This window comes from Blennius ocellaris (assembly GCF_963422515.1).
Source record: "Blennius ocellaris genome assembly, chromosome: 6".
NCBI lineage: Eukaryota > Metazoa > Chordata > Actinopteri > Blenniiformes > Blenniidae > Blennius > Blennius ocellaris.
In genome coordinates this window covers 27,690,780-27,751,727 of record NC_137655.1, presented here as the reverse complement: position 1 = coordinate 27,751,727, position 60,948 = coordinate 27,690,780, and the positions used below count along the sequence as shown (strand labels likewise).

Genomic DNA, 60,948 nt, shown 5'->3' with positions numbered 1-60,948 from the left:
CTTGAAACTTTGCTCAGAATTGTATCGGGTATATATTTTTTAAATTGGTATATGTTGTTATCTTTTGTAATTTTTTTATATTTCAAATAAGACTTTATTTGAAATATAATATGTAGAGAAGGAATGTATGAATGTACAGTAAATAATTACTTTCCGTTATAAGAATGAAATTTGTGAAGTTGCCAAAAACATTAAAATGCAAACATCAAGAGCTTGTGCAGAATGTATATTACTACAACACAGAGGAAATACAATGCAAAAATGAAACAGTGTGCAACGACAAGACTGGAGCATTTTATTAGGATGGACAACAGTTTTTATCAGTGAATAAGTCGACATTCCGATTTTTGACTTTTCTCATAGTAGTAACAGATCTTTTTAGATAGCCAGTCTGATATTAATTAATTAATGATTTTTCCTTTGTAAAAATCTGTACTCTCTTCTACACAAAACTGCACAGTTTCACATAAAACATGAAGGCATAGTTGATTGTCAAATCTGCGCTCAACAGCATTAAAATGTAATTAAATTTTCTGAATTCTTGTGGAAGAGATAGGAGTCAATACTGACCATTATCGGCTTTTGAGACAAGCCACTTAAATACAATGCAAACGTTTTTGTACTAATATCAAACGTTGTTTTATGTTGACGTAAAAGATTATTGTCATGTTCAGTTCTGGTGCCACTCTTATTTTGGTCAGCGGAAGTGTGCGTGAAGGCGTCAGCTGACTGGCGGCAGCTCGCGCCGTCACAACAACACACGGGAGCGCGCGTGCCTGCCTGACAGCCAGCTAGCAGCCCGCTAGCAGCCCCGCTAGCCTCCCGTGTAGCCCCCCAGTGTAGCCCCCCCGTGAAGCCGAGGCGCCGCCGCCGGACCGCGGTGGGTTATGCTTCCCGGAGCCGGAGCCTTGTGCACCAGCAGCTCATGGCGGCCGAGGTCCAGGCACAGCCGCAGGCTCGGAAGCCGTGTCTGCTGAGCCGAATCGAGGCTTTCCAGGAGGTGGTGAACACCGCGGTTATCATCCCCAAAGAGGACGGCGTCATCAGCCTGTCCGAGGACAGGTGAGCAGCGAGCAGCTCCACCAGGGACGCGAATTAAACACAACGATGAGAGAAATGAGGATTGAAATTCACCGGTTGCCGACAGATAATGATTTAAAGTGTCCAGGCTGCATTCAAACGTGTTTTTATTCTAAGTGTCAGCTGGCAGTCACACCATGAACCTGCAGGGGAACAACAGTAACCAGAGCTCTTTTTTTATTATATATATTTAAAAATGACATAAGCTAATGCAATTCCACTTTTATATTTAATATCAGACTGATAACACCATTTCAAATAAACCCCAAAACAAACCCATTCAGAAAATAGTAACATATATATATATTTATATCTTTCCACTTATTGGTATTTTGTTGCATGAAAAGCCCTTTTCTTTGAATTCTAGTATCTGCTGTTGTTTCTCCCTTCAGGCTGTGTATTCAGCCTTTTCACAAGCCTGCATGTCCAAAGGTTATATGTGTGTGTGTGTGTGTGTGTGTGTGTGTGTGTGTGTGTGTGTGTGTGTGTGTGTGTGTGTGTGTGTGTGTGTGTGTGTACGTACCCAGTTTAACTTGTTATACATTGTTTTGCAACTTGGATTTCTGGTCAGTTACTTTTCGGCAAAAAAAAGAATTTAAATGTCTTGAAAATGTTTTCAGGAAGCGTGGTGGTGCGAGCACAAAATGTTTTCTCAATGAGACGGTGGGTAAATAATCACAGTGACATGAGGTGGGAGAATTCAGACAATACTTGTGAGTAACCTCATGCCACATTCACAGAGATGCCAAAGCAATGTTGTTTTTCCACCAGAGGTTCTCAAGAAAAAAGAAGTTAGATTGTGTTTCACCTTAGAAACTGCAATGCAAAGAAATAAATCTCCTTGATGGAGATGAAATATGTTAAAGGTATAAAATGGAATGCATTGTGTTTTAAAACATATTTACTCAGCTGTCCGAATCGTTGAATTTGGGTGTTCCCATCTCTTCCATGGCTGCAGGTGTGTCAGATGAAGCACCTGGGCATGGAGACTAAAGACTGTGTGGCTTGAGTTGTTCCATCCATGTTCCGCTGGTGGTGATTTAATGGTCCTGCTGCTCATTTCAGCAGGACGTCCCCACAGAGGACGCGTCTCTCTTCCAAACGCTTGTTGAGCTGCTGTTGTCTTCATTGTGTGTGAACATGGTGCATTTCAAACGTCCAGCACTGCCACTCCTTCAGGCCTTACCCTTTTAGACCAACACTTTTTCTCCACTTGCAAACACAATTTTGAGAATGCTTGTTAAAGTTTGGTTGGTATGAGTTGTCGTTCTCTGGGAGTTTATCAGAGTGGATTTTGCTTCCCGTGAAGCTGTGAAGTGTGCAGTACTCACAGACTGAAGGGGCTTTGAAACACCTCACATGGAGAATTTAGCTCATTTCAGAGGGAAACAAGGCTAATTTTCTCTTTTTCATCTCCACAGGACGATTCGAGTATGGTTGAAGAGAGACAGCGGTCAGTACTGGCCCAGTGTGTACCAGACAATGACATGTGAGTCTCCTTTATCAGGTTTAAAGGTTTATCCATATCATGTTGCTTGTATGTCCTAAGAAAGCATCGCCTGTGTCTGTGAACTGAAAGAATGGCTTCTCCGGTGTAAACAGATGAGTCAGGAATTTATATTCCTTGTTGTGACGTCTTTCAGCAAAACGATCCAGACAAGCGCTCACTTCTCGGAACAGGATTTAGTTCATTCCTCTTTTTGTGCGCTCTTCGTGGGTGTGACCTTCTCTCCAGCGTAACTGTAGAAATAGTGAATCACTCAGACTAGTCGGGTTGACACACACCTTTACATGTCTTGAATGCCACTGAGTGTTTGAGCTGTTGTAGCTCTGCTGCCTGTCTTTGGCAGTTTGTCTACAGTTGTGCAACTGAAGGAAATCCCATGCTGGAATCGGTAAGATCTGTAACGAGCAGCATTGAACCTAAAGCTGCATGTGTTTGACATTACAATTCACTGATACTGAAATGTGTGTCACTATGTCGGAGTTTTGTACTTGGAGTAAGATTGGCTCGTGTTCATGTCAAATTTTGACAGAATTGGGCAGCTTTTAAAATAAAGTAGAACAGAATAGAAGTTCTTTTATGTCACTCTAGCAATGTTAAAACAGTGTTAGCAGTGAAATGTTGTGACGGCAACCTCAGGGTGGGCGGGGTCACTGGAGATGGAGGTGGCCTTCTTCTAGAGTCGGCCGCTGTAAATGTCTTCATTGGGACCACACCCTGATGATCTACAGGCTCTCCACCTGCAGGAGGAGGTCAGGAGGCTCTCCGCCTGCAGGAGGCTCTCCCCTGTAGGAGGAGGTCAGGAGGCTCTCCGCCTGCAGGAGGCTCTCCACCTGTAGAAGGAGGTCAGGAGGCTCTCCGCCTGCAGCAGGTGGTCAGGAGGCTCTCCGCCTGCAGGAGGCTCTCCCCTGTAGGAGGAGGTCAGGAGGCTCTCCGCCTGCAGCAGGTGGTCAGGAGGCTCTCCGCCTGCAGGAGGCTCTCCACCTGTAGAAGGAGGTCAGGAGGCTCTCCGCCTGCAGGAGGCTCTCCACCTGTAGGAGGAGGTCAGGAGGCTCTCCGCCTGCAGCAGGTGGTCAGGAGGCTCTCCGCCTGCAGGAGGCTCTCCCCTGTAGGAGGAGGTCAGGAGGCTCTCCGCCTGCAGCAGGTGGTCAGGAGGCTCTCCGCCTGCAGGAGGCTCTCCCCTGTAGGAGGAGGTCAGGAGGCTCTTCGCCTGCAGAAGGAGGTCAGGAGGCTCTCCGCCTGCAGGAGGCTCTCCCCTGTAGGAGGAGGTCAGGAGGCTCTCCGCCTGCAGAAGGAGGTCAGGAGGCTCTCCGCCTGCAGGAGGCTCTCCACCTGTAGGAGGAGGTCAGGAGGCTCTCCGCCTGCAGCAGGTGGTCAGGAGGCTCTCCGCCTGCAGGAGGCTCTCCACCTGTAGAAGGAGGTCAGGAGGCTCTCCGCCTGCAGGAGGCTCTCCACCTGTAGGAGGAGGTCAGGAGGCTCTCCGCCTGCAGGAGGCTCTCCACCTGTAGGAGGAGGTCAGGAGGCTCTCCGCCTGCAGGAGGCTCTCCACCTGTAGGAGGAGGTCAGGAGGCTCTCCGCCTGCAGGAGGCTCTCCCCTGTAGAAGGAGGTCAGGAGGCTCTCCGCCTGCAGGAGGCTCTCCACCTGTAGGAGGAGTTCAGGAGGTGAACCAGGTTCCTGGTGTGGATGACAGGCCAGAAACATCTGGTTTAGGTGAACCAGGTTCCTGGTGTGGATGACAGGCCAGAAACATCTGGTTTAGGTGAACCAGGTTCCTGGTGTGGATGACGGGCCAGAAACATCTGGTTTAGGTGAACCAGGTTCCTAGTGTGGATGATGGGCCAGAAACATCTGGTTTAGGTGAACCAGGTTCCTGGTGTGGATGACAGGCCAGAAACATCTGGTTTAGGTGAACCAGGTTCCTAGTGTGGATGACGGGCCAGAAACATCTGGTTTAGGTGAACCAGGTTCCTGGTGTGGATGATGGGCCAGAAACATCTGGTTTAGGTGAACCAGGTTCCTGGTGTGGATGACAGGCCAGAAACATCTGGTTTAGGTGAACCAGGTTCCTGGTGTGGACGACAGGCCAGAAACATCTGGTTGAGGTGAACCAGGTTCCTGGTGTGGACGACAGGCCAGAAACATCTGGTTGAGGTGAACCAGGCTCCTGGTGTGGACGACAGGCCAGAAACATCTGGTTGAGGTGAACCAGGCTCCTGGTGTGGACGACAGGCCAGAAACATCTGGTTGAGGTGAACCAGGCTCCTGGTGTGGACGACAGGCCAGAAACATCTGGTTGAGGTGAACCAGGCTCCTGGTGTGGACGACAGGCCAGAAACATCTGGTTGAGGTGAACCAGGTTCCTGGTGTGGACGACAGGCCAGAAACATCTGGTTGAGGTGAACCAGGTTCCTGGTGTGGACGACAGGCCAGAAACATCTGGTTGAGGTGAACCAGGCTCCTGGTGTGGACGACAGGCCAGAAACATCTGGTTGAGGTGAACCAGGTTCCTGGTGTGGATGACGGGCCAGAAACATCTGGTTGAGGTGAACCAGGTTCCTGGTGTGGACGACAGGCCAGAAACATCTGGTTGAGGTGAACCAGGCTCCTGGTGTGGACGACAGGCCAGAAACATCTGGTTGAGGTGAACCAGGCTCCTGGTGTGGACGACAGGCCAGAAACATCTGGTTGAGGTGAACCAGGTTCCTGGTGTGGACGGGCCCTTAAGGTGATCTTGGGACACTTTAGGGCCACAAAATATTGTTGTTTTACGCAACAATATTTTCAAGTGAAAACACAAAATGTTTGTTGCATCTTGTATATTTGGAGCCAATCAAAAGCAACATTTAGAAAGTGGCTCCCGAGGTGGAACTTTTTGAAAAACGCTCCCATCTTTGTGGAAACGTTTTGAAAATGCAACCGCTGGAAAATACTCTGCACGTCTCCCGGGGAGAAACTCTGCTACTGTTCATGCACAACATGGCTGAAATAAATAACTTTTCTGCACATGTCAGGACAATCTGGACAATGTGTCATGACTCTCTGTCAAAATAAAACTACCAAGTTCCCAGGATAATTTTGACAGTCACCATAATAACAATACAACTTGGTAGTATTATTTTGACAGTCACCGTGATAACAATACAACTTGGTAGTTTTATTTTGACAGTCAATGTAATGAAAATTCAACATGGTGGTCTGTCTACTACAATGTCTGTGTTCTCCCAGTGTTAATATTTATTGGGTTTTGTTCTCTGTGCTCATGTGTTTGTGTGGTTTCATTACAACATCAGACAACAGCGCCCACTTGTGGCCCACCATGAAATCTACAGTCAGGTGTAAATCTTTTGAGAGGGCAGCAAGACGAGCGGTGAGGTCCAGGGCGCATGGCGTCTTTTAAAAATCTCGGAGGGGAAGGAAGCATCTGCTTTGGTCCAGAATCATGAAGCTGCTAGTGAAGCATATTGTCATGTGAGAAATGATTGATGTTTAATCTCATACAAGCGTGACTCAATACATATTGAGCCAACTGAAGAGGACTGAGATGTACACGAATAGCTAAGTTGTCATTGGATTTGTTGCGTGTTGGTCACGACAGAGACTTGGGTTTCAAGATGTGTCGTTGATTGAAGGAACCTGGGAGAGAGTGCACTGTCATGTATTTATTTATTTGTCTGTGTTTGCAGCGTCATGCTCCTGTATGTCCTTTAACCCAGAGACCAGGAGGCTGTCTGTGGGGATGGACACTGGAAGTATCTGTGTAAGTCCAACCACCGACCTGCTTCCTCTCTGAGTGGACACCCCGTGACCTTTCCTTCCTTCCTCAGCTGAGAACTCGCTCAGCTGGTTACTTTTCTTGCTGGTTCAGGAGTTTTCAGGTCATAGGTTTTCCTGGAATTTCCTAATTTTGTATTGCATACACTACGTACTAAGATTATGGATCAAAACCAAACAATTACCACAGAAAAAAACTCAACATAAAGCCAATTTTAATGAAACCTTTTGGTGCAAAATACAGTGAAATGTCCACGAAATGTCTCCTATAGCTGTATTATAATGCATGCACTGGGAGCTGTTTGTTTAGGAACGAATCAACTCAACTCAGTCAAACTTCTATACAATGGAATGTTTTCAAAGGTTTTTTGTTTTTTTTCAATCTCGGCCCGACCTGAAAACAGATATTTTTATTCTGGTGCCACGCCCAAATGACAGAACAGGAACTGCTGCTACCTATATTAACTAACTTGCAGCGTACTCAGCTCATTGGCGTGTTTTACCTTAACATCAATAAGTAATGTATTTCTCAAGAAATTGTCTTTTTAAAGAGTTGTGCTGCCTCGTACTCTGCACACAAATGCCACATGACTGACCCTGGACTTTACCACCTACTTGGAATCATACACTTCTTTCAAACCTTTTTTTAGTTGAATTAACTTTTTTCATGCATACATTTTAGTGGAAGTCTTTAGTCGGTGTGTGAATAACAATTATCTAATGTTCTTGTCCTGTAGGAATTCACCCTGTCCGAAGATTACAACAAACTGAGTCCAGCACTCACCTACCAAGGTCAGTTTGAATATTTTAGTTTCTTTCAACCTCATCTTATCAATAAATGCTGGAATACTTAATGAACTGTGGTAAATATTATCCTATATAATTGATGAAAAAGTGTGTCAGTTCTTAAAAATCCCCCCCAAAAATGACTGGAATTGCATAGATTTATTGGAAATGACATAGGAAAAGTAAGTCTTAATGTAAATCTACGTGAAGCCTCAAATCTTCTGACTGATGTTTCTCTTATTCAGTAAGTTAGTTTATTTAGTCAGATAAGGTAGTAAGTCCATAAATATATTCCAGTAAAAGTCAACTGACTTGATTCAACATATTGATGTAAATAACGATTGAGCCTCTTTAAAAACACATTCTGCAGCTGTCGGTCTGAACATTTCGACCTAAAATGGATCGTTTGGTACTCAAGAATTGTAAGAAACATGAAGCCTAAAACCTGCCAATTAATAAGTTAGTTTAACATGTCTGATATCAAAAGATTCAGGACAGCGGATGACCAACACAAGGCTTTACAAGACAAACAGTGAAAAGTACACCGTTATCAGCTTTTCTGTGTAAACGGACATCGTTTTCACAGCAATGTCACGTTCTGAAAGTTTTCTGAAACGAAATCACAAAAACTATGTTTTCACTTGAAGTGTTAGACTTACTGGGTATCTTCAGATCAGATGTAGAGTATTTAGTGAGGACGACTGAGCTGTAAACTCGCGTATAACCTCCAATTAGATAAACCACCGGTTTGCTTTGTATTATTACTCCGTTCAGTGCTGTGTTGTTCTTCAAGCCTTGAAAAGCTCTGCAGCCCGAGGCACATTTGCTTACCACCAGTCTTTACACATGTATTCAGTAGATCCAGTCAACTGCAGTTTTTTCCAAAGCACATAGATGCAAATGATAATTGTTGAAATGTAGATTATTAAACGAAAGCACAGGAGTATTTATAGTGGATCACTTATGTTGATTTGTCGTGGATGTAACATGTAAAGGCCTCTTAAAATCTGTATATTTTATAATACTTGTTACTGTACTGATGTTTTAAAGTCCTAGTGAAATGAAGATTCCACCTCCAAAACACTCTGGCTGTCGCTTCTAGGGACATTTTTATGCTAACTGGTCCAAGGGTAAAATGTTAAAACATGGCAATCTGTGAGAAAATAGCCGATAAACAGCGCTATTTTCGCTGCTGGGCGGAGCTTCTGACAATAACAGAGTGACATCACGAGTTGTGCACACGCCCAAGTTGTGTTTACATTATGGAGGATCAGAGTTTTGACCACGAAGAGGCTGAATTGAACCATATTTCATCATCATGGTCATTTCAAACCCAGTGATTGATGAAGAAGACACAGAAGGTGGTTCTGCCATCGGTGACCCCGTCTGGAACATGTTTGAGGAAGCAGAAGACGCTTCGTCCTCCATTCGTCCTCGTCTCCTCGCCTCAGCAGCCGCCACTTTTCACCTTTCACCACCAGCCACGCGAGCTAGCGGCTCCCGCCGCCTGTGCTCCTTTCCTCCTCTCTCGGTCTCTTCCAGGCTCAATCTTTCATCAAGGCTCATAAAACGCCGACTATAACTTCAAAACACTGTAAAAACGTGGATATTTAAGAGGAAACAAGCCGATATAAACACAACAGATGGAGATCTGCACAACTCTTGACGTCACGCTCACGAAGAAGAAGGATTCCCCCGACTTCCTCGGCTGGAGAGTCAAAATTCAAATAACTTTGTTATGCGACAACAGTGGTGGGGCAGAGTCGGAGGAACCTTAGAAGTAGAACCCAACTATCGTTTTTGCAAAGTAGTGTTTTACATTTCACTAGGCCTTTAATGTGTTTGTCACTCTCGCTGTCTTGGCCAGGGCTCATTGGAAGATAGATATCCGATTAAATAAAAGTAAAAAAAACAAAACAAAACAGAAACATGTTGGCTTGACTGATGTCCAAGTTTTCAAAGTCAAACTGAAACTTGCAGGTAATGCGGGTGAAAGCAGGTCTCGTCTCACATGTGAACAGATCAGTCTGACTGCAGGTGGCGCTCTTTGACCTGTGACCTCTGTGCCAAAGCCGGACCTGACCAGGGGCTGGGACAGCATGTAGGGAAGGAGTCAGGAGCTCCAACAGGAGAAGCGCCTGACGATGATTGTTTATTGTGATCAGAGACGTCATCGGTCAAAAAAGATAATGAAGCCATCCATTAGTTGCAGATTTAACATGTTAAAAATAAATCAACTGCAGAAAGTGATGGATTAAAGAGAGATCACGTTGCATTAACTATACCTGAATGCCAAAAGTTCCATTTTCAAGAAGAAAAAGAAATAGCTTCATATGGTATTTGTGTTGTTTTATTTTATTTTGTTAGTTTTTAATAAAATGTTGACATTAGTAACGCAAAACTACTGTACTGACCAATGCAGACACATAACTATAGTTAATGTAATAGTGTGCACAGGTTTGTGCTTACACACTCAAAAAGCAGAGTTTTCCTCAAAACAATTGAAAACTGATGTCGACTTTTAATCAACTTCTGTACATGAATTGAGAGGCTGCAGGTTCTGACTTGATAAGAATCATTGTGTTTATTTTAAACGCCTGCTCAGACTCCTGCACTGTGAGTTGACAGACTGACGGTGTGTGTGTGTGTGTGTGTGTGTGTGTGTGTGTGTGTGTGTGTGTGTGTGTGTGTGTGTGTGTGTGTGTGTGTGTGTGTGTGTGTGTGTGTGTGTGTGTGTGTGTGTGTGTGTGTGTGTGTGTGTGTGTGTGTGTGTGTGTGTGTGTGTGTGTGTGTGTGTGTGTGTGCAGCCCACCAGGGCCGAGTGACGGTGGTGCTGCTTGTGCTGGAGATGGAGTGGCTCCTGAGCACCGGCCACGACAAACACTTCACCTGGCACTGCTCGGAGAGTGGCCAGCAGCTGGGGACGTACCGCACCGCCGCCTGGGTGTCAGGACTGCAGTATCCTTCCCCGCTGACGAGGACCATCTTTGGTGCTTTGCAAAAAATCTCAGTCCTTTTATCGTGAACACACGGGCTATTTTAAGAACGCTGCTGAGTAAGAAAAGGGCAAGAGAGATTAGCCTTCAGTCACTTTGCTCTAATGGGAGGCCTAACAATAGGCATCGGTCATGCTGTAGTCAAGGAAATGGACTGAGTAGTTTTCTGTAATGCTACATGAAAGGCTGCGAGTGCTCAGCAGAGACTCATCCATCCTGGTGAGCCGCCGTCACGCCGTCAGGCCGATGGCGTCCTGCTACGCTCAACATGCTAACCCTCATTCATTCTATTGTGTAGACTTTGTACACATAGCAAGAATTCATGTTGTGGAAATAACCTCATGTTCACGAAAAATATCCACTTTTTATAAACTTCACATGTATAAACTTTTTATTTGATTTAAGAACATTTAAGTGCACTTGTTGGTACGAATCGAGTGAGATCAGTGTACAAATAACTTTATTGTCACAGTATCAAAAACCAATATCATCCCTGAAGGGAGCAAGATTTTAAAATCTTTAATTGTGAATCTAAAGATGTCAGTGCAAGGAATTGTTAAAGGCGCTGTCACTCCACTGGGAGCAAGGTAACTGCACTAGAGGTGTACAAGCCTTCCACTTAAGGAATGCTTGATGCCGTGAAGGTGATCAGTTGGAGGCCCTGTGTACTCGACAAAGTTTTCATTTGAAAGCAGAAAACTTTAGTTGTGTTTAGGGAGGTGTTTACTCGACGACGGTGTCCTCAGCCACGTGAAATCACAACTTCTGAAGAAAAGCCTCCTAAAGTGGAACTTTTGGAAATTGTGAAAACTGGCCTCTCTGGAAATGCTTGAGCTCCATGTAGTAGGTGGAAACACTGCTGCTGCTCACGCTGACCACGCAATAAAGCATTCCTCTGCACATGCTCAGGACAGCCAATCAGAACAAAGTTACCTCCAGAGTGTCGTGACTCCCATTCCATGTTCTCCTGGACTTGGTACTTTTATTAGACCCACTTTTAATTACATCTTGAGAATTAATGCAACAGCTTTGCGGCCGCTTCTTCTTCTTTTTCCAACCTTAATGCTAAACCAGGTTCGATGTGGAGACCAGGCACGCCTTCGTGGGAGACCAGTCTGGTCAGGTGACCATCCTGAAGCTGGAGCAGGACAACTGCAGCCTGGTGACCACATTCAAAGGACATACTGGTAACACACACACACACACACACACACATGCACACGCACTCACACACTGATAAAGATTAATCTGATTTGTGTTGAGTTTCTGATGATATTTCTTCAAAACATTTTAAGAAGCCACATGGAGAATAAATGAATAAATAATCTTTGTTTTCTTAAATTTTCCAGTTTAAAAAAACTAAAACTTTCAGTAATGGCAGAGCTGCAGTCGTAGTGTTTTAATGCAATTCTTTTAGCCCGTCTGGTTCAGCCTGGAAGAATAAGTTTAACTTTTCTTTCAAATCCCTGCAGATCCTCTTTGTTGCAAATGTGAAAATGAGTGAACCAGATTGTCTCCCAGCTTTAGTTTTGGTTCGTTTATTGCGTTCTGCACTGCTCTGGGAAGCTTGTGGCTCCTATAAATATTAGTTTGTGGGGATGAACCAGCGTCTTTTGTTTGTCTCGTGGGATACTCGCTTCTTCTGCTAAAGGGAGAGACGACGACGCTCCTGCGGAAGGCAGATCATGTAGCTTTATCTGCTTAATGTTATTGATGTAAAAAAAGTATCTTTGCAAGAAGTGTATGCAAAATAAAACCCACTTTGTGCAACGAGTACACATAAAGATGCTTTTTTCTCCATTTAGTGCAAATGGACTTTCCTTACACTGCAGATTAGATTAGATTAGATTAGAGTCAACTTTATTGTCATTACAAATGCAACGAAATGCAATTTAGCATCTAACCAGAAGTGCAATATTGCAAGTATCAGATAATATTATGCACAGATAAATATATATGCATACCAATGTACATTCATATATATGTGTGTATATATCTATGTATCTATATATACACACACAATAATAAGGAACAGTGTGAGGTTGCTATTACTAGTATTTACATCAATTACATTATATTATGTAATTAATTATAATTATGTGGGTTCACTTGGTGCTCTTTTCCTGCGATGCAGCAGAGACGTGAGTGTCGCTTGGCAGTTGACAAGCTGACATCCTAGTGACTGATGAAGAATCAGATGCTATCAGGGAGAGTCTCAACTATTAAACTACTGATATGGACCATAAAACTTGACCGCCAGTCAAACCACTACGGTCGGCCATGTTTGTTTACAAGTGGATGAGCAGTTGCTCAGCAACAGGCTCTATAGCCTCCATCAACCTCTGCAGGAGGGAATAGAAACCGTGAAAGAATCTTTCCACCTTGGGAGCCGAGATAAAAACTTCACGAATACAGAGGATCAGAACACCGGTGTCGTGGAAACGGACCCCCAGAAGTGAAGACACAGAGACCCGAGTTGTGATATTGGTGATGCTGAAATGAGCGCGAGCAAACCATCATTAACTTCCCAAGTCACGCTGTCACGACACGTTTGTAAAAACACCCAGAATGCAACAGCTATAGGAGATGTTTTCAGGATATTTCACTGTATTTTGCACCAGAAGTTTTCATTAAAATTGGCTTTATGTTGAGATTGTTATTATTTTGTCTATAAAAGTGCCTTGAATTGATTGTGTTGTGTTTGGCACTATATAAATAAAGTTGAATTTAATTTAATAGAGGACTTGGTATGTATAGCATAGCAAACAGCCAGTAAATAATATGTAGGAATACAATAGTAGACGTTATGATTAGGGAGCAAAACATGTCCCCAAGTCAATCACTCCCACTGTTTCCTCCTGAGAAAGACGCTCCGTGGTGCAGTGCAGTTCCTTCCCACTGTGTGACAGATGAGTGTCCAACAGAGTCCATTGCTCCGTTGGTCTGTGGAGGGTCGCTTCATTCACGTTGGTGCTCGTGCTCCGCCTCAGGTAACGTGACGGCGCTGTGCTGGGACCCCGGCCAGAGGGTGCTGTTCTCCGGCAGCTCGGATCACTCCATCATCATGTGGGACATCGGAGGACGCAAAGGCACCGCCATCGAACTGCAGGGACACAAGTAAGAATCAGCAGGTTTCTTCAGCCGCATCGACGTGATGAATTCTATCACTGCACATACGTATTGTTTATAGAAGACGGGTTTAGTGTTTGTGTCTGTTGTCAGTTGTGTTTAAGGGACTAATAAAGCACCTACATCCGTCATGCGCTCCCCTAATGACCCTGTAAATTTCCCTTATTTTTCAACAGTTGCATAACAATCGGATTACTTCAGGCACACATGGAGAAGAGAATACATGTGGTTTACTTTCTGATAACGACTGGTATTAAACTGCAACTTAATCATTATTTCTCTGCACAAAGTACATAAAATACTGTAAAACTGCCGTTCCAGAGCTGTGATGAGAATAAACTTTTATCTTCCTCGCATGTCAGTTTTAAAACTTCTTTTCTATTGTTGGGATTCAGCTGCTTTAACTCTTCATTGCTGAGTGTTCCAACTGTCATTGATGCAAGTGGTGTGAATAAAATGTGACGTCTTAAAAGAGGCAGAGAAAGTTTACATGCAATCCTTTCTGTCATTCTTTGTTCAAGGGTGAAATGAGTCGGCGGGAAGATTTGGTGCTTTTGAGCCAAAAGCATGTCGAGCTACTGATGAAGAAATGTTGTGTTTTTTAACTCGGGCTCCTTTCTGTTTGTGCTCCTCGCAGTGACAAGGTGCAAGGCCTGTGCTACGCCTCCCACACCCGACAGCTCATCTCCTGCAGCTCGGACGGCAGCATCGTCATCTGGAACATGGACGTAACGCGACAAGAGGTGTGTGTGTGTGTGTGTGTGTGTGTGTGTGTGTGTGTGTGTGTGTGTGTGTGTGTGTGTGTGTGTGTGTGTGTGTGTGTGTGTGTGTGTGTGTGTGTGTGTGTGTGTGTGTGTGTGTGTGTGTGTGTGTGTGTGTGTGTGTGTGTGTGTGTGTGTGTGTGGTTCATTCCTGTTTATCGAGGAGCACATCCGATGATGGAGAGCAGTGTGGCGGGTGAAGCGCGGATGTTTTCATCTGGAGGAAAGGTCACCTGATTAGCAGAGTTTTCTTAGATTTTCTGTCTGGGGAACATTCCCACAGCTTCGCCTCTTCCTGTCCGTCTGCACTCCGTTAATCTGCACTGTTACTTAAAGGCCTAGTGAAATGTAAAACACTACTTTGCAAAAAACGATAGTTGGGGTTCTACTTCTAAGGTTCCTCCGACTCTGCCCCACCACTGTTGTCACATAACAAAGTTATTTGAATTTTGAATCTCCAGCCGAGGAAGTCGGGGGAATCCTTCTTCTTCGTGGGCGTGACATCACGAGTTGTGCAGATCTCCATCTGTTGTGTTTATATCGGCTTGTTTCCTCTTAAATATCCACGTTTTTACAGTGTTTTGAAGTTCTAGTCGGCGTTTTATGAGCCTTGATGAAAGATTGAGCCTGGAAGAGACCGAGAGAGGAGAAAAGGAGCACGGGCGGCGGGAGCCGCTAGCTCGCGTGGCTAGCGGGAGCTATTAGCTCGGGCGGCTAGTAGACGATCAAGTAATACCTGGACTCATCTTCGGTGATTCCGCGCAGTCGGAAAACGTTTTGACATGATCCAGGAAGCCGGTCGTTCTGCCAAAAGTCAGGAGCCTCAAAGCCTCAAAGGTGAAAAGTGGCGGCTGCTGAGGCGAGGAGACGAGGACGAATGGAGGACGAAGCGTCTTCTGCTTCCTCAAACATGTTCCAGACGGGGTCACCGATGGCAGAACCACCTTCTGTGTCTTCTTCATCAATCACTGGGTTTGAAATGACCATGATGATGAAATATGGTTCAATTCAGCCTCTTCGTGGTCAAAACTCTGATCCTCCATAATGTAAACACAACTTGGGCGTGTGCACAACTCGTGATGTCACTCTGTTATTGTCAGAAGCTCCGCCCAGCAGCGAAAATAGCGCTGTTTATCGGCTATTTTCTCGCAGATTGCCGTGTTTGAACATTTTACCCTTGGACCAGTTAGCATGAAAATGTCCCTAGAAGCAACAGCCAGAGTGTTTTGGAGGTGGAATCTTCATTTCACTAGGACTTTAAGCACTTTAAATCTGCTACAGAGTCTTTCTGTTCAACCTCAAATAATTACCACACTTAATCATTCAACCATTTTGAATATGGATTGTTTGTTTTCATTACTTTATGACGAGAAATGTCTGATTCCAGCTTTATTGTGTTACTGTTGAAATCCTCCATGATAAAATACTGGGAAGCTTTGAGGTGATGACGCTTCGGCTCAGATTTTTGAAGATACATTTGGTCATACTTTGTCTTTTAAAGCTCTATCAATCCAGTAGATTAAAAATATAGCTAATAGTCGCAGTGTGCCTGATAAAAACATGAATACAAGCAGCTGGATCATTAAGATAGAATACAAATAGATTGTTACTGACCTTTGACAGTTTTCCTTTGTTGATCAAATGCTGCTTTAGGTTGTTTTTGATTTGTGTCAAATAGTTTGAAAGCTTTTTCTTCAGAAACGAGAAGAAGTAAGATCTATCTTAGCTGCTGCCATCTAACTCAAAATGAGCTTGGATCTTCCATGAAATGCTAAATTGACTCATTTTCACCACCTGATGTGTTGTTTATGTTCTTAGCAGGTAAACAAATCTGGGTTCACGACATTTCTCAAATCATCTCCATCTGTGTTTCTTGACATTGAACACAGAATCCCAGCTCGTTCGGGAATGGAGGTTCTAAATCCATTGTCATAACCTGCTGATTGTTCTTCTGAACACTCCCAGACTCCAGAGTGGCTGGACAGTGACTCCTGTCAGAAGTGTGAGCAGCCTTTCTTCTGGAACTTCAAACAGATGTGGGACAGTAAGAAGATCGGCCTGCGGCAGGTACGACACGCCCGGAAACACTTCCAGTCACTTCACTCCTTCAGACACGTCAGGGTTTGTTAACCATCGGCCGTAAGAAGGAAGTTTTGTCCGTCGCTCTGCTGCAGCAGCTCCAGTAAACCGTCGACCTTCAGCCTGAACCAACCCTGAACCTCCAGCTCCTCACTTCTGACACGGCTTCTTCCTCACAAACTGCTTCCTGTTGTGGTTACTTCCTTCATTTACACCACAACGAAAGCGTAAAACTTTCATTTCGTTTCCATGACAACTGTGCTGGAAGCCGCTGGAAACAGAAATGGACAATGATAATATTTTCCTTCATAGTGTCATGACTGCCAGTCCAGATTCTGCTGGGCTTTATTTTGACAGTCAACGTAATAACAATCTAACTTGGTAGCTTTATTTTGACAGTCACCGTAATATTGTGTGTCGCTGTTCCTTTGCCCGCACAGTAAACATTGTTCCAACAGAACCTGGAGTCTCTGTGGGCCTGACTTAATAAGATAAGGCTTAATAAGAATAAAAGCTGCTAAGTTGCGTGTTTAATTAAACAAAGTTCACTTTCATCTGCAGATGATCAATTAACATTAAAGGCATGGTCTCCAGAAATATGGAAAATCAATTAACAGCCAGTAACAAGTGGTTTTCTGGGGTAAACTTTTTTACGTCTTCCTCTCTTTACCATTTTTTTTTAATGAACACTGGATCAATTTTAAATACGTATTAAAAATGTTATTGTTGTTTAGATTTTCCAAATCATTCTCTTACAGCATAGATTCTCCTTTATCTTTCATCAGGACGTCTCGGACACTATTTCCATAAAATGATAGATTATTCATGACCACCGACTCCAACTGCAGCGATTTGCAAACCGCAGGTTCATCTGCAGACAATCATGAGAGCCGATGAATAATGTGCCTCGACTTTCCCTTTCAGACTCAAAACGGCTTTCCAGTGCAGCACATTTACACTTCACACCGCTCAACGCAAAAACTCAGTGGTTCTTTTAAAAATATGGTAAAAATATTGAACGTGTAATTAGTAACACATGCCTCAATGTGTGAAGCAGCAAAAACAAGGTAAGAGACGGTTTAAAGCACTTCAGGAGAAGAAAGTAGTCGAGATTTGCCTTCAAATGTTGAGGAGAAAAGACGAAAATCAACAGAAAATAAATCCTCAACTATCTGTACATCAGCAAATACGTTTCTGATTGAAAGTCTTTCTCTGCTGTTAATGCCAACATTAAAATCTCATATGAAGAGAGCGTGTGAAAGGTAACCAGCAGTGCAGCATTATGTAAACAAGTGTTTGTGTACAAACAGGGCAGTTGAGTAGTGTCCCAATGTGTTTATCAGTGAGGTAGTTTGTGAGGGCAAGTACTTTACTCCTGGTCTTCCTCTGCTCCTGCACATGACACAAATGAGGCTGCTGCTAGTGACACCTGACATGTTGAAGCGGCGCTGTGTTCCTCAGCACCACTGCAGGAAGTGCGGCCAGGCGGTGTGCGGCAAGTGTTCGTCCAAACGCTCCACCATCCCCCTCATGGGCTTCGAGTTCGAAGTGCGCGTGTGTGACAGCTGCCACGAGTCCATCACCGACGACGAGTGAGTCACAATGGGCCTCCTGTGGCCGCCGCACGCCGCGCGCTCTGTGCTCGCCACTGTGTCAGCGGCGCTCCTCTTCCTCTGTGTCTTCCAGCCGGGCGCCGACGGCCACCTTCCACGACAGCAAGCACAGTATTGTTTACATGCACTACGAGCCCACCACCGGGAATCTGCTCACCGCCGGCTCCGACAAGGTCATCAAGGTCTGGACAGGAACAGTATGCGTTGTATTGAGGAGCCGCTCTTTTTAGCTGTAAAATACATTTCATGTTTCTGTCAAGCGTCACAATCAGGGGCGTCATTTTAGTTCAGGGGACACGCAGTCAATTTTCATCTGGGTAACCTTTAAACCTTTCATAAGCTTTACATTTAAAAGTTTTTCTTTGTTGCAGCGCAGAGTATATATACTGAAAATGTTGATTTTTTTTCTCACAAAACCAAACAATTATTTCTAAAATTGACAAAAATCTCAACATAAAGTCAGTTTTAATGAAACCTTCTTTTACAAATTACATTGAAAAGTCCTGAAAACTTCTCCTCCAGCTGTTGCATCATGCATATTTCCTGCACATGTTCTGAAAGGGAGCCGTGACGAGGGATGGGAATGGATAACATTTTTCCGATTCCATTTTGAAGTCTGCTAAAAGGTTTGGTTCTTTATCAGTTCTCTTCCCCAACCTGCAGTATTACCGGCAGAACATGCTCACCGTTGTCGAAGCTGCGGCGTTGAGCTTCACTCCGGAACGGGTGAAAAACGTCACATCTGTTCACAGTTCTCGCTGCTGTGTGTGAAAAGTTTCTGCATGTCGGTGGTATTTCCTCCCTTTGGTCAAATATCGACTTTGCAAGTGTTGCAAGTTGCCCGATTTCATGCTTTGTCCTGAAAGAGAACCAGAACTTTTGAGTATTTGTGTCTGTTGGGCGCCATGCTTCCTGCTGGCTGCACTGAATGACGCGGTGACGTCACTGGAATCCTTCTCAACATGAACCGGTTTTCCATTCCCATCCCTAACAGCGACCGTGCAAAGCTGCTCAACATATCTTTTGACTCATGGACGGGGAGAAATTGGGACTTGAGAGACGAGCCGCTCCATCAAATGATCCACAACACAGATTTCAGGTTCAAGAACAAATGCTCCAGGGAGTTTTAGACCTCAAATGCTCCAGGGAGTTTTAGACCTCGGCTTACGGTGTCTCTTGTGTGTCTGCAGCTGTGGGACATGACTCCAGTGGTGTCCTGAGACGTCCGCCAGAGCTTCTGTGTGGCCGAGGAAGACCTCCAACAGCACGAGTGTCATCTGGATAATATTTAACCGTCACGGTCGCAGTGGTTGTTGCACATTAACATGGAGGACGCTGCTGGACGCTGAGGCCTGACGGCAGCCCAGCCTGGGTTGAAGCAACGGACGTGACGGCACGGGGGCCGGTGGTGTGAAGAGCATTGATCCTTTCTTCCTCTGTGTGTGTGTGTGTGTGTGTGTGTGGCATTCAGAGATTCAACTTTCTGAGTGATTATTTTTTTCTTCAATTCTCTTGCATTCCTTAAAGATTTCATACTGGAAACTCAGAAAAAAAGCCTTCAAAACATCACTGTCGTGGTGAAGCAGCGGTTTGAAAAGGGCCTGAGCCTCACTGATCCCTCCACACATTCCCCACAAAGAGGTTTACACCTGCTGCGTCCCGGCAGCAGCCGCTCACGTCACCCTCTGCAGGCAAAGAACACAAAAAAACACATTTCATTTGCACTTTTCAATACTTTACGTACTATTTGCAAATTGTTTTCTCGATAGTTTGAAACATATAATCGAAATGACTATCTACTCTCAACATTTCACATTATCATCCATGTGACCCTCGGAGCTCCACGTACAAATATTTTGAGGGCGCGTCAATATTTATAGATAAAATAGAAATACTACTTTCCAACAAATAGTTTCCTGTGGTTCTCTTTTTCTCCCAAACTTGTTTTCTTTAACATTTCATTTGAAAGGTACGTCTGTCTTCATATGGGAAGATAACTATCAACAGTTAAACACTTGAAGTGTCTCCGGGTAGAAAATATGACCATTATATGAACTTAAATGTGATATCTACTGTAAAATAACTCAAATGATCAACATAATGAGACTCAACAACAGTCCTGAAGTCGCTTTAAGCCTCTTTTGTCACATTCTGCTGGTAGATAAAACTTGACTTTGCCCAACCTGGTTATTCTTGCAGTATTAGTTTGCTCCACAAGGTGGTGTGTTGAGTCAGAGTAGCACGAGAAATAGTTGCTGTATTGTGAATCAACGGTTCCAGTTTATTGTTGAACTTTAGTAAACATGTTAACAGAACTCATATCAAAATAGTAACAGAAGTTGTACACATGTCAAAATCAGTGTTTCTAAAGAGAGTGGTGTGATCACACCCGGAACAGTGCATGACTGCATTGTATTGTATATCTACGCTATAAAGGAAAGTGGTTGATTTTCCTGCATGTTTGAGATTAAGTTCATGAGAGCAGTTTATAATCATCTGCTTCATCACGCAGTTTGATGTTTCTCTTAATGTGGAATCTGATCTGTTCACCTCGTCGTGGCATCGCGGCTCCTCCACCACTCAGCTCATCACATTCTGCCTCCACAAGGGCTAGAAGTGGCAGTTACAGTTCACATACATAATCATTTACCTGCTTTTTCAATATTGAGTGTTTTTATTTGCTAGTGTGGATCAAAGAAAAGCAACGCAAGATGCAGTTTTCCACCACAGGAGGGTTTTTTTCAGGTCAGCACTGTGGAGGTAGTTTCAGTCTTTGCCTGCAGGAGGAGCTCATGAGCACATTATCAGTCTGACTGTCTGGATGCTGCCTTCAGGTGTTTCTTTGTCATCGTGTCCAAGATGCCGAGGCTTATCTTCTTTGTAGAGAGGTCAGTTTGGTGTGAGCGTGGGGAAGCACCGCGGTGGAACAATGAGTCTTTAGAAAGTTATGTCTTAATTTAGGCTGCAGGGTCAAACGTGTGAATGTGGACGTCTCCTAACTGCATGTTTGATTTCAGTTCGTTCAGAACCTCAGTAGATTTCCATACGTTGGGATTAAATGTGTGTAAATGAAAGCAAAGGTGTGGAGTCATGACATCTCCAGCCTGGCGTCTATTCTGGGTGCAGCATCTTGAGGTTTAGTGACCTTACTACATATCATTTACATTAAACCCATTCGCTGATTGCTCTTAGTTGTTTTGTACAGCATTGTCAGTGAGATTATTTATTATTGTAAGGGAGCTTTCAGTGTTTCTGACAAAAAAAATCAAAACAAGCTCATCGGTAGAATCAGGACTGAAACGAGTTGTCATTGTTTGGTTTTTCTAATGTTTCTATACTGTAACACTGACGTCATTGTCCATGCACTGGAACTGAGAAGCAGAAATGTTTCCTTCATCATTACTGTGAAAAACAGTCTTATCCTCACGTTTGTGCTTTAACAACCAGATAAAGACCAAGATTAATGCTCGTATAGTTCAAACCTTTCCAAAGATGTTTGATCATGGTCACATGTTTAATCACAAAGAGTCCAAATTAAACTGTAGTCGACTGTTCAGTTTTAAAACCTATCAAGGTACATTAGTAGCTGCTGTTCAGTCTCCATACTAAAACCTTCACGTTGATACGAATCGCTCATTTACCGTCACTGTGACTGAAACACGCCTGAACTCATCCAAAGGCCTGAAGCAGTGATAGAAACATCACTTATCTGAGCATTCACACCTTTCAGAAGAACCATGAAGTCTTCTGTGGCCAGTTCTTTTTTTGTATTTAGTTTCAGGAAGAAAGCGAGTCATTGTGTTTCAGAGTTTCTATCTGTGTTTGTGAACTGATGTAATAAAGAAGAGCTGCAAAGTGGTTGTTGAGTCGTCATTAGTGTTGAAGTGGAACAAGATCTCATCCCAGTATCAACAGTTGCTGTGAGCAGTTTGCATGTTTTCCCTGATCCTGCAGCGCTGCAGCTCACCTCATCTGATGATGATGATGATGATGCTTCATATAGCACTGTTAAGACTCCAGGCCTTCTGATTTATTCTACTTGATTTTAATTTAGTTTCTTACTTTAGTTCGTTTGTGTTGCTATCTTCACTGCTAGTCTTGATTTTTAGTCCTTGATTTTAGATAAGGTATTTCCTTTTAAGTACTTTATTTAATCAGTTACTTCTACAGTATGTTCTATAGATTAGTTCAAACTTTGAGCTGCACTTTGTTTCTGAGCGTGACGATCTAAACAGACAAAACAGCCCACTATTAGTCAAGTGAGTATATTTGTCCAGTGATGAACAAATGTTGCATAATTTAAACAATTTTTCTAAAATTTACAATCGAATCTCTTCATGTTTGATGCATTCATGGAATAAAGAAACCGAAAAAAAACCCTGATTAAATGCTGAGAGGGATTTTCATTAGCATCGGCTTTTAAAGGTTAAATGAAAACAACCAACACTGACTTTAAAACTCGACAGCAGCACTGGAAAATTACACACAGTTTTATTTAATGCAAACAAATTAATATACAATTTATAATAAAGTCATGATGTAGCTACATATATAAATATCTCTATAGCAGTGATAAATACAGTATGCAGTGTGACAAACAGTCACTTTGTTCTCTGAGGTATCATCTGAAAATATAAAGCTAAGATTCTGTAAACATTGGCAGTGATTAGGGAGGAGGGATTAGGGAGTGTTGGATTAGGGAGGAGGGATTAGGGAGTGTAGGATTAGGGAGGAGGGATTAGGGAGTGTAGGATTAGGGAGGAGGGATTAGGGAGTGTTGGATTAGGGAGGAGGGATTAGGGAGTGTTGGATTAGGGAGGAGGGATTAGGGAGTGTAGGAATAGAGAGGAGGGATTAGGGAATGTAGGATTAGGGAGGAGGGATTAGGGAGTGTAGGAATAGAGAGGAGGGATTAGGGAGTGTTGGATTAGGGAGGAGGGATGAGGGAGTGTAGGATTAGAGAGGAGGGATTAGGGAGGAGGGATGAGGGAGTGTAGGATTAGAGAGGAGGGATTAGGGAGTGTTGGATTAGGGAGGAGGGATTAGGGAGTGTTGGATTAGGGAGGAGGGATTAGGGAGTGTAGGATTAGGGAGGAGGGATTAGGGAGTGTAGGATTAGGGAGGAGGGATTAGGGAGTGTAGGATTAGGGAGGAGGGATTAGGGAGTGTAGGATTAGAGAGGAGGGATTAGGGAGTGTTGGATTAGGGAGGAGGGATGAGGGAGTGTAGGATTAGAGAGGAGGGATTAGGGAGTGTAGGATTAGAGAGGAGGGATTAGGGAGTGTAGGATTAGAGAGGAGGGATTAGGGAGTGTAGGATTAGAGAGGAGGGATTAGGGAGTGTAGGATTAGGGAGGAGGGATTAGGGATTAGGGAGTGTAGGATTAGGGAGGAGGGATTAGGGAGTGTTGGATTAGGGAGGAGGGATTAGGGAGTGTAGGATTAGGGAGGAGGGATTAGGGAGTGTAGGATTAGGGAGGAGGGATTAGGGAGTGTAGGATTAGGGAGGAGGGATTAGGGAGTGTAGGATTAGGGAGGAGGGATTAGGGAGTGTAGGATTAGGGAGGAGGGATTAGGGAGTGTAGGATTAGGGAGGAGGGATTAGGGAGTGTAGGATTAGGGAGGAGGGATTAGGGAGTGTAGGATTAGGGAGGAGGGATTAGGGAGTGTAGGATTAGGGAGGAGGGATTAGGGAGTGTAGGATTAGGGAGGAGGGATTAGGGAGTGTTGGATTAGGGAGGAGGGATTAGGGAGTGTAGGATTAGGGAGGAGGGATTAGGGAGTGTAGGATTAGGGAGGAGGGATTAGGGAGTGTAGGATTAGGGAGGAGGGATTAGGGAGTGTAGGATTAGGGAGGAGGGATTAGGGAGTGTAGGATTAGGGAGGAGGGATTAGGGAGTGTAGGATTAGGGAGGAGGGATTAGGGAGTGTAGGATTAGGGAGGAGGGATTAGGGAGTGTAGGATTAGGGAGGAGGGATTAGGGAGTGTTGGATTAGGGAGGAGGGATTAGGGAGTGTAGGATTAGGGAGGAGGGATTAGGGAGTGTTGGATTAGAGAGGAGGGATTAGGGAGTGTAGGATTAGGGAGTGTAGGATTAGGGAGGAGGGATTAGGGAGGAGGGATTAGGGAGTGTTGGATTAGAGAGGAGGGATTAGGGAGTGTAGGATTAGAGAGGAGGGATTAGGGAGTGTAGGATTAGAGAGGAGGGATTAGGGAGGAGGGATTAGGGAGTGTTGGATTAGAGAGGAGGGATTAGGGAGTGTAGGATTAGGGAGGAGGGATTAGGGAGTGTAGGATTAGGGAGGAGGGATTAGGGAGTGTAGGATTAGAGAGGAGGGATTAGGGAGTGTAGGATTAGAGAGGAGGGATTAGGGAGGAGGGATTAGGGAGTGTTGGGCCTGGACGAGAGGCTCCAGGTTAAGGTTTGAACTTGAGGGCGAGCTCCTCCAGCGTGTTCAGCAGTTTGTGGTCGTCCTGAGCGGAGGAGCGCGACGCGGCGAGCGGGAGGTGCGTCGCCACGGCTTTACGATCTGAGAAGAAGGAAATGGAGACGTGTTGAACTGCAGGAGAGACCAGGCGTCCAGCAAACTGCAGGAATCATCAGTCATGGAAACATGAACGGTGGGTTGCCAGGTTGGGTTTCTGTTTGTTCTCCTGTTTCACCCGCCGACTGCACTTTACTTCCACCATCCAAAAACATGGATGGAGGTGATATAACATTTTACTTTAGCTTCCATATGCAGCCCAGTCTCATCCTGAGTGGTAAACTAGTTCCACAATAAACATTAGTCAGTCTGTGTGGCAGCGCAGAGTAAACGTGATGAAAATGTTGATATTTTCACAAAATTACTGGAGAAAATGACTTTAATCTCAACATAATGTCAATTTTAATGAAACCCGGAGCAAAATGCCAAAATCCTTCTAGTTCATTTCTTAACCCTTGTGTGGCATTGGGGGACAAAACGTCCACTTGGAGTAATTTTTCCTCTTAATTTGACCATAACTTTCACGGCTCAAATGGCATGATTTTTGCTGAGGAAGCTTATTTTTACATGCAATATAAAAATTAGATTTTAAATTTTTCACTCGATCAATAATGCACTGTCGGCAAAAAAACTTCCTTATGTGGCGTTGGTGGCTGTTTTCATCCACTAACTTTGACCCCTGTATAAATATATCAGATAAATATTTCTTCAAAATTTTTTTGCATAAATCTGTTAATCAACTTCAGTCCTGCTCAAAACTGCCAAATAAAAAAAAAAAAAAAAAAATCAAAATTAACCCTTTAAATGCTCATTTAGAAGATGAAGGTACTGAAATGGGAAAAAAATACACACAAAATGACTCATTTTCAAAATAAAATGTGATCGGATATTGGATCTTTTTTGCATGTTATTACAGTCTTGGCTATGTCAAAGATTAGTAATGTAATTATCTTTGAAGCATATTTAGTTTTTGTGCAAAATCAGATTTTCAAAACACACACACACACACACACACACACACACACACACACACACACACACACACACAGACAATGGGTGATTTTGTGTGTATTTTTCCCATATCAGTGCCTTTATCTTCTAAATTGGTATTTAAATGGTTAATTTAAAAAAACATATAATAATTTTTGGTAGTTTTGATCAGGACTGAAGTTGATTAACAGATTTATGCAAAAAAATGGGGAAAAAATGTATCTGATGTATTTTTACAGCTGTAAAGTGAGTGGATGAAAACAGCCACCAACGCCACATAAGGGAGTTTTTTTGAAAATCTGATTTTGCATTCCAGCCTTTAGCTGACTTCACAGTGAGACGAACTCCTGGACAATCGTGCAGAGGGTTGGACTGAGACTTTGTCTCTTCTTGAAAGAATAATGGTCTGAAACGATTTAAAATGGCTCTCCGTCTGCTTCCTGTGTCCCTGAGGTTTGTACCAGGAAATTCTCCTGACACTATATCAACTATCTACGGTTAGCATGATCCTGTCTGCCACTCGTCATGTGAACGTTTGATTCTTCGCCTCAGCAGATTCAACGGTCTGTACTGCAGACGGTGCCTCGGGGAGGCGAACACACTGACGCTCCTTTGATCGCGGTGAGAATGTGTGGCGTTTGTAAGCAGAGTGCGATCAGCAGCCGTCTCCGACCCTGGAAGAAGAGTCCACTGGGCTGCCGGGCGGCGGCTGCAGAGACGGCGAGCCACACCACCGTGTCCGAGCCCATGGCCTCCGTCCTCAGCCTGGACTGCATCTTGGCGTGGAACGATGGCATGGACGACTGGACGGCTGCACGGGAAAGCAACTGTAAGTCACACTGAGCACGAGTCGACACAAGCAGCGGCTTTTCACCGTTTGAAAAACCTTCGTCTTTCAGGATAAAGTGAAGGCAAACTGAGGAACGTCTCACCATCAGGGTCACTTTCACATGAGGGGATCACAGCTTTTACAAACCCAGACTCATGCTGATCAATCCATTTTTGCACCCGCAACATTTTAAAAGAGAAAAAAACCCCAAAACATATGTAAAGCGGCGGTCACAACCCACCCTGCGTGTTTTTAGTCCCTATGTTTTATGTGGAGGCCTCGGCCGCCATGTTTTTCTGAAAACATGGGTAGGGAGTAGGTCAAGACAGGGTGTAAGTACGTGGCCACACGCCCCGCCTGGCCATGAGGGTGGGAGGAGAGATCTCTGTGTGATTGTCACGTTATCCTCCGGAGGCCGTACTTATACGTTCTGCTCATGTACGTGTTTTTACTCACTCCATGTTGAAAGAGCCTGCCAGTGCCACGAACATGAGTTTGTCCAGATAGAAGACTTATTATAATCAGTGAAGTATTTGTAACAGTTCAGTGGCCGAGGATAAATAGTGATGTATTTATTACACACAGTTTAAAATCACGGAGGAGGAAGTAAAAAAATAAAAAAAAGCAGTCATTGCATTTCCAAATAAATGCGACATAGTCCAGAGCAACTTGTGTTGTTTTCATCGTCATGATGCATTTTTTTTTACGCATTTTTCAACCGATGGAATAAATCAATTTGTAGGAATGACTTTTGATGAAGCTGCAGATAACAGCATATAAAATATTGGTATGTGTAAAATCCGATTCCAGAATTAGATCAGATTTTTTTTTTGAACATGCTGAGACTTTTATTTTTCTTATTTTCTGCTAAAATATGTTTCGTTACTAAAAATCATGTTCATGTTCAAAATAAATGTCATTCATTCGTTCAATATGGGGAAAAAATGTGTTGATAATGATTATAAAAGTGAACTAAGAAGGGTGAACGGACAACTCATCCTCAGATGAGATTTCACTTTTATTTTGGGGAGAAAATAAATCCTGTACAATGTAGTTTTACATATTTCTAATTGATAGTTTGTGTTTCATATATCTAGTATATGCCCATATATATTTAATATAGTGTCATATGGCTTTGTTTCTCATGAAGAACGGTCTTCTTTACTCACAGGCCCCCCCACCTCCCCTCCCCACCCCAGAACTGGGCATACACGTTCCACCTGGCTTTAAATCACGTTACAGAGACACTTTGAAATCCGATCCAATCCTTCTGAAAAAGCATGTAACGTCGCTCTGAGCCCTGCAAACCCGGGATGTCGGGTGTCCGACAGTTTAACGAGCACCTGAACGCATCACTCCAGGCTGCCATGTTTGAAGCTGCGTTTTAACTTTACGGCTTATTTGTTTACAGAAACACAGCTGCTAATGTTTACCATTCACCCTCGGCCACTGAAATGTTACATATAATTCACTTAACAACATGATTTCATTCATTTTTTTACTTCCCCGCTGCGATTTTAAACTAAGTTTAAAATGTAAAAGACTCGCGGAGTCAGTGCGTTGTGGCTCATTGGCTGTAGGATGCAGGAGGTGAATCTGTAGCCTGAACGCAGCGACAGTTTCTCATGCAGATAAAGTGCTACGGCGTGTGTGCGTGCTCCAAACCCGTACGGAGGCTGGACTCGCCTCCTACTGACCCCAACGTTTGCCAACGTTCACTTGCAGGTACGGTGGGTTGTGACCGTTGCTTAAACTGCACTTGACGACAAGCCGCAGGTGTTCATGTTGTAATAAGACCAGAATTTCACTGCAGGAACGGCGATTGATCATATTTTCATCAATTCTTGCAAATCTGTCTTTCATAGTGCTGGAAATTCCTGTTTGTGCCTCGTGGGCCTGCTATGAAGTCCAGACAGACAGAGAGAGAGAGAGACAGACAGACATAGAGACACATAGAGAGAGACAGGGAGACATAGAGAGAGAGAGAGAGCGAGAGAGAGACAGAGACAGAGACACAGAGAGAGACAGGGAGAGACACAGGGAGATACACAGGGAGACATAGAGAGACAGAGACACAGAGAGAGACACAGGGAGATACAGGAAGACATAGAGAGACAGGGACACAGAGAGACACAGGGAGAGACACAGAGAGAGACAGGGAGACATAGAGACATAGAGACATAGAGAGAGAGAGAGAGAGAGAGAGAGAGAGAGAGAGACAGGGAGAGACACAGGGAGATACAGGAAGACATAGAGAGAGAGAGACACAGAGAGAGAGAGACACAGAGAGAGAGAGAGAGAGAGAGACAGAGAGACACAGAGAGACAGGGAGAGACACAGAGAGACATAGAGAGAGACAGGGAGAGACAGAGAGAGAGAGAGAGAGAGACATAGAGAGAGACAGGGAGAGACAGAGAGAGAGAGAGAGAGAGACATAGAGAGAGACACAGAGAAAGACATACAGAGAGACAGAGAGACACAGAGAAAGACAGGGAGACATAGAGACACACACACACACACACACACACACACACACACACACACACACACACACACACACACACACACACACACACACACACACACACACACACACACACACACACACACACACACACACACACACACAGAGAAGAGACATGGAGACACACAGAGAGACAGATAGAGAGACAGACACATAATCAGCAAGCGTTTGATCTCTGTTGATAAAGTATTTCATCGGTTATTTGCTGATTGTGATTGTGAGAAGGAAGATTCCTCCGCCTCGGCGTCCAGCGCTCTGGTTTACGTGATGCACCTGAACCAAGTAAAATGGGATTCAATTGCAAAATGACCACAGAAGCCATGGATTCCAGCACAATTCCTCTCGGACTGACGTTGAAGCTGAAGACCACCCAACGCCCGAGACGGAGGGGAAAGTCAAAGATCGATCCGCAACGTTGGCTTCCCTGCAGACCGGGGTGAGACCGGGGTGAGACCGGGGTGAGACCGGGGTGAGACTGGGGTGAGACCGGGGTGAGACCGGGGTGAGACCGGGGGTGAGACCGGGGGTGAGACCGGGGTGAGACCGGGGTGAGACCGGGGGTGAGACCGGGGGTGAGACTGGGGTGAGACCGGGGTGAGACCGGGGTGAGACCGGGGGTGAGACCGGGGGTGAGACCGGGGGTGAGACCGGGGGTGAGACCGGGGTGAGACTGGGGTGAGACCGGGAGTGTGAGCTCACCAGGGGTGTCGGCCCAGCCCGGGTGCATGGCGGAGAAGTGGATGTCAGGGTGCAGCGCGGCCCAGCGCTCCGTCAGGACCACCTGCTGCCTCTGCCGAGGAAAGACGGGAGAACACGGGTCAGTGAACGCCTCGCGCCACACCGGCGTGGGTCTGCCTCCCTCACTTTGTTTTGAGCGTAGGCCATGGTGCCGTCGAACGCGCCCTTCTCCAACTGGAGGTCGTCCACGTTCAGCTTCTGCGTGAGCATGCCGCCGGACGACACGGTGACCTGCAGGGAGAGCCGTCTGTTAACCTGCCTGTTCCTGCAGGTCGGGAACAGGCACTCCACGTGACGGAGGACAAGAACTCGCCACTCGAGGGTCTTCGGCCTTCTTCAGGGCAGGAATCAGAGCGGTGGTGAGGATGAAGGTCCCTGGACGAGAAGAGCAACGTGAGGCCATGAGGCTGCTGCACAAACATGTCTAATAACACTTCCCACCGCGCGTCACCGTTTAAAATCATCTTCGTACGAGGACTGGACGGACACTATATGTGTCATAGAATACAAATACTTTATTAATCGCAGAGGGAAGCTCTTTGCTCGACGCAGAATATATTAGAATAGAGTTACATGGAAATAAAATAGTGTCAAAATGAAATAAGCAATATTAAATATTAAGATATACAGGGCTCAATGTGTGTGTGTACATGGATATAGATCATCTATTTTTTGTGTATGTATTTTTATAAAATAATATATACGTACAGTGTATGTGTGTATATTTGTGTATGGTAAGGCTTTATATTTTCAAGATAATTTAATAAAAAAATAATATATATATATTTCATTCCAGACATGTAAAAAATAAATAAATACAAATAAAAAAAAAATATATATATATATAGTTATTATATATATATATATATAAAAATAATAAAATATATACATATACACACACACACACACACACACACACACACACACACACACACACATATGTGTGTGTGTGCTTTTTTACATGTCTGGAATGAATTCATAATTAAAAAAAAGGTTGAAAGTCATTCAATTACTTCAAAAGAAAATGTGGTTATAGTCTGTTTTTCCAAATAGAACATATCATTAACCGCTGAAATAGATCAAAGTTAAATGTAAAATATAAGAAACATTCCTTCATGATGTTGTTTGATAAGATCTATTAGCTTTCCACCATATTTATTGCATTTTATCTTGCATATAACGTCTGGAACTGCCAACGAGGTGGCAAACAGAAATGTTTCCTACCAAGAGTGTTTGTGGCGAAGTTCTTCTCCAAGCCGTCTCCGGTCAGCTCCCTCTGGTTGGCCATGCAGCCGGCGTTGTTGATCTGTGGGAGAGCCCACGGGGGATTAAAACAGCGACGGCGGCGTGCGCGGCGCTCGCAGCTCTGCAGGACCCACCAACACGTGCAGGACGTTGTTCTGCGAGAAGCTCTGAGCGAAGTCCCACACCTGCCTGGCGCTGGACATGTCCAGGATGTGGACGTGGACGTCCTGGGGGACGTCGAGGCGAAGCAGAGGAAATCACCAAATGGCCACAGGTTAGAAATCCACACAGTGGTCGTGGCGAATTCATTAAAAAAATAGAAGTCCATTATTGAAACAAAATAAAGAGTGAAAACTCAGAAAGCTCACCTGGTTCTTGCTCTGCTCTACAATGTGGCTTCTGGCTGCTTCGGCTCGGTCTTTGTTCCGACACACCATGTGAACAGTTCCTCCTTTACAGTAGAGTAGAATAGAATAGCTTTAATCATTTCAATTAATTATTTTAACTTTCAGTTCTATTTCTATTTATTTTGTTCGCCCCCGTGTGGAGCAACACTGCAGAAAACTTCATAACAAAGTACTTGTATTCTAATCTATTTTAATAATGTTTCTCCACACAGAGCAATAAAAGGACCTTTACACTTGAAACACAGAAGTTCAAGGGCCTCTTGTTTAGTTTATTCCATTGATTTCAGGGGCCACATGAAGCCAGTTTCATTTCAAATGTTCCAGACCTGCAAAACTATGGAAATATTAGTTAAAAAGAAACACTTTAAAAAACATTTTTTGCACCACCTCCCATCATAAATGAGCCACTGGCTTCAGCCCCATTGCGAACCACGACCCTCAAGTTCACCTTTTCTTTGTTCTGAGCTCAAATGACAAGCTTCAGTTCATAACGTGTGAATATGTGAAGTAACGATCTTCTCACAGCCAGTCTCAATGGAGTTCAAACTGAAAACGAGGGCCGAATTCTAACGGAACCTTGAGGGTGGAAGATGAGCCGCTGTGGGACAACGGATCTCCACCTGAAGAACCAAGGCGTCGGTCCAGCCTGCTCAGGACTCCGCTCACCTCTGCTGGCGATTTCCTGCGCCGTGGCTTTACCGATCCCGCTGTTGGCGCCCGTGATCATGAAGGATCTTCCACTGAGGTTCACATCCAGGTCGGCCGGGGAGAAGTGCTTGGCCGCAGCTTCATAACCGCTCCTGCTCATCATAATACAAGAACACCTGAATGATTAAAAGTCCAGCTTCTTTTTTATAAGAAGAGGTGAAAAGTTTTCATTAGTATGGTTCTGAACCAGGGGTGTCAAACTGATTTCAGTTGAGGGGCCACATCAACCTAACCTGACCTCTGGGGGCCCAACAAGTCCAACGTAACATATGAAACTGCAGATATGAACAAATGTCAAAGTCTTTCCTTCTTTTGATCCTTTTGTAACTGCAAGAATTTGAAAGTCTATTCTGAAATATACATATTAAAGTTACAACACACAAAAAACCCCAGTCACCTGTATCTGGATGTCGTATTTTTATTCAGGATTAAAACAATTTGTCATCATCTGGAAAAAAATTTGAGTTTACGTGTCTAAAGTATCACTTCACATAAATTGGACACCTTTATTGTGAAAGGTGTTGCGTTGTGTGACCTCCACCAATGCATTAATTAATTCTGACCAAAGGGCGGTTTTGAATGTCATTTTTGCCAATCTAGTGTGTTTAGATCAGCCTCTGTCAGTTTTCATATTTATACTTTAAAAAAATAAAAATCCCATGGCGGGCCGGATTAGATCCTCTGGCGGGCCGCTCTGGCCCCCGGGCCGCATGTTGGACACCCCTGTTCTAAATCATTTATTACGGAGAATCCCAGCCCTCCACTTTTTCCCAATTATTATTTTTTTCATATTTAAATGATAAAAAACACTTCTTTTGAATATGAGAAATAAATGTGCAATTTGCTACTTCTCAACCGCTGAAGACCCTTAATGTACAATTTATCTATAAAATCATGTCTAAAACTGCAATCAATACAAACACTGACTTTATTTTTGCATATTTGAAAATCAAATCAACTGATATCCTTCCAAGCTACTAAGTTTACAACTCGGTCTAAAATGTCTAAATACATTTGAAGAGGATTAAATTTAGACACATATTGCAAGTAAATACTTGTGGTAGATGTAATCAGTTACAATTTGACCTTGTGGGAGTGAGGATGAAGGTTTGTGGCCCTCGGTGTGATAAAACATACATTACGTCCCTGTGGGTTAAAGTTATTCATCACATCACAGTAGAAATATGAAGCAATATGTTCACCGGTTAACAGTGACAGTAAAACGTACTCTATCTTCTCTCCTTGTTTGATTGCGTCACGTTATAAAGTGTCCTTACTTGACTATTTGCTGTTTCTGTTGCATAAAACTGAATTTCAAAGTATGACACTGCCTCGTGGAGAAGTTATACCAGCAGGGCCGCCGGTCCGGAAAAATCTGTTATACACACATTTATATAACTATCAATATTTTATTCAGAACATTATAATCCTCTGCTTTTGGTTTCAGAGGTGAATACCTGCAAAATGTTCATGTGAATAATTAAAAGAAGACCACAACACAATTAAACCTGGACGAAGTGCAATAGTTTAATATATACATTTTTTTTCTTTTAAATCTTGAATAAAATTTTTTTTTTCCCCACAAATAATCAGTAAAGTTCGACAATCTAATTAGATTGAATGGAACTTTACTGGTCAGGAAAGTTTGATAAAGTCAAATGAGACCTTTCTTTTTACATGATTGACTTTATACGTTTCAAACTAACTGTCCAGTTACAACAGATGAAATATTAACTGGTTCGGGTTCAGTGTGGCTTATTCAAAGATTTTTGTAATTGATGTGAACTGATCACATTATATAAACACATAAAGCATAATGGTTTATAGACACACGGAATCCTGAAATAAAAAAAGACAAGTAGAATAAGATATATTTTAACAAGGTTTCATGTGAGTTTGTTCTTTTCACACCAGGACACCTTTTCCTATCTGGATGGAAGTCACTTTCATTTAAATTAACAAAGTGACAGACACAGGAATATTCTTTAGAAAAACGTATATAAAACCCCAAACTTTGAGCTAAAGTAACCACGAGTGCTGTTTAAAGGCAGTTACTATTACACAAGAAGGATTATGTGAAACCTGCGAAATGAAAAACCAATGATTCCTTTACAAGCTGAAGAAAGAGTCGTCGTCTCTTACTTTGTGTACTCCTGCAGTCCTTTCATGAACCAGACGGCGTTTCTGTAAATGGACATTTCCACAGATTTGAAGAAGAAAAGAGGAGCTCTGCAGTAAACAAACACACACTCCGAAAATTGGTTTCATAAGGTTGACAGGAGGAGTCACGTGTTTCACCCCGGAAGTAAAACGGAAAAGCAGCCTCACGGTGCCCCTGCTGGCCAGAACTGCTCATTACAGCGAGCCGGCATAAACAGCGACAGGAGGCGGGGAGGGGTATTTATAAAGCGCGTATGTTCTGAGCGAGGTTGATATTTTGAATAGAGAAAACTGTGATATGACCATGACATGAATCGCTGTTTATTTATATGTCTTTATTTCGACTCGGAGCGACACACTGTCAGGATGGCCGAGTGGTCTAAGGCGCCAGACTCAAGGTGAAACCTTCCTGTGAAACGGGACTTCTGGTCTCCGAATGGAGGCGTGGGTTCGAATCCCACTTCTGACAAGGTGTTTTTTTAAAAGGATTGACTACTTCTCTACCTCCAAGTGTGATCTTCATTTTTTTACTTGGAAAAAATATACATTGTGAGTTTATTCATGAAATATAAAGACATAGCTGGCCAGGTTGGTGTGTTAGTGATAAAAAGTGAGAAGAGCACCCTCTGGTGAGGAATAAAAGCTTACAGCACCTGGTATTCCCAGGCGGTCTCCCATCCAAGTACTAACCAGGCCCGACCCTGCTTAGCTTCCGAGATCAGACGGGATCGGGCGTGTTCAGGGTGGTATGGCCGTAAGCGACAGAAAGAGGAACAAATGTCTTTTTATAGGAAAAAATACATTGACTGCGTGATTTCTGTCAATTATCCGTCTCTTATTTCAAACTGGAATAAAGTTCAACCTGCATAATGTCTTTGTTGCAGTCTCTCCCACATCCACATCACCAATCACTGTTGCAAGAACTTGTCTAAAAGTTCAAGAAACAAATTTCCTTCAGGGAAACTTGCTAAGACTTCAAATTCAGCTTATATTTGATCTTAACCTTTTCTTCTTCATTCTGCAGTCTGAAGACGTGACGGGGCCTTCTACTACCACGACTCCTCATTATTACAACCACAACTAACGCACTAATAGTGTGTTTTATTCACTATCACATATTCTTACTCTTTCACTCATTTATGCAGTAACTGTGGTTTAAGTTACTCACATATCCAGGTACTAAGACCACCCAATGACTTCAGAATGTTTTCTTCTTCTTCTTCTTCTTCTTCTTCTTCTTCTTCTTCTCCAATTAATTTTAAAGAGAAAAACCACAACGGAATCGTAGCTACCTGTCCTGTTGACTCGTGAGTATCAAAGCGTTGTGAGCAGCGCCCCCTGCTGAGCACAGGAGGATCCTACACCCGCAGGCAGTCTGTGCTCAAACACGGACCAGGGCTGATTTCCATCCGCGTCCAGACGACACGTGACGTCTGTTGGCGCCACGAAGCACAAATAACCTCGGAGTGATCTGCTCGTATTTATTAACCCATGTCATTAATTGTTTAAACAATGACTTTCGTAATAATTCCGCGTATTGGACACACGAGTAATAATGCAGAGGCGTTAAGACGGATTGCGGCAACACGTCAACTCGAGGATATAAAAGCAAATTGGGAAGTTCCGTGTCGGGAGCGCGTTCCTTCATAAAACAACTACAAGCAGCCGCTTCTCGCAGAATCGACGGAAGCGGTTAAACGGTGTCTGGCGGCGCCTCGCAGCCGTGTTGTCAGGATGGCCGAGCGGTCTAAGGCGCCAGACTCAAGGTGCGAAACCTTCCTCAGAACGGGAATTCTGGTCTCCGAATGGAGGCGTGGGTTCGAATCCCACTTCTGACAAGACCCTTTTTGAGAATAACGCCAAGCATCGTTGACGTGACGACGTTTTTAAGTGAAACTGCAAAATATTTCTTTAGGTCTTTTTTGGTGTCTGTTCACATGACAGCTGTGATCGAAAGCGCTGAGTCTGTCTCCATGACAACGGGAAACCAACTTGCACAAAACTGAAAATCACATTGATCACTATTCCAATGCGAAGTTTGTCCAAAAGAGTGTTGCTCCAAATTAAAGATTGCCCGTCCATGATTGAGTGGAAAATACTGTGATTTCTACGAACGGTTGTACTAAATACTCACTGTGCTGTTGTATTTACTGTTAACAAAAAAATAATAATTTGCAGTCCTTATTCTTGTTTACAGTGCTCATGTGACAGTACAGTTGACAATATCTTAACAACAACAACAACAACAACAATATGAATCCAGTGACGAGGCAAAGGGACCCAGACTGTTACGTTTATTCAATAATATATTAAATAGTGTATTCCCCTTCCATTTACTTTAGTTTTAAAGAAAACACACAACACACACTTGTCCCATAATGATGTGTTCACATGGTAGATAAAGGTTTAAGCATTCATGGCTTCTTGTGAGATTACTCAAATAAATAAAAAGACAAGACCAGAAGATAAGAGGAAAAGGGAATTTAAAGTGACAGCAAATCAAGGTTGCACTGTCTTTGATAAAGTTCATGAACTTGTTTTTTTTTAATATAATAATCTAGTTGATAGCAGACTTCTTATTGATGTAAGGGTTAAGGCGACTAAAATTAATTTCAGAGTAAGTGAATACTGGACAGATGAGGTATCTCGATATAACAGAGCAGGCATTCACACAATAAGTGAATGTTATATACTGTTATATAATATCATTTTGAGCTGACAAATATAGTATAGTAGTAGAAGTAGTATTGGTAGCACCAGTAGTGGAAATAGTACTAGCAGCAATAGTATAGAAGTAGAAATAGTAGCAGTAGTGGCAGTAGTAGTAGTTGTTGCAGTACTGGTTGACGTAGTGAATTAGTATGAGTATAGTAGTAGAAGTACAAATAGTAGAAGCAGTAGCAGCAGCACTATTAGTCACAGTAGTAGAGGTTGTTGCAGTAGTAGTCATAGTCGTAGTAATATAAGTATATTTAAAGGTATATATTACCATTGTTTTCCTCTTTTCCTATGAAAATAAACATTTGCAGTATCTCATGAAGTTAAAACTATAACATCTTATCCAACATCTGAATGGCCCAACCTCCTGACATCAGGCCTCTTCTGGTTGTTGTGGCTTCAGATCAACCTCTCAGTCATTGTGTGAGGCGTCACCGTGCAGTGACAGTGAGAGAGTGAGAGAGTGAGAGAGTGTGATGTCTTGCTGGTGCATCACTCTCAAAGTGTGAGCTCCTGATGGCAGTGCCAGCGCAGCGCGGCCCGGTGGAACTGACCGCCGGATGCTCCATGGCGCCCGGCCTCATGCGCCTCCTCTGGGTCTTTCTGCAGCTCAGCTGCACGTCGGGACAGGCGGTCGGAGCGGCGGAGCCGCAGGAGCTCGTGTTCGATGCCGTCGGGACCAACGGGAGTTCACCTGCCAGCATTTGGAGCTTCATTCATAGTGAGTTTGTTCTGATTAAAAAGGCTTAACATTGCTCACTTCCTAGCATGACTCTTGTGATAAAATAAAAAAACACTGCGTGTATTCAGAGGTCACACTAATCTTTACTTCATATTGTGTTTTGTTAATTATTTCTTCTTTATTTATTATTAATTGGCTCAAAGGATTACATTTTTTATTGTTACATTGTTTAGAATTAAACAGTTTGGTTGAATATGAAGACCCATCCCTAATGTTGTGAGAATTAATACGATATTCATTTAATAATGGAACTTTGAGTAGAACTTATTTGTCTTTGAATAGAGGATATTTTTATTATATAGTGTGCCAAACTCAAAGAGTTTAGAAAGCATAGTTATAGCTACAGTTATTAAATTGTGTAATTTTAGATTACTCCAGGTTATAGTTACTTTTTAAACCAGATATCAGTTAGACCAGGATGATCTTAGAGCCCGTGTTCATCTTCAATGGGTCGGACTGGTCAACTAGAGCCACAATAACCTTTATATTGAAACTTTAAAGTTTTTCTTTGTTGTGGCTCAGAACAGACACAAAGCCAAACAATTACTATGGAAAATTACTACAATCTCAACATAAAGACAATTTCATGAAACCTTCTGGTGAAAAATACAGAAATATCCCAAAAAAAATCTCCTGGATTATGTATATTTTTTACAATCTCATCCTGAAAGCATGACTTTGAGGCCGATGCTGGTGAATCAGCCTCCATGGCGGCCTCAGCAACACCTCAGCTCTGGTCTCAGAGTTGTGTTGTGTCTGATAATCTTGAGAAATTAGTAAAAAAAAAGACAGCTGACAGCCTTTATGTCTGATATCCCTGGGTTGTACTTTTACCAGTTCAGAATTTCAAAATCTGGAAAGGCGCTGCCACTAGCGAATGTTTTCCTGTTTTTTAATGCTTCAGTGGATTATTGGGAGTTTCCCCGTCAAAACAACTACAAAAGAAACCAGGTGCATTTAGGGTGCTGGTTCCAAACCTGTGGTTGTGTGGTTGGGGAATGGGGCTGTCGAAATTAAACATGCAAACCATTACAAGTAGACCTGCATAATATATAGCAGACAGACAGATAACGTTCTGTTTCACTGCAGCCCGGTGCAGCCCGGTGCAGCCCGGTGCAGCCCGGTGCAGCACGGTGCAGCAGGGTGCAGCCCGGTGCAGCCCGGTGCAGCACGGTGCAGCCCGGTGCAGCAGGATGCAGCCCGGTGCAGCCCGGTGCAGCAGGGTGCAGCCCGGTGCAGCCCGGTGCAGCACGGTGCAGCAGGGTGCAGCCCGGTGCAGCAGGATGCAGCTCTTGCAGTTGCAGGCAGAGGAAGCCCCGTGTGGAGATCAGTGGCAGCCTGAGTGTCTGAGGCTACAGACTCCGGGTCCCTGTACATTAGTTGAAAGAGAATAAACAGAGTAAAAAGCTGCTGCAAAATTTCCCATTTTAATGTTTTCTTTCCTCCTCCAGTTGGCGAAGAAAGTCCAGAGAAATCAGACTTTGACCAGCCGTTGTATCGGTGTCGTAATGGGACAGTTTTCCTGCGTTTTCCGCTCATCAGATACTCTCATCTGACCCTTGAAGGTACGTTTCACTCGTGTACGCAGTTCTGCTTTAAATGTAATAGTGAATGACAGAAGGGCGGCCTTTTGCTGGGACCTTTGCTACAGATGGGACGGCGTTGTCCACGCTGCTGCGCAGCGGCCACAGTTCAGCTCACGTCTACAGAGGATGGCTGTTGGCGAAACTTCAACATCCTGGCTTCCGTATGCAGGTAACCTCAGCGTGAAACCTGTTTATTCAGCTCAGTGCTACATGTGTTTTATATGGAAGATTTCTTTCTTGAGGAAATGAAATGACATCTTCTAACATGGATACAATAGGTTCAGTCTTTCTAAGCAAACATTGAGGTGGCAAAACTATTCACAAGTAAATGTAAAGATACTTTTGTAAAAAACAAAACAAAAAAAACAACAACAACAAAAAACAAACAATCCAAGTACTATAGTAAAATCAAGAAAGTGCATCCTGAGAGACCTACTTACATTAAAATGTAAAAATTAATTTATAATATATTATTTTGAGTTACTGGTGGAATAATTGTATAAAATAAAGTAATATGTTTGAGATTGGGTTTTTTTTATTACAAAGGTAGAAAAAAGAGATTTGAATGACACGCGAGAGAATGATATTATAGCATATATACCTAAATACATGATTTAATAAATGAGGACAGATGTGAAGCTGTAAAATAGTGTAAGATAATGTAAACCATTATCATAATGGGCAATATTTCTGTGCAGTTTCTAATAATTACCACATGACATTGCAGTCTAACTATAAATTAGAAACATGTCCAACACTTTTTGTATCGCAAAAGTAAAATAAAATATTTAACATGTACAAATTCAAAGCTATGAAAAAAGAATATGAAGTGCAATGTTCATACAAGAAATTTTGTATAACCATTAAACTCAAATACCTTGAGATCACCACACCCAGAAAGTATAATCATTTTCATTTAATAATGAATGAATGAATGAATGGTTCTCATGTCACTAATGTAAAGGTTCAAACAAGAAGCAATGAGCCTCTTTTATGAAGGTTGAGTAGAAGATTATGAGGAGGAGAAAGTACAGCCATGTGTAGATAAAAAGGAATAAACCACACATCCATGGAAAACAAATCTGCTACAACCACAGGAGGCACTTTAAATATTTGATTTATAGCATAGCTATTGTGTATAGCTCAAATAATATATTTATAATAAAGCTATTCTGTCGCCTTTGGTTTTTGACATCCTCAAGACTCACGTCATGTAAGATAGTGAGCAAAGCTGTAATCTGGCATATTATTGTTCATTGGGGCGTCATGAGGTTCATCTTGTCCTGCAAGTGAGCGAATCGATAAGACTAGAAGTTGTTGCTGCTGGGTAGCAACTCAGATACAAGGCCAACTTGACATCGTTTATATGTGAGTCAACCTGTGTCTGATGTTTACATGTGAGTCAACGTGGCTCTGAAAAGAGGGTGAAGGTGGAGGATTTCACTCTGCTTACACAGCTAATCAACCAAATAAATGCTTTTTAATTTAAATCTACTTTTTAAAAAATTGATAGTCAGTGACCTTTGACCTCCTGCAACGTCTCTGCTGCTTCACATTGAAGGCTGCTGTTTTTGTTGCCGTCGATAACTGTTTTCACCATCATGTCCACTGGAGAAAATGTGTTTTCACCATCATGTCCACTTGGAGAAAATGTGTTTTCACCATCATGTCCACTTGGAGAAAATGTGTTTTCACCATCATGTCCACTTGGAGAAAATGTGTTTTCACCTTCATGTCCACTGGAGAAAATGTGTTTTCACCTTCATGTCCACTGGAGAAAATGTGTTTTCACCATCATGTCCACTTGGAGAAAATGTGTTTTCACCTTCATGTCCACTTGGAGAAAATGTGTTTTCACCATCATGTCCACTGGAGAAAATGTGTTTTCACCTTCATGTCCACTGGAGAAAATGTGTTTTCACCTTCATGTCCACTGGAGAAAATGTGTTTTCACCTTCATGTCCACTGGAGAAAATGTGTTTTCACCTTCATGTCCACTTGGAGAAAATGTGTTTTCACCTTCATGTCCACTGGAGAAAATGTGTTTTCACCTTCATGTCCACTGGAGAAAATGTGTTTTCACCTTCATGTCCACTGGAGAAAATGTGTTTTCACCTTCATGTCCACTGGAGAAAATGTGTTTTCACCATCATGTCCACTTGGAGAAAATGTGTTTTCACCTTCATGTCCACTGGAGAAAATGTGTTTTCACCTTCATGTCCACTGGAGAAAATGTGTTTTCACCTTCATGTCCACTGGAGAAAATGTGTTTTCACCATCATGTCCACTTGGAGAAAATGTGTTTTCACCTTCATGTCCACTTGGAGAAAATGTGTTTTCACCTTCATGTCCACTTGGAGAAAATGTGTTTTCACCTTCATGTCCACTGGAGAAAATGTGTTTTCACCTTCATGTCCACTGGAGAAAATGTGTTTTCACCATCATGTCCACTGGAGAAAATGTGTTTTCACCATCATGTCCACTTGGAGAAAATGTGTTTTCACCATCATGTCCACTTGGAGAAAATGTGTTTTCACCTTCATGTCCACTGGAGAAAATGTGTTTTCACCTTCATGTCCACTGGAGAAAATGTGTTTTCACCATCATGTCCACTGGAGAAAATGTGTTTTCACCATCATGTCCACTTGGAGAAAATGTGTTTTCACCATCATGTCCACTTGGAGAAAATGTGTTTTCACCATCATGTCCACTGGAGAAAATGTGTTTTCACCATCATGTCCACTTGGAGAAAATGTGTTTTCACCATCATGTCCACTGGAGAAAATGTGTTTTCACCATCATGTCCACTGGAGAAAATGTGTTTTCACCATCATGTCCACTGGAGAAAATGTGTTTTCACCATCACGTCCACTGGAGAAAATGTGTTTTCACCTTCATGTCCACTGGAGAAAATGTGTTTTCACCTTCATGTCCACTGGAGAAAATGTGTTTTCACCATCATGTCCACTGGAGAAAATGTGTTTTCACCATCATGTCCACTGGAGAAAATGTGTTTTCACCATCACGTCCACTGGAGAAAATGTGTTTTCACCTTCATGTCCACTGGAGAAAATGTGTTTTCACCTTCATGTCCACTGGAGAAAATGTGTTTTCACCATCATGTCCACTGGAGAAAATGTGTTTTCACGATCATGTCCACTTGGAGAAAATGTGTTTTCACCTTCATGTCCACTGGAGAAAATGTGTTTTCACCTTCATTTCCACTGGAGAAAATGTGTTTTCACCATCATGTCCACTGGAGAAAATGTGTTTTCACCATCATGTCCACTTGGAGAAAATGTGTTTTCACCATCATGTCCACTTGGAGAAAATGTGTTTTCACCATCATGTCCACTGGAGAAAATGTGTTTTCACCATCATGTCCACTGGAGAAAATGTGTTTTCACCATCACGTCCACTGGAGAAAATGTGTTTTCACCTTCACGTCCACTGGAGAAAATGTGTTTTCACCTTCATGTCCACTGGAGAAAATGTGTTTTCACCTTCATGTCCACTGGAGAAAATGTGTTTTCACCTTCATGTCCACTGGAGAAAATGTGTTTTCACCATCACGTCCACTGGAGAAAATGTGTTTTCACCTTCATGTCCACTGGAGAAAATGTGTTTTCACCTTCATGTCCACTGGAGAAAATGTGTTTTCACCATCATGTCCACTGGAGAAAATGTGTTTTCACGATCATGTCCACTTGGAGAAAATGTGTTTTCACCTTCATGTCCACTGGAGAAAATGTGTTTTCACCTTCATGTCCACTGGAGAAAATGTGTTTTCACCATCATGTCCACTGGAGAAAATGTGTTTTCACCATCATGTCCACTTGGAGAAAATGTGTTTTCACCATCATGTCCACTGGAGAAAATGTGTTTTCACCATCATGTCCACTGGAGAAAATGTGTTTTCACCATCACGTCCACTGGAGAAAATGTGTTTTCACCATCATGTCCACTGGAGAAAATGTGTTTTCACCATCATGTCCACTTGGAGAAAATGTGTTTTCACCATCATGTCCACTGGAGAAAATGTGTTTTCACCATCATGTCCACTGGAGAAAATGTGTTTTCACCATCACGTCCACTGGAGAAAATGTGTTTTCACCTTCACGTCCACTGGAGAAAATGTGTTTTCACCTTCATGTCCACTTGGAGAAAATGTGTTTTCACCTTCATGTCCACTGGAGAAAATGTGTTTTCACCATCATGTCCACTGGAGAAAATGTGTTTTCACCATCATGTCCACTGGAGAAAATGTGTTTTCACCTTCACGTCCACTGGAGAAAATGTGTTTTCACCATCATGTCCACTGGAGAAAATGTGTTTTCACCATCACGTCCACTGGAGAAAATGTGTTTTCACCTTCACGTCCACTGGAGAAAATGTGTTTTCACCTTCATGTCCACTGGAGAAAATGTGTTTTCACCTTCATGTCCACTGGAGAAAATGTGTTTTCACCTTCATGTCCACTGGAGAAAATGTGTTTTCACCATCATGTCCACTGGAGAAAATGTGTTTTCACCATCATGTCCACTGGAGAAAATGTGTTTTCACCATCACGTCCACTGGAGAAAATGTGTTTTCACCTTCATGTCCACTGGAGAAAATGTGTTTTCACCTTCATGTCCACTGGAGAAAATGTGTTTTCACCATCATGTCCACTGGAGAAAATGTGTTTTCACGATCATGTCCACTTGGAGAAAATGTGTTTTCACCTTCATGTCCACTGGAGAAAATGTGTTTTCACCTTCATGTCCACTGGAGAAAATGTGTTTTCACCATCATGTCCACTGGAGAAAATGTGTTTTCACCATCATGTCCACTTGGAGAAAATGTGTTTTCACCATCATGTCCACTTGGAGAAAATGTGTTTTCACCATCATGTCCACTGGAGAAAATGTGTTTTCACCATCATGTCCACTGGAGAAAATGTGTTTTCACCATCACGTCCACTGGAGAAAATGTGTTTTCACCTTCACGTCCACTGGAGAAAATGTGTTTTCACCTTCATGTCCACTGGAGAAAATGTGTTTTCACCATCATGTCCACTGGAGAAAATGTGTTTTCACGATCATGTCCACTTGGAGAAAATGTGTTTTCACCTTCATGTCCACTGGAGAAAATGTGTTTTCACCTTCATGTCCACTGGAGAAAATGTGTTTTCACCATCATGTCCACTGGAGAAAATGTGTTTTCACCATCATGTCCACTTGGAGAAAATGTGTTTTCACCTTCATGTCCACTTGGAGAAAATGTGTTTTCACCATCATGTCCACTGGAGAAAATGTGTTTTCACCATCATGTCCACTGGAGAAAATGTGTTTTCACCATCATGTCCACTGGAGAAAATGTGTTTTCACCTTCATGTCCACTTGGAGAAAATGTGTTTTCACCATCATGTCCACTTGGAGAAAATGTGTTTTCACCTTCATGTCCACTGGAGAAAATGTGTTTTCACCATCATGTCCACTGGAGAAAATGTGTTTTCACCTTCATGTCCACTGGAGAAAATGTGTTTTCACCTTCATGTCCACTGGAGAAAATGTGTTTTCACCTTCATGTCCACTGGAGAAAATGTGTTTTCACCATCATGTCCACTTGGAGAAAATGTGTTTTCACCATCATGTCCACTGGAGAAAATGTGTTTTCACCTTCATGTCCACTTGGAGAAAATGTGTTTTCACCATCATGTCCACTGGAGAAAATGTGTTTTCACCATCATGTCCACTTGGAGAAAATGTGTTTTCACCTTCATGTCCACTGGAGAAAATGTGTTTTCACGATCATGTCCACTGGAGAAAATGTGTTTTCACCATCATGTCCACTTGGAGAAAATGTGTTTTCACCTTCATGTCCACTGGAGAAAATGTGTTTTCACCTTCATGTCCACTGGAGAAAATGTGTTTTCACCATCATGTCCACTGGAGAAAATGTGTTTTCACCATCATGTCCACTTGGAGAAAATGTGTTTTCACCATCATGTCCACTGGAGAAAATGTGTTTTCACCATCATGTCCACTGGAGAAAATGTGTTTTCACCTTCATGTCCACTGGAGAAAATGTGTTTTCACCATCATGTCCACTGGAGAAAATGTGTTTTCACCTTCATGTCCACTTGGAGAAAATGTGTTTTCACCTTCATGTCCACTGGAGAAAATGTGTTTTCACCATCATGTCCACTGGAGAAAATGTGTTTTCACCATCATGTCCACTGGAGAAAATGTGTTTTCACCATCACGTCCACTGGAGAAAATGTGTTTTCACCTTCATGTCCACTGGAGAAAATGTGTTTTCACCTTCATGTCCACTGGAGAAAATGTGTTTTCACCATCATGTCCACTGGAGAAAATGTGTTTTCACCATCATGTCCACTGGAGAAAATGTGTTTTCACCTTCATGTCCACTGGAGAAAATGTGTTTTCACCATCATGTCCACTGGAGAAAATGTGTTTTCACCATCATGTCCACTTGGAGAAAATGTGTTTTCACCTTCATGTCCACTGGAGAAAATGTGTTTTCACCATCATGTCCACTGGAGAAAATGTGTTTTCACCTTCATGTCCACTGGAGAAAATGTGTTTTCACCTTCATGTCCACTGGAGAAAATGTGTTTTCACCTTCATGTCCACTGGAGAAAATGTGTTTTCACCATCATGTCCACTTGGAGAAAATGTGTTTTCACCATCATGTCCACTGGAGAAAATGTGTTTTCACCTTCATGTCCACTTGGAGAAAATGTGTTTTCACCATCATGTCCACTGGAGAAAATGTGTTTTCACCATCATGTCCACTTGGAGAAAATGTGTTTTCACCTTCATGTCCACTGGAGAAAATGTGTTTTCACCTTCATGTCCACTGGAGAAAATGTGTTTTCACCATCATGTCCACTGGAGAAAATGTGTTTTCACCTTCATGTCCACTGGAGAAAATGTGTTTTCGGGTGCAAGTATGGTTCCACACTATTTGTCTTGCTGAAAGAAGAAGCACAGCGGCGAATGTGGCTGGACTTATTTTTCTTTTCCGCAAATAATGTGTTTGTTTGCGAGCGACTCTTCACCAAAGAAGCTTCCAGAACTACGGTACTTTGAAACTGGACTTCCTCAGAAGCTCATCTTGAAACCTGCTGCTATTCCCACAATAAAAGACTAACGAGGCACAGAGATCTGTAAGTACATTACTACAACTACCAGCGTGAGCTGCTGGCTACGTCACTGAGGAGCTGACAACCACCGGTTCATGAGAGGTGACGTCAGCTCAATCCAAGAAAGAGCTTAATTTCACAAGTTTTGAGTGTTTATACTGTATCACCCACATTATTCTCCCACATGAGCATAAGATGGACTGTGAAACATGAAATATAGACAAATATGGATGCTTTAATAATAAAGCAGCTGTGCAGACAAGAAACCTGCCTTGTGGGATGCTACAATAGTAACGCACAGTGACTCGTAGAAGTAACTTTAATCTGATTACTGGTTTGGAAATTTAAAAAAATGGTTAGAACAGAATAATGCGTTACTAATTAACGTGTTACCGGCATCACTGTCAGTGACAAATGTTTTTCATTTAAATTTTTATTGAGATTATGGACAAAATCAAATAAACAGTTCACACCAATCACCCAAAACACAGTGACGAATACACAACAGCAGAACCATATAATCTGATTGCATGTTCGAAAAAGAGTGGGAGGAAGTATACCTTAATAAATCCCACCCTTCTACAGAAATAATAAGAAGTTTGTTCACTTCCACCTATTATATATATAATATCTATTTATTTATACAAATTAAAAATATTATATCAAGACTAAGACTGTCGAAAAGACAATGTGTTGAAATTAAAATAATGTAATGATATATAATCAGCGTTGCCCCCCCCCCCCCCCCCCAACTCCAAACGGGGAAGCCCTGGGACAACATTTTTAATATTAAATGCGAATTAAAACAAAAGATAAATAACAAGTTGATCTATCCATGATCTATCTATAGATCTATCTGCAGATGTCTATATATGGGAGGCGCTGATTGGTCGGGGCATGACCCCTGACCTACTCATTTGGTGTGATTGGATTGGATGTCATTACGTTGACAGTTCTTTGCACAAATTCCAAGGAGAGAATGGTGAAAGGCTGCTATCTGAAAAGAGATGGATATTAGAAAGATGCTGCAGCAATGTCTCATTCAGCTCCGTCAACCGAAGGGAGAGAAAACGTGTTTGGTGAAGCAGCTGTAAAGGCTGATGGTTTGGAGGCATTTGATTTTTGCTGCCGGGAGTTCAACTCCAGTCGGAGGATGTCCCAGGCCGGAGGAGGCCCCAGGCCGGAGGACGCCCCAGACTGGAGGACACCCCAGGCCGCAGGACACCTTTATGACTGTGGGCTTACATAAGTGCAAAAATGCTGTGGAAAGAGACCGGGGATTTCATAAACACGAGTCATCAAAGGAGCATATGTCATGTTATGGTATGTGGAAGGAGCGAGAGAAGTATGTTGAATCTGGAAAAGAAATTTCAACACTCCTGTTTGAAATGAAAAAACAAACAAACATTTCTCATTGATGTCTGATTTCTGGCGTAAAACCAGTTGCCTTACGTGGGAAAATAGAGGCATTTGAAAATGTGTCTGAGGGTTAGGGTTAGTGGCAGTGGACCTTTCCTCTCCTTATTGGACCACAGCATGAAAAAGGACCCTGAATTGGCCGAGGCAGTAAAAACGATCCCCCACAACGCCACGCCTCTCATGACATGCAAAGTGAGATGTGTTGTGACAGAGGCTTTTGTCGAATTTAAATAATAAACATATGCATGAGCTTTATAGAGTAAAAACAATGAACAAGAATTTATTTTATAGAGTGAATATATATATATATATATATCATAGAGTTGGAGGAAGTTTGCCTGAAAAAGCCTGATAAAATACTTGAGTTCGCTTCATTTTGGAGGGAACGCTGCCGCCTGCTGGAGAATGTTTGGAAATACAAAAACGAATCATGATGGGGTTATTTTTTTTGGGGGGGGGGGGGGGGGGGGGTCTGTTATTACAACCTGCTGGAAGGGAATGTAGTTAAATCATTTTTGGAGACTCAAGACAAAAAGATGACTAAGGATGTATTTGTTTCAGTTTGGAAGAAAAGGATAAACTATATAAAACCTCACACTTGGTGTGTGTGTGTGTGTGTGTGTGTGTGTGTGTGTGTGTGCGCGCGCGCAGCAGAGTAACGTAATCGCACTTCTTGTGTTCTTATGTTTTTCATGATTTGCATTCTTTTCAAAAAATAAAAATAAAATATATAAAATATATATATATATATATATATATATATAAAGGGACCTTCATGTTGATATGCTGTTAGTAAGAATTTATGTTAATGAACATACTACATTTGTTAATTGATGCATAAGTAGCATTAAATGCAAATTTTTGTGCAGTTTTGCATTTATATTTTTCAGTGGTTTACTTTCTGACATACTTTTATTGTCATGTTTATTGTAATGTTGTCTTCACCATGACAAATACATTTACCTAATGTTTTTTAGATTTCCCAACTAACAATATTTTCTCTGGAAATGAATGTGGTCTGAGTATTGCAGCTAATGACAGTGGTGTTTCCCTGCAGGCCGGCCATGGAGACGCTTCACACAGGCTGAAACTGCATTATTATGACCATCTGCTGCAAAAGAACACGACAGGGTTTGCTGTCTGTGATGCTGAAGGTGCAGCAACACAAACGTCTTCACCGACAGTCACCTGTGGGAGAAACCACTTCATTGTGAAGATGCCTACAAATGCAAAACTAAAGGAGGTGACTCAGCTCGGTAAGAACCACGCAAATGGAATCATACATGAACCGCTTGCTCTCAGTACCAAGATAGAGAATATACCAGTATACCAAGATTTCTAATTGCATTTGCTATATTGGTAAATATTCTGCAGGTTGAAATTCATCCAATGCTTCTCCCAGATAATATCTCATCTTCTGTATCGAAATTAATCACAATATCATACAATGAAGGGCCAGAAAAGGCTCTATAATATTAAATACACCTTTGACTTATAATTTTTTAAGTCATTGTTTATAAATGTTAAAAGATAATGTTGTGGGCTTATAAAAGATTTTTTTTTTATACATTCAGCAAATATTCTAAAAGTTATATACTGGCTGACTTCAGTATAAGTTGTAAAAGTATAATTAAAAAAACAACACCTCACCCAGTGCCTGTGTTAAAACGATCGGCCAAACTTAAACTACACCCCCCTTATTAAAACAATAGAAGAGGACCTCACTCGGTGGAGGACCTTCCTCACTTATGGGGAGAGTAGCAACAATTAAAATGATGGTTCTGCCTAAAATTAACTACATCTTTTCAATGATTCCAACAAAACCACCAAAAACATGGTTTAATAAATTGGATTCCCATATCTCAAAATTCTTATGGAAAAACAAACCATCACGTATAAGTTTAAAAACACTGCAGGACACCAAGGACCAAGGTGGCTTAGAATTTCTAAACTTTTATAATTATTATCTAGCCAATAAATGACTTTACGTTGTAAAATGGATTAATCAGAAACTTAGATGAAGGCTGGCTGGACATTGAAAACTCCTTCTGTGAAGATCTCCACATCAGAGACCTTCCCTTCTTCAGTCCTGTCATCAGAAAACACAGCTGCTTTAAAAGCATCAATATAAACACATTTCTGACAGCGTGGTGGGAATTTCTTCAAATTAATGGAGGATCGTCAGTCATTCTCTGCAAACTCACACCCTGGGTAGTGGCTGGAGCCTCGTGGCTCGGGTGTTTGTCTATCCCAGGGTGGCTGCGGCCACCAATATACCAATATATTGGTAAGAAATCAGATCTGATTGGTTTCATGTACTCAGTCTATTTACTCCAGATCTGGTAAATCCAGCCTTCCAGTAGAACTCTGAGGGAAGAGGATATCTTCTCCATCACATGGAGGATTTCTATCCAGTCCTCAATGGTGGGGGGATATACTATGTCAATGTTTGACAACCAGCACCTGTTACCTTGATTTCTCTTCTGAATGGGTGTGATGAAAAATCTTGTTGTTTTTCCAGCAGAATTCTCTCCATGTGTTTGACCCAGTTGTGATCCGTTGCAGTTGGTATATTTTCTACCAGCTGTCTTGAGTAATTAGTACCCCTCTTTCCTTTTCCCATTTTTTTTTGGATGTATTCTGTATTCTCTTGTTTCGATAATTGTATGGAATTATATAATTTAGAGGTGATCTTGTTAGCCGGTCTGTACTTTGTTAATGAAATTAATTTGTAAAAATGTTTCCATCAACCCGGATTCACTTTTCCCAAATCCTCCCTTGAGGTTTTTGTCAAAGTAGGTTCTCACTTGCAGGTATCTAAAAAAATCCTGTCTTTCCAGTGCATGTTCCTGTTGTTGGGTTTCAAAGCTCTTGAATGCCCCCTTGTGGACAAATTAGTAATGTGTAGTTCAACCTTTAGTGATCCATGTCTTAAATCTACCATTGTTTTTATTAGGAATAAAATGTCAGCATGCCACCTAATAATTATGGATGCTTCTTTAACGCCACACATTTGAACAATTTCTTGTCAGGACTTCAGAAAACTGCCTGTTATTGAGCCGTGTGGGATTTCCTTGTTCTGCCTGTAGTTTGGTGTCACGCAATAATGCAGTTATGAGGATCCCTTTGATCGTAGTGCTTTCAATATCCTCCCATGCTGAAGTGCATGTTGGTGTACTCAGACACACTAACGCTAACTTGGGCTGTATGGTAGTAATTCTGTAGGCAGGGGAGACCCAATCCTCCCTTTTATTTTCTTAACTGACGCATCTTAAAATTAATTCTGGCTCTTTTTCCCTGCCACAAGTACTTCGCTATTAATCTTTAGAACTCTAAAAACTGCTTTGATGGTATTGAAACTGGTAAACACTGAAAGAGGTGCAACATTCATGGAAGAATATTCATCTTTCGGGAGCTTAAAGTTAAGCTGGGAATAACATTCCATCGATGCACATGGGACTTTATTTTTGAATTTAATGGGCCGTAATTGATGTCATAGTCCCTATATGTCTTTAGGTAAGAAGACACCCAAATATTTAATGGACTTAGCGTCCCATTTCCAATTATACGCAGTTGTAATAGTTGATGGAGGAGCATAATTAAGTTTAAATATTTGAGTTTTGTTTATATTGATTTTATAACCCCAAATTAAACCAAATTCTTCAAGCAGTTCCGTCAGCTTTGGGAGTGTCTGTGTAGGTTGTGTTATGGTTATCAATAAACCGTCAGCAAGCAGGGCCAGTTTTGTTCCCCGGATGTTGTTGTTATCCCTTTTCTATCTGGCCTCTGTCTAATCAGCTGACTCAGGTTCCATGAACAGGGCAAAGAGGAGCCGCCTTGTCTCATTCCTCTTCCCAGAATGAATGAGTTGGTTAAATCACCATTGATTTTAATTCGAGCTGTTGGTTTGTTGTAATAGACAGTAAAAGTGTCAATTATAGTTTTATGAAAGCCAAACTTGAGAAGGTCTTTGTATAAAAATGTCCTTTTTTCAAAAAGCCAGTTGAATCCCTTTAATAATGTTGGAATGAGTTGATCTTTCATTGTTCTGAAACCGTCTTTCCCTGGAGATTTCCCAACTTTCATTCTCTTGATTGCTGATTGAATTTCTACTTCAGTTATTTTTGATATTAATCTTTCATTTTGTTCATTTGTGATCATTGGAAGATTTATCGGTGTAAGAAAAGCATCAATCTGGGTGTCACTGCTCATCTGAGGTTGGGAAAATTATATTTTATAGTATTTTTGGACTCCCCCTTGAACTGCAACCTTATCGTGGTGGGGGAGTTTGAGCACCCGAATGACCCTCGGAGCTATGTTGTCGGGGGGCTTGCCCCCCCAGTAGGGTCTCCCAAGGCAAACAGGTCCGAGGCGACGGGTCAGACTAAAAGCAGTTCAAAAGACCCCTATGAACACACACGAGGAGCACGGAGACGTCGCCCGGTTTGGCGCAGCCGGGGCCTCACCCTGGAGCCAGGCCCGGGGTGGAGGCTCGCACGCGAGCGCCTGGTGGCCGGGTTGTTGCCCGCGGGGCTCGGCCGGGCTCAGCCCGAAGGTACGACGCGGGCCCCTCCTCCTCATCCTCCTGTGGGCCCACCACCTACAGAGGCTGCCGTAGGGGTCGGGTGCAGTGTGGATTGGGTGGCAGTCGACGGCAGGGGCCTCGACGACCCGATCCCCGGACACAGACTCTGGCTTTTGGGACATGGAATGTGACCTCGCTGGGGGGGAAGGAGCCCGAGCTTGTGAGGGAGGCTGAGAGATACCGTCTAGATATAGTCGGGCTCACCTCCACTCACAGCTTGGACTCTGGAACCCAGCTCCTCCACAGGGGCTGGTTACTCCACTTCTCTGGAGTTGCCCGCGGTGTAAGGCGGCGGGCTGGAGTGGGCTTGCTTATTGCCCCACGGCTCAGCCGCCATGTGTTGGAGTTCACCCCGGTGAACGAGAGGGTTGCGTCCCTACGCCTACAAGTCGGGGACAGGTCTCTGACTGTAGTCTCGGCCTATGCACCGAACAGCAGCTCAGAGTACCCAACCTTCTTGGAGTCCCTGGGAGGGGTGCTAGATAGTGCCCCAACTGGGGACTCCATTGTTCTCCTGGGGGACTTCAATGCCCACGTGGGCAATGACAGCGAGACTTTGAAGGGGGTGATTGGGAGGAACGGCCTCCCCGATCTCTTCTGTTATTGGACTTCTGTGCCAGTCACAGCTTGTCCATAACGAACACCATGTTCGAGCACAGGGGTGTCCATAAGTGCACGTGGCACCAGGACACCCTAGGCCGGAGGTCAATGATAGACTTTGTGGTCGTGTCATCTGATCTCCGGCCGCGTGTCTTGGACACTCGGGTAAAGAGAGGGGCAGAGCTGTCAACTGATCACCACCTGGTGGTGAGTTGGATGCGCTGGACTGGGAGGAGGCCGGATAGACTCGGCAGGCCCAAACGTGTTATGAGGGTCTGCTGGGAACACCTGGCCGAGCCCTCCGTCCGGGCACTGTCCTGTCCTACCGGGCACTGTTAGCTCATAGGACTCCCGAGGCAATCGACAGGTACCGGCAGGCCAAGCGAGCCGCAGCCCGGGCTGTGGTGGAGGCAAAAACTCGGGTCTGGGAGGAGTTCGGAGAGGCCATGGAGGAGGACTTTCGGTCGGCCTCGAGGAAATTCTGGCAAACCGTCCGGCGCCTTAGGTGGGGGAAGCAGCTCTCCACCAACACTGTTTACAGTCGATGTGGGGAGCTGTTGACCTCAACTGGGGACATTGTTGGGCGGTGGAAGGAATACTTCGAGGACCTCCTCAATCCCACCACCACGCCTTCCATTGAGGAATCAGAGGCTGGGTTCTCAGAGGTGGACTCGTCCATTTCCCAAGCTGAAGTCACCGAGGTTGTTGTGAAGCTCCTCGGTGGCAAGGCACCGGGAGTGGATGAGATTCGCCCAGAGTTCCTTAAGTCTCTGGACGTGCAGGGACTGTCGTGGCTGACTCGTCTCTGCAACATCGTGTGGCGTTCGGGGACAGTACCTCTGGACTGGCAGACCGGGGTGGTGGTCCCTCTCTTCAAGAAGGGGGATCGGAGGGTGTGTTCCAACTACAGAGGGATCACACTCCTCAGCCTCCCCGGGAAAGTCTATTCCAGGGTACTGGAGAGGAGGGTCCGGCCGTTAGTCGAACCTCGGATCCAAGAGGAACAGTGCGGTTTTCGTCCTGGTCGTGGAACACTGGACCAGCTCTATACCCTTCACCAGGTGCTTGAGGGTTCGTGGGAGTTCACCCAACCAGTCCACATGTGTTTTGTGGATCTGGAGAAGGCGTTCGACCGCGTCCCCCGAGATGTCCTGTGGGGGGTGCTCCGGGAGTATGGAGTCCGTGGTCCCTTGTTGAGGGCTGTTCGGTCTTTGTATTCCCGGAGTATGAGTTTGGTTCGCATTGCCGGCAGTAAGTCGGACCTGTTCCCAGTGCACGTTGGCCTCCGGCAGGGGTGTCCTTTATCACCGGTTCTGTTCATTACTTACATGGACAGAATTTCTAGGCACAGCCGGGGGCCAGAGGGGGTCCAGTTTGGGGACCACAGGATCTCATCTCTGCTATTTGCGGATGATGTGGTTCTGTTGGCCCCATCAAGCCTGGACCTTCAGCGTGCACTGACACGGTTCACAGCCGAGTGTGAAGCAGCTGGGATGAGGATCAGCACCTCTAAATCCGAGGCCATGGTTCTCGACCGGAAAAAGGTGGCTTGCCCCCTCCAGGTCGGTGGAGTGCCCTTGTCCCAAGTGGAGGAGTTCAAGTATCTTGGGGTCTTGTTCACGAGTGGGGGAAAGATGGAGCGTGAGATCGACAGGCGGATCGGTGCAGCGTCTGCAGTTATGCGGACGTTGTATCGGTCCGTCGTGGTGAAGAAGGAGCTGAGCCAAAAGACGACACTCGATTTACCGGTCGATCTTCGTTCCTACCCTCAACTATGGTCATGAACTATGGGTCATGACCGAAAGAACAAGATCCCAGATACAAGCGGCTGAAATGAGCTTCCTCCGTAGGGTGGCTGGGCGTACCCTTAGAGATAGGGTGAGGAGCTCAGTCACAAGGGAGGAGCTCGGAGTAGAGCCGCTGCTCCTCCACATTGAGAGGAGCCAGCTGAGGTGGCTCGGGCATCTATTTCGGATGCCCCCCGGACGCCTCCCGAGGGAAGTGTTCTCGGCATGTCCCTCCGGTAGGAGGCCTCGGGGCAGACCCAGGACACGCTGGAGGGACTATGTCTCTTGGCTGGCCTGGGAACGCCTTGGGGTGCCACCGCAGGAGCTGGAGGAAGTGTCTGGGGCGAGGGAAGTCTGGGCAACTCTGCTCGGACTGCTGCCTCCGCGACCCGGCCCCGGATAAGCGGTAGTCAATGGATGGATGGATGGATGGATGGTATTTTTGGAAGCATTGTTTTTTTTTCTGGACTTCTTTCTAATTCATTTGTTGCTGGGTTCCTTATTGTATGTGTAGTTCGGTCTGCATGTTGTTTTATTAACCTATATGATAGAAGTTTCAATGATTTATCATCTGTCTCATTCTTAGTGAACAGAAGCTTTTTTATTTTTTATTTTTTGAGTATTTATTTCCTCCATTTCTTTTATTTACATTTATTGTCTTCTCTGGGAGATTTTGCATGCTTTTTCTGTAATCTCTTTGTAGGGATTTCTTACTTCATAAGGATCACGAGGTCCCATTTATGTTTTGGTTGGCTATCGATAATGATTAATAATTATCGAAGATAGTTATCAATCATGTTATTGAAATTTTAATCTGATCTGTATCAGAACCTCGGAGCTCCACCTGTCTTAACAGGAAATGATAGCCAATTCAGTTATATCAGTCTCATAAAATATACTACAGTTAATTAGGAATTTGAATTAATAGTTAACTTAGTTACAATTACCAGAATTAACAGTAAAGCTTGAAGGATTTTGGAGTTCTTAACACAGAAGAGGTCGACATTTCATTCACCTTTGTGCTCATTAATAAAATAGCAAGTATGATTCTAAAAATTAGATTTATTTACAATGAAAACAAATAAAACACAGATTCTAACTACCTACACACAGGCTGGTGTAGGTGTATGTGTGTGTGTGTGTGTGGGGGGGGGGGGGTGGAAGGAGTGTGGGAGACGTGTGATGGAACTACAAAACAAGATGGCGGATCACAGGAAACTACATTCAAATGGAGGTTATCAGAGAGCAGGAAGTCTGTCCTGGGTCTCGACCATGTGCTGGAGAATAATGAAACATGGAAGCTAGTCTTTAGCGTCTGCTTGCTGTGTGTCTCAGCTAAAAGACCATTTCTAGAATGAGTTTATGTGAATGAGACTTTCTTGGTAAAACGTCAGGAGTCGTCAGATGGTGTTCAGTTACTTTGTGATGTTGTCTTTGATGTGATATGTGTAGGATTGTGAATTAAAAAGTTAGTAAAGCAAAGATTAGCATGCAGACTCTGTGTCTGTGGCAGAGCTAACATTGGTTTACAGGTTGATAACTGCTAGTAATATCATTATCAATAGAACCCAATCACTGTAATAGAATCAACACATCTTCATAAAAGTTAAACAGTTCTATGATAGCATCAGGTTAAACTAATCTCAGGTAATGCCCAGTTGTTTGTTACCACTTCCTTGATGTCTTTGAAGAAGGAGTTCGGTCGTTGTCCTGGCTGGAGGGAACCTGGTGTCTTCTCCTGTAGTTAGCACCTCCTGCTAACTGTGGTTTGCTGGTTCTGCAGGCTGAGGAGAAGAAGATGAAGTTGATGTTTCAGGAGTCCTTCTTTACAGCTCCTGGTTGTTCCTTTTGTCCAGACTGAGGAGCTGGTTGCTCAGGTCGGTGATGGTTTTCCTGCTAGTTGAGGAAAACACAAAGAAGTTCTGTGAGGTGTCGTTTCCCTGGTCCCGTCCTGGAGAAACCTGTTGGTTTTCCCTGGTTGATGGGAGATCAGACTCTGGGTGCTGGTCTCTGTCTCATGGGAAGGTCTGACCCTCGTGGTCGGGTCAGCAGAGGAGTTGAGGAGTGAAGGCCCCTGTTGCAGGCCTCTGATGTTAGCTGTATGCTAACACTGGGTGAGCTGCCTCTAGCAACCCACCTCCTCCATCGAAGGACAGGAGCAAAGGCCTTTTGTGAGCAGAGCTGCTCGGACCCAGCTCCTCTCTGGTGTTGACCGGGGAAGACTTGGGGGAATACTCCCCTGAGGAGTCTCTTCCAAAGGCTTTTGGTGAAGGTTGGGGGATTCGAAGGTGTGAAATCCTGAGAGCCTCAACCAATCGGTGACTGGATGAGTGCTATTTCACAGTTATCCACCGTAAAAAGATCGGCTCCAAGCATAAAAAATAGTCAATGCATGAGTAGACATTCTGAGCAGATGAATAATGTGAGTTGTCTCTGCTCGTTGGATTTATTTTTCACCACACGTCCACAATTCCCACTTCCTGCGTCCATGTATTACATTTTTTTATGTATATTTTTAGCATCAGATTTCCCATTTGATGAGTCAACTTTGGGATTTAATAGGATAGTGAAATCTCCACTACATATTAAAATCCCTTGACTTTATGTTGTTGTTAAATCATGGATGTATTTATCAAAAGACAAATCACTGCCTGGAGGAGCGAACACATTCACAAAACTAACCATACTTTCTATTTTACCTATAACTAGGGCTGCCACAAACAATTATTTTGATAGTGGACTAATCACCGATTATTTTTTCGATTAGTCGACTAATCGGCCCATACGTAAATTGAATGTAAAACATACAGCTTATGGCACCAGCATGAAGCTGCTCTTATATAACCATCATTAGTTTTCAGCTTGAAGTGTTTAAGGTATATGCTAACTAAAAATAAAGACAATTAAGATGGTAGTTCATTAAACCTTTAATGAAATATGCTTGTCATGCAAACAGCTGAGTAAAATAAGTAAAAGGCACGTGTTCTAAGGGCGGCTAATGAATCAAATCGCTATCGCTAATGTTAACGTTTATAGCTATATGAGGAAGTAATAAGTTAGCTCTCTGTTTATGCTAATATTAGCAGCTAACTAGCCAGTTAGCTTGCAGAGATGACGGTCCCTCTTGTCATAAGCCACAAAGTGCTTCCTTTTCAGGTGCGCGTGAATCACAGTTGTGCTGCCATGGAAGGCAAGTTCTGCCTTGTAGATATTGCATTGTACGCTTTTATCTTTTGATTTCTTAAACTGTGCCCACACTTTTGAGCTCCGTTGCCGCCGGGTCGCCATGATACCTCAGTCTATCTGGTATAACTTCAGGTGACATCCTGGCGGACCCCAATTACCACTACTACGTATGTGTGTCAAGGACCGGAGGTGCCGCTGCAGTTTTGAGAGAAAAACAAAGATTAAAACAAAAAAAATAGAAACGACGCGTCAACTATTAAATTAGTTGTCGATGATTTTAATAGTTGACATAATCGTGACTTGTCGACTAATCGTGGCAACCCTACCTATAACCATCACATGTCTACCTTCCTTGTCTTGTTCTGATATGTGTTCGTAACTTACAGCACTGGATATTAGAGTGCCTGCTCCTCTCTGCCTCCCTGAATCATGTGAAGAACATGTGAACAATGGTGTGTGTGAATGAGTGAATGTGGTGAGCTATGTAAAGTGCTTTGGGGTGGCTCACACAGCTATAAAGCGCTTTACAAGTGAAATCCATTTACCATTCAAGAAAAGTAAACATGTTTAAACCCTGATTTATTCCTTTATGAGGATTCTGGGTCGCTGAGTTGCGTTTCCTGTAAAAAAAAAAAAAAAAAAAAAAAGCTACTTGGATTTTATCTTTCTTCAATTTTGACGATATTTTCCATCTCTTTATTGGGTTGAGTACTCCATTCACCTTAAATTATGTTATTTTCAAAGACCTGTTATGCATCTAAGTAATTCCAGTCCCATTCAAAAACCTGGTGTGCCTCCTCCTTCCTGCCAGAACCTGCAGGGAATAAACAACAAAAAAAACCTAACACACATTGTCCACATGACTCCCTTTGTAGGAGTCTGTTCGCCTGACCCTCTGGAGCCTCCCCAGGGGGCTCGAAGGGAAAATTCCCCCTCCTCAACATGGAGGGAGAGGTCCTTACCTGCACCAGCCGCATGGTGGAAAAAAGAGAAAATAAAAAAATAAGGTAGTCCCAAATTAACCATGTTAGTGCTTAGTGAATTTCCTCCCCCACTTTCAGTGTTTTTAGTTCGGGACCAAAGATTACATGTATTTCTGCCATCCTTAAGCCGTATGATAAATCCTTTTGGACCATCCCGGTGATGGTCTTCTGAAGGCCCATAGGTTCTCTCGGTAGATTGAATCCAGCCTGGTTGTGCCTCTCTTTGCTCGTCGGTCCACTCTCGTAACATGATGTCCACATACAGCTGAACAAACTACTGGAACACTTATTTCGTGCAACGCTTATATTCAGCATTGAGAGTGTGGATGGCATAAAAACAGATGAATGACGTGTTAAACAACGTAGGCCGTGCAGAGTCTGGCAGTCGTGCAGATTCTGCCACGAAATTGTCCCGAGAGGTGTAATGGTCGTCACTGCACAGCCTCTCTTCAGCAGGTCCTCTGATGCCTCCTCTACTGTTCTGTAGGTTTTCGTCATGGTGCCTCACTCGCAGCCTGGCAGGGAAGAGGGTCTGGAACTGAACTTTATTGTTCTTCAGCGCTTTCAATTCAATTGAAACATTCCCTTTAACAGAGAAAAGAGAAAAATCCAATGGATCCACATGAGCAAGCAGGTTTATTTGTGACTGTGGAAAGGATAAACTCCCTCTAAAACCTTTCCGGCCTTATCCGGCCTCCTCCCAGTCCAGCGCATCCAACTCACCACCAGGTGGTGATCAGTTGACAGCTCTGCCCCTCTCTTTACCCGAGTGTCTAAGACACGTGACCGGAGATCAGATGACACGACCACAAAGTCTATCATTGACCTCCGGCCTAGGGTGTCCTGGTGCCACGTGCACTTATGGACACCCCTGTGCTCGAACATGGTGTTCGTTATGGACAAGCTGTGACTGGCACAGAAGTCCAATAACAGAACAGATCGGGGAGGCCGTTCCTCCCAATCACCCCCTTCCAAGTCTCGCTGTCATTGCCCACGTGGGCGTTGAAGTCCCCCAGGAGAACAATGGAGTCCCCAGTTGGAGCACTATCCAGCACCCCTCCCAGGGACTCCAAGAAGGTAGGGTAGTCTGAACTGCTGTTCGGTGCATAGGCCGAGACAATAGTCAGAGACCTGTCCCCTACCTGAAAGCGTAGGGAGGCAACCCTCTCGTTAACCAGGGTGAACTCCAACACATGGCGGCTGAGCTGTGGGGCAATAAGCAAGCCCACTCCAGCCCGCCGCCTTACACCGCGGGCAACTCCAGAGAAGTGGAGTATCCAGCCCCTGTGGAGGAGCTGGGTTCCAGAGTCCAAGCTGTGAGTGGAGGCGAGCCCGACTATATCTAGACGGTATCTCTCAGCCTCCCTCACAAGCTCGGGCTCCTTCCCCCCCAGCGAGGTCACATTCCATGTCCCAAAAGCCAGAGTCTGTGTCCGGGGATGGGGTCGTCGAGGCCCCTGCCGTCGACTGCCACCCAATCCACACTGCACCCGACCCCTACGGCAGCCTCTGTAGGTGGTGGGTCCATAGGAGGATGAGGAGGAGGAGGGGCCCGCGTCGTCCCTTCGGGCTGAGCCCGGCCGAGTCCCGCGGGCAACAACCCGGCCACCAGGCGCTCGCGTGCGAGCCTCCACCCCGGGCCTGGCTCCAGGGTGTGGCCCCGGCTGCGCCAAACCGGGCGACGTCACCTTGCTCCTCTTGTGTGTGTTCATAGGGGTCTTTTGAACTGCTTTTAGTCTGACCCGTCGCCTCGGACCTGTTTGCCTTGGGAGACCCTACTGGGGGTGCAAGCCCCCCGACAACATAGCTCCGAGGGTCATTCGGGTGCTCAAACTCCCCCACCACGATAAGGTTGCAGTTCGAGGGGGAGACAAATGATCGTATAATATACAATTGTTACAACTGTGGTCATATTTGTGTGTTTGTCACAATTTTATGTTGCGCTCCAGCAGCTCCTATGCTGGGGCTTAACAACAATCAGTAATAGTGTCTTCCATGCAGTAGTTTTGATATGAGAAAAATGCAGCAGAGCTCATGACTTGAACAGTTTATGATTACGTTGTGAAAAATCATAGGTCTATACTCTGGTATTTTAGAGTTTAATCTTTTAGAAATTGCGTTGTTTATTTAAAAAAATGCACAAAATCAAATAAACAGTTCATAATAATCCAAATAATTATTGTTCTGTTTTGGTGCTTGTTCTGCTGGATCACATAGATTTGCACCTGGGGGAATGTCAATAAATATGCTACTTTAGCTCTGAGATGTCCACGATGCAGTTGAAGTGGAAGACTCTCAATCACATCATATTGTTTACCCAAGCTGCCGAATGGGACAAGAGGAATCGAAAAAAACCCAACAAAGATTAAAAATAAATAAAATAAAC

At 43.6% G+C, this 60,948-nt stretch overlaps 2 protein-coding genes across 3 annotated transcripts; one reads left to right on the top strand and one right to left on the bottom strand.

The window, feature by feature from the left end:
• Window positions 1–780: 780 nt before the first annotated feature.
• wdfy2 (WD repeat and FYVE domain containing 2) lies at window positions 781–21,578 on the top strand. The gene is made up of 12 exons (XM_080497841.1): window positions 781–1,062; window positions 2,502–2,569; window positions 6,269–6,342; window positions 7,094–7,148; window positions 9,950–10,100; window positions 11,213–11,325; window positions 13,129–13,255; window positions 13,905–14,010; window positions 15,994–16,095; window positions 17,569–17,699; window positions 17,794–17,902; window positions 18,911–21,578. The coding sequence occupies exons 1-12, from the start codon at window positions 926–928 to the stop codon at window positions 18,938–18,940; spliced, it is 1,203 nt and encodes a 400-aa protein (XP_080353967.1). The 5' UTR covers window positions 781–925; the 3' UTR covers window positions 18,941–21,578.
• A 2,441-nt stretch (window positions 21,579–24,019) lies between these two features.
• dhrs12 (dehydrogenase/reductase (SDR family) member 12) lies at window positions 24,020–33,901 on the bottom strand. Of its 2 annotated transcripts, XM_080497688.1 has the most exons (10): window positions 33,789–33,901; window positions 31,605–31,738; window positions 30,900–30,982; window positions 30,666–30,758; window positions 30,511–30,592; window positions 29,600–29,661; window positions 29,413–29,517; window positions 29,248–29,338; window positions 25,869–26,006; window positions 24,020–24,250 (listed from the first exon to the last, which is right to left on the bottom strand). In XM_080497688.1, the coding sequence occupies exons 1-10, from the start codon at window positions 33,842–33,844 to the stop codon at window positions 24,138–24,140; spliced, it is 957 nt and encodes a 318-aa protein (XP_080353814.1). In that variant the 5' UTR covers window positions 33,845–33,901; the 3' UTR covers window positions 24,020–24,137. The 2 variants fall into 2 exon arrangements, with proteins under 2 accessions (XP_080353814.1, XP_080353813.1); XM_080497687.1 differs by lacking the exon at window positions 24,020–24,250 and having other exon boundaries at window positions 25,477–26,006.
• Window positions 33,902–60,948: the final 27,047 nt, after the last annotated feature.

Coding starts and splice junctions, on each gene's coding strand:
- wdfy2 (XM_080497841.1), top strand. CDS start 926: ATGGCGGCCGAGGTCCAGGCACAGCCGCAGGCTCGGAAGCCGTGTCTG. Junction 2,570..6,268: donor TGTGTACCAGACAATGACAT/GTGAGTCTCCTT, acceptor CTGTGTTTGCAG/CGTCATGCTCCTGTATGTCC. Junction 13,256..13,904: donor ATCGAACTGCAGGGACACAA/GTAAGAATCAGC, acceptor TGCTCCTCGCAG/TGACAAGGTGCAAGGCCTGT.
- dhrs12 (XM_080497687.1), bottom strand. CDS start 33,844: ATGTCCATTTACAGAAACGCCGTCTGGTTCATGAAAGGACTGCAGGAG. Junction 29,339..29,412: donor TGGCCTACGCTCAAAACAAA/GTGAGGGAGGCA, acceptor TTTCCTCGGCAG/AGGCAGCAGGTGGTCCTGAC. Junction 26,007..29,247: donor GGGCTGGGCCGACACCCCTG/GTGAGCTCACAC, acceptor TTTCCCGTGCAG/CCGTCCAGTCGTCCATGCCA.